The following is a 64,552-nucleotide window of genomic DNA, read 5'->3' on the forward strand; positions in this document are numbered from 1 at the left end:
ATCTTGTTACCTTGGCCTGTCCGATTGTGCTCCCGAGCTTAAGACTACCCTCTGGGGTTGCGCCCCTTACACTAGGGTCGCTAGCGACCCTGTGCACCAGCACACTATCTGCGAGATACCTTATAATTGACTCTCTGTTTGTAGTTTATTGACAGTGAAGGCCGTTTCCAGACGAGTGTGCTTTATGAAGAGGGACACAGTCGCTGCATTGTCTTTGCGGTTATAAGGATAAGCAGGGCATTGGCTTAATATAAATGTTGAAGAAAGCCGAGCGTATCCTGAAGTTGATGTTGTAGCTGAAGAGAATAACGGAGACTTTCTATATGTCGAGGAGTCATTCCTGTTGTTATACTCACGATCTTTGGAGGAATTAGCAGGGTCGAAGAGTGGTAAAGCTATCAGACGTGCATATAGTTTCTGCATAAACGGGAAGTTAATGCGGAGGGCTGCGTTCTAGAAAGAAATTTAAAAAGTTTATAGAAATGCCTTTTGAAGTTTATCCTCCCGCCCTCTTGCCTAAGTGGCGTAAGCTACTATGCTAATCTTCGGCGGTGAAGAGCGTGCTGCTGTAGCCTACAATACCCTAGAAACTATTCTCTGAGGACAACACACTCTAGAGCACCTTTAACGCGACTGTAGGCTCAGCTATAAGCGTAAAAGAAAAGTAACCTCGAAGAGGACACAACTACTCCGCGTACAATAGTGAAAACTCAGCGAGGATTACCCTAGGGGGGACGGCGGGCGAGATATATTCAATAGAATACACTAAAAATATAGAAAGAAGACTAAGGGTCTGTTTGGTTCCGTCTTTATTTACTGTTTGTAATACTGGATTAGGGCTCCGTCTAGAAAGCAGAGCTGGAAATGGCTTTGTGTTAGTAAAACGAAGATTTAGCCGTTACTAACTTGCGCTGATAGAAAAAGCTATGTCTATTGTTTACGTGCTTTATGCTTTCGTTTCTTTCAGCAAAACGGAGCTCCGTTTTGCTGCCTTGTTGGTAACTTTTCGTGAAGGTAGCCCATCACGTGACTCGAACAGAGATGAGATGAAAATCAGCCGAACAGCCCATCCCCCTCCCTGTCGAAGCTCTCAGCCTAGAACGTAAATTGGACGGAGACGGCAAATGGAGCAAAAGAACAGTCCCTAACAAGAACCAGATGAACAGGCTTACTTAGCGTAATGTTGAGTTGAGTTGTGTAAGCGCTAGAGCCGTCTGTACTTTCGTACAAAGAGAGAAGCCGTCAGTACGATAGTGTGTTGGTCTTGGCAACATCGACCCCGCCCACATCATTCCGTTCATCGTGCAGACACATCGTCGAAATGAGGCCACATGGAGTACGTTGCCAGATATCTTCTTATAGTGTACATAACTGAGAAACGGTAGGTTTTGTGTGTGTACCAAGAATACCCAACCGTCATTTGCCCTCGCCGTAATGGTTCATGGTCAAGTTTGGCATAATTATATGTCGTAATGGTACATGCAACACTCTTCTGCACATAGGAAGGCTGACCAGACAAGCCGGAACATCCCATAAGATTAGAAGACTCTTCTCCGTTTGTCACCTCCGATTAAGTTTTTGAAACTTTGCACATTCCTTACGTCATGAGTGTTCTTCCCGCCCATCAAGTGGAGAGAGGTGCTTAGTATGTAAGGGTACCGCGGAATAGTCATCTGCTGGCATACAAAAAGGTACCGAAAGGTGCCGGAGGTTCGGTGTACCCCTGCAAGCCGCTGACGTTACTGAAGATGTTTTTTGTCTCCATATTGGCATCTTGCGCGACAAGATTGGCCGAAGTTCCGAGGTGTATGTAAGCTTCTTCAGGCAGTTCAGTTCATCTGCCTGGTCGCCCACAAATATCCATTACACTAGGGAACGCGTGAAAGCGTACATAGCACATATATTGTTGAATATTATGTGCTAATAAAATCTACCCCAGGATCCTGAACCTATATACGTAATGCTAGCGCATAGAGTAGCAGTGGTAGTCCCGGATGTGGCTGGACATACATAAGCATGTCCTGACATCCATCCCGTAAAGAAAGCGCGGCAAAAACTCGACTTTGTGAGAGAGGTCTGCAGTGATTTCCGCAAATTTTGTTTAAAATTAACATGCTAATTATAGACTCAACAGATATTGCGAAGAAGAAGCAGGGAAGCAAACCATCAAAGTTTGTATATTTCCCTACACACACCGTAATCCTGATCAGGAACTGCACCGCAAATCGACAGTGAGATTGGGATTACAAAAGGACCGATGTAGCTTGGCTTTTCAACCTTAAACCAGCCGTCGGGAAGCTGACCAAAGCACCACCGGTGAGACTTTTGTAACTAAATGAGGTAATAGAAAGTACAAATTCAGACAGTAGTCCACATTTCATGCGAGCGGATAAAAAAACTAGAAAGAGAGTGGATACCAATAATTGCAAAGCAAAGTTTCTACAATGAGGATGCCTGTAGACATGGCCTGAGGATTGCTAAGAGGTTGCTATGAACTAGCGTAGCTCATACATACGTACTCCTTGTCAGCTTACATACTTACTTACTGACGATCACCATTTTCACCAAAAGGCACCACCAAATCGGCAGAACACTGATGCTGTACAACCCCGCTTGTTTCTTCCGGACCAGTCCCGGGGCATCCGCCTCTCAACGTCTCTGTCACTAAGATTCGGTATCGTGAAATTTGGATCTAAATTCCCATATACCATTTACTGATGATTTTTGTCGCCACACACCAGGAGAAACAATGTACATTTATAGTGGATAACAACAACGTGATTCCTGCTAAAACTCAACCTCGACTAGGAGTGCTAGTAGCTTGCTCAGATCTACACATCTCGTTCAGAAAATTACCGATCTTGAGAACCTTGAACCTACACACTTACTGTACACACGCAGGTCATAAGCCGGCGCTTACTCCGAAATGTAAGCCAACAAAGTCTTTCCCACTCTTTCAAGTAAACGTGGAATGAGCGCAACACTCTGTATATAAATACAGTTGTAATTCCCAAGTTGGATGGCATCACCACACTTTCTTCCTCACATCCACCAATACCAATCACCACTCGGTTCCAAGAAAAGAAAAAATGGCTCCCCTTATGTCCTACATCCTGGCCCTCGGTGCCCTGGCCAGCACCGCCCTAGCCACACCTACCTACCCTGCCGAGCCAGTCAAGTACCAAAACAACACTCTGTACACCTACAGGGAGCAAGGCTGCACGGGCCACTCCTTCAGGTTCGTCGACTTCCAGCCCAACGTATGCGCCGTCACCATCACCCGCCCCGGCCTCAACATCAGCGAAGCCATCGCCGCCAAACTCACGCTCGTCAAGTCCGGTCGCCTCGTGCGCACCGAAGTCGGGTACACGAACCCCACCTTCGTCGCGTGGAACGAGGGCCCAGCGAGCAACTCGGATGGACCCCTTCAGTGCGGCACGGTTCGCGATTCCGAGGTCGTCAAGGGCAACACGCTGTGCCTTAGCACTCCTGACAACGAAAACGACCACGGTTACAGCTACTTCCGTGACGATAGCACGGATAGTTCGTCTGGCGTGCAGAAGAGGGATGCGCCCCGCTGCACTGGCGAGCAGTACCCTGACTCTGTCATTATTGCTGGAGTTGTTTACACCCTTGTCGGTGTTCCTGCGGATGTTGTCATTGAGCTCATAGTTGCAGTTATCGACGGCGCGGTTTCCGTTAGGGCTGAGCTTGATATTTACATCATCAGTTAGCTTGGTGACAAGTGAGGGCCACTCTAGCTCTACATCGTAGAGTCTTGGTGTGCCTTTTTCTTTTGCCGGAGCCGGAAATATGTTAGTCAGGGATAATACGGAAAGGGTGTATATATAATTTATTCATTCTTCAGGTCGCGATGTCGTAATCGGCGCGTGATTTGGTATTAAATATTTACAATTGACATTAGCTCTAACATGCTCAGTTGGCGTGACATTGCATACCACGTGATAACACATTCCATGCAATCAAACCAACAATATGTAACTCTCGGAGTAATCGAGTGATATTAAATTGGGATTCGAACGGACAAGGCACTTCGCCCAGTGTAAGCTGTCTATATCCTCAGCTTACATGTCTTACTTCTTGAAACCCCCTTATCACTCTCACTCGTCGCCGTCAATGTAACAGTCGCCTCATTCGAGGCCCTACTCTCCCTTCCAACCGCCACCTTAACCGTCTTCTGCTTCCCAGCGCCCGCATAAACAAGCGCATTTGGCAACGCGACCTTCCAGCCCTCGCCTTCGACCTTAGCTTCCAAGCGATAGATATCGGAGCCAAGGTAAGCAGAGAGATCTTGGGGGTGAGGATTAGTGCTGAGTTGAGCGGCTTTTCCCGTGTTCTTCAGCTCGAAGGTGCAATACATGGCGTTTTCATCACTCAGGGACGGGCCGTCTTGCGCTACCTTGCCAGATCCGAGCTCGATGCCGTGTTTGGTAGATGTGGTGGCGTTGGCGGTGGCGGTGGATGCTACACCGACAGTATAATGTAAGACACCAGCCTCATCACGTAGCTTCTCAAGGATGTAGAAGTGCAGACCATTGGGCTCGTCGATGTATTCGTATTCCGAGCCGGAATTTGTGCCGGCGTGGAAGAGCGCGTCTACGAGTTGTCGGTAGTCGCCGATGGTCCAGTACCGAGCCGTGCCGTTTGGAAGGTAGAAATCAATCTGGCGGGCATCTTGAGGGTTTGCGTCAATGACCCATTGGAAGGGTTGCACACGGTCGCTGTTCTTGGTTTTGCTAATCATTACGCCAGAATCGGGGCAGAAGGAATCAGCACCCATGCGGTCAACAACTTCGACGTTGTAGTTGTTGTAGCGGCGGCCATCGCAGAGTGGGTCAACAGTGACGTTGCATGGTGGTGCAAGGTCGCCTGCGGAACCAAAGGTAATGTTAAAACCCATGAGGCTGCCAACTGGATCGACTGATCTAGCTGTGAGCTGAGCGATCACTGGACCAGAAGCAGCAAGGCCAGACCGGGATATTTGCAAGATAGGAGTGTTGTCGATGAGGCCAATCTGGTGCTTGTCGCGCATCGTATGTAGAGAACCCATAGAGGCACCTTGGACAGGTGGGATTTGCCAACGTGTGTGTGGACCTCCAGGACCGTTGAAGCTACCACGAGACAACATACTCCAAGGGCCGGTATAGGTACGTCTAGCGGGGTTGCTGAATGGGTTGTTGTAGTTGTCACCAATACCAAGCAGATGCGACAACTCGTGAGCAAACGTAGCCATGCCACTCGACTCTCCCTGCGTAGACGAGCCACCACCTGCGTTGGGCCAGATCGTGGAGGCTGCAGCCCACGAAGACCACTCGACATAGCGAGTACTTGCCCAGTTGGGGAGTGAAGAGTTGCCTGGGGGCCCAAACTCGGGGGGTACGTCTTCTTTGGAGAGGAACTTCATTTCACCGAATTCCTGCCATGTAGACGACTCATCCTGGCCCGCAGAGAGGATGAAAGCCAATTCGAATGCGTCTGCGGTTTCGTTGCCAACTTCCGCTCGCCATGCCCCGAGAGCATCAGTGCGCAGGTCGACTGAACACGGAGGACCTTCTGGACAAGCACCTTCATTGAAGCCGCCCTCCTCATCGTCGATTCCGTACTGGTAGCTACGCGAGGGCATGCGATACGGGCCGAATACGGTCAGGTCGACTCCATATTTTCCAAATGAGTCGCCCATCCAGTACTCGTGCAGCGTATGACCCTGGTTGATCTCGCTTGGAACGTTGAGAAGATCGTGGTAGAATTTGGGTACATCGTCACGACTCAGGCCAGCAGCAAGCGGTTGTGGGTTACCGAAGATATCAGAGTTGGCCCGGAGAGTAACCACAAAAGGCGAATCCGGATAGTCGACTGTTATCATGGCGATGTTGAAGTTCCTGTCCCTACCCTTGCGCGATGGGTCTGCCCAATTAGTTTTCGGTGGTTCAACGTAGTCTATTGTATGATCAGCACATAGAACATAGCTCCTCTAACAAAGATCGTTTGCCTACCATCCCAAGTCATATTATCCGGGTTTACCCAGTTCTGAGGATCAATAGGCGTAAACGGATCCGAAGATGGGCTTTGGCGAGGAAGAACGGCAGCAGAGGCAAGCCTGAGCATTGCACTCCCGAGTACCACCATGGCGGCACCCGATGACTGCTTCTTGTCTACCATTGAGCTTTCAGCGACCCCGGTTGAGGTCAAGAAGGCTTCTGGTCTAAGCAAGTAGAAGAGTGAAGCAAGACGCAAATCCAGCCAAAGTGTAGGCGGCGGGTGACTTTTGTACCGTCACAGCAGCATCTGGACATGCATACATTGTCCATAACCGACCCATTGCAATAAAAACCCGCATCATATCATGCTGATAGCCGCGTAGTTCAAGGCAAAGCCGGTCGATATACGGTTCGTCGGTATATCCGGCTGCCTCTTGAGGTTAGTTGCGTTCCATCGGTTGGCTTGGCAGACAAGCACCTGCTTGTTGGGGGTCGAGAATAGTGGATCCCAGTCGCACGCATTGTTGATCAACGTATAGTGGCACCGGGACGCCACAAGCTTCTCTGGCAGATGCTTGTAGTTGACATCATACATGGCGAAAAGGAAAAGGTAGAAGGTATAGCATACTATCACTCACGAGAAATAAACCCTCAAGACCCAACGAGTATTCAACAGTCTCAACGAGACGAGGGCGATAGTCTTTCCCTGTCTATACACATTTCACACCGCTGGTGCGAACCAGAGAGGGTACGGGCCAGGAAATCTTCGGCTTGAGACAAAAGAAACAAAGGAGATCGCCGTGCCGCAATCGTGTTTCTACCCTCCCAAGTCCCGGCTTACTGATATCATGCATAGTGAATGTTTTGGTGGTAAACCCAGTATTGCCAGCTACAGTGTACAGAGTAGATAGATTCAAGTACTAGCATATCTGCAAGCTAGACTACGCTTTTGGCATAAACTCCGGATTTGTTCGTCCTTGACAAGGAGAGTACCGTAGAGACGAACTCGTAGAATAATAAAGAAAAATGTCCGCAAACGCCGCTGTATGCAATGAAAGCCAGGTAAGACGGTCCAGTAAACAAAGATTGACAAGTCATCGAAAGCGCATCAAGACATGTGTCCTACTCATCCTGCTTGATTTCAAGCTTGGTCTTCTTAGGACTACCACTCTGGTCATCCTCAGCCTTGCGCTTGTTGGAGGAAGCGGCAATCTCGGCCTCAGTGCGCGAGTCCTTGACAACGGGGACGCCGTGAGCATCGCGCTCAATCTCCTTCTTCTCCTCCTTGGTGTTGGCACGGTCGTCCTTGCCGTTCTTGAAACGATCGCGACGCTTGTTCCAGTCACCACTGTCGACGGAGTCGTTGGAAGCGCTGCGGTCACGACGCCTGCGAGGAGAACGATCGCGGCGGTTGTCGCGACGATCACTGCCACCTCGGCCACCACGTCCTCCACGGTTGGATCCGCGACCACGGCCTCCGCCACGACGGTCGTTACCTCGGTTGCTGCTGAAGTTACCGTTGGCCTCGCGCGCCTTTTTACGCTTCTCGTACTTCTCCTGCTCGGTGAGTTCCCAATCTGGCTTGATTCCCTTCTCCTCGCATTTCATCATGATGTACTCCTTCTTGCCCATAGTGGTGAGCTCGTTGCCATTGAACTTGGGCTTGGGGTCGAGAGCGAGGAACTGCTGCTGAGAGTCCTTGGAGTCGAACTCGACAAAGACACTACCCTTCCAGGCACCCTCGTCATCGCGGCGCTTGCGGACCATAACAGAGCCAAAGGGACGGAAGAACTGCTCGAGCGCAATCTGGCCAGCCTCCTCAGAAGCACCAAATCCTTTGACGTAGGCGCTTGTCTCCATGGTGTTGGATGAGCTGCTCCTTAGGCGGTAGAAGAGCTCTTCTGTGGTGGGGGGTTTCTCGTCGTCGCCCTCCTTAGCTGGGACGACTAGTGGCTCTTTGCGCTTGACAGCCTCGCTACCCGGCTTGCTGTACTCGCCATCATCGACAACAACAAGATCGCTGCTGTGACGGAGGGCTTCTACGACAGCGGAGTAGGGCTTGAAGCGACGCATGCGCTTGAAGGTGCAAATGTGGTGGATCGAGACAGGCTTGTTCTTGGGGCCCTCGAGCTCCTTGAACATGTGCTCATCGGTCGCCAGGTTCTGCGCAGAGAAGTAGAACTCGATCTGGGCGCGGTTAGTAAGCGAGACCAAGGGTGGAAAGACGGGAGTCATACTTGAGCGCGGATCTCAGCTGGATCGTCGGACTCTGGGAGGTTGTCAAACTCTTGGTTTTGCCTGTGCAAAGAGTCAGCTACTGCAAGCATCAATCGAAAGACGGGACTCTGGGCGTACTTCTTGCTACGGCCGTTGCCTTTGCTGCCACCGCGACCGCCTCGTCCACCACGGTTGTCGCGACCGTTGCGACCGTTGCGGTCTTCGCGGTCGTTGCGGTGAGCGCTCTTTTCGCCGGACTTTCCGTTGAGCTCCCATTTCTCCTCACCGTCGGCGGCTTTGGTGTCAGGCTTAGTCTCGGTCTTGGAGTCAGACTCGACCTGAAGCGCCTTCTCAGCCTGTGAGGTTTCGGCGGGGTTGGAGGCCGCCGCAGCAGCGATTTCGGTGTCGGCCATTTTTAAAACGGTTGCAGCGTGAGTCGCGTAGTTACTAGGGAGCTGCTGCGGTAGTTTTTATGTTTGTATAACGAAAATGAAGGGTGGGTGAGAAGAAAAGGTCGAGGATGGGCGAAGAGCTATGGTTCTGCTAGTGGGGAAATTTCAATACTAGTACCAGGGTCCATAGGCGCCAAGTCTCACTCACTGCGGAATTGTTGCACGCCCGCTAATAATACCAGTCGACGTACGCCCTTTGGGAGCAGCGACAATACGCCGCCCCAATTGACTCACCCCCGCCGTCACCATGCCGCGCAAGAAGCCGAGGTTCCATTCACTCAAGAAGCTCGTATGCATCCCGTTGCCTGCCGTCAATAGGGCGTCCCGGTCGCTAACCCACTGCAGAATGTTCGCCAGAATTGGTCGCGCTGGTCTCTATACGCCCTTTCCCAGCTCAAGGCACCCAATGTTACCACACGCACATATTTCCAGCAAAAATGGACGGCAAAGGCGTCGACACGAGCGTACCACGGCGAGCACATACGAGAGAAGAAGTGGAAGCACATGTTCAAGCGAAATCTCCCCGCCGTAGTGCCCATGGACCACCAATATCTCGCTCGCCACGATGGTTCTGAGCAGGCGGCGGGACGAGGCATGGGCGCTGATGTGAATGACAAGACGAAGACGCCCCCGATGACGCCATACATGCAAATGGCCTACTATCCGCTGGAGCGGCGGCTAGATACTGCCATTTTCAGGGCTCTATTCGCAAGCAGTGTGCGGCAGGCCAGGCAGTTTGTCGTCCATGGTCTGGTCAAGGTCAATGGCAAGAAGGTGCGTCTGGCAGTGTCTACATGACCAAGCATCCAAACCCAGACTGACTCCAATCTCCAGATGGTATACCCAAGCTACGCACTCAACCCAGGCGACATGTTCCAAGTCGAGCCCTCATCCGTCATGTTTGCAACCGGAGCGCCCAAGACCCGCTCATCGACCGCCCGCCGCGTGACTAAGGAGAAAGCCGCTGCCCGCGCCCAAGAACGCGAGCAGAGCGGTGGCCAAACCCCCAAGCAATCAAACGACGCCGACATAGTCATCTCGCAATCCTCGCGCGAAGAACCGACTCCCACAGAACTCAAGAAGCAGCTGCAGGACCTGATGGAGCAAGTCGATGGCGTCCTCGCCGAAGACGTCAAAGCAAAAGACAAGCAAAAATTCCGTGCCCTCCGCTCAAGTATACGGAAAGCCATTAGCCTATGGCGCTCCGCAAACCCAGAAACAATCTCAACCCTCGATGCCCAATTCGACTTCCTCAAGACGCAAATCGCCGAGCGCAACGCCGCCATGTCTTCCATGTCCTCGTCCAAAGACTCGGCTGCAGAACCCCTCATTTCCGAGGAAGACCAAGCGCGCCTTCGATCTGCGTTTGAGAAGCTAAGGCTGGAAACTGAACATACTTCAGCGTGGAACAAGCGAGATGCCCAGGCACCGTATGCGACGCCCTGGCGGCCAAGGGATTACATGAGCGCTTTTGCATTTATCCCCCGCTACCTCGAAGTCAATCAAAACATCTGTGCAGCTGTGTACCTGAGGCATCCTGTCGCGAGACCCGGACTGGCAGAGGTTCCGACACCGTTCCATATCGAGACGGGCCAGTTGGCATTCAACTGGTACCTGCGCAACCGCTAAAGCAAAATCATAGATCATGAGAGAGGGCGTCTGTATAACTGTAGATAAATCCGCTGCTAGCGGTGTCAATTGCATTGTATAACATTGTCTTGAACAACAACAACAACAAAAATATTTGACTAGATATATGACGGACCTGCTGTGTATATGCAACAGAGATCTTTCCTCGTCGAAATTTGCGTCCAAAGAAAAAAAAAGCATGCTGCAATCCTTTGCCAGAATCAACAAAACTCCAACGCTATGATACATGAGGGCAGTAATAATATTAGTGAATAGCGTCCTCGGACTATCCGTTGATACTGTCATGGGGAAGTATCCCCTCCTAGTTGCTTGGCCTTGGAAATGACAGTGTCAAGTGTGCCTTTCGGCGCCATATCTACAAAGCAGGATACGGCTTCAAGGATTGGGGTCCATGCAAGATCCCTTTGTGCTGGTTGCTCGAATTGCAAGGTATGCAGCTCTAATTGTATGTAAACAACAGAGTGTATAGGTGTGAAGCGTCAAGACCGGGATGTGGGAACTGGTATGAATAGCTAAAGACGGGTTGAGGGTGCCCATTGCGGGCCCCAAAGCGCAACGTCTTCAATCATCGTCCGACTCTTCCTCATCCAGAGTATAGATGCTCACAGGGTACCTTAGAGTCTCTGCACTAGGCCTAGGACTCACGTCGACAACACTACTCTCAGGTGTCCAGTGGGAGCTCACTTCAGATGTCGTGGATGCGGCGGCATACTGGTGAAAGCCATTAGCGACAACGTCAGACATGTCTCGGTCAGAATCATAGCCAGGTGGCTCCGTGGGCGTGTCTGAACGATAACTTGGCAGGCTCTCGGTCCGCGACAGTGGTCGCGAAGGTATCTCAGGAAGCGATGTAGGGGGGTATGTGGATGCTGTTGATAGCGGGGAGAAGGGCGCGTGAGTTTGTTCCCGTTGGTAAATGAAAGGAGGGTGGTTGACACTTCTGCCTTCTTCGGCGTCTCGCACAAGATCATTGACAACATCGTGTGCTGCCCTCAATTGCCGGATCTCTTCTTGCATTGCATCTTCAAGCACATTTTCCTGCTCGGAGATGAGGGCCCTCTTCTCTTCATAGTCAGCAATGCGCTCACTGTCCCTCTGTGCCCAGTTACCGCGCCACCACTTGCTCCATGCATGCTGGCGCGCTGCTCGGCGATAGGCACGAGCATTGATGCGTTCTTCCCGGGCAGCAGCACGCTCAGTACGTGTTCGAAGGCTGCTGCATTTATGGCGGATTGCAGTGAAAATACAGCCGCAACAAAGGATGCCAAAGGTGATTTCAATGGCCAAAACGAAGGGTGATTCTTTGGTAGGTCTTGGTGGAAGTTCAACCTAGGACGTGTCAATTTGGATCTTGGACGACGACAAGGGAATGATCAACATACTGCTTCCGCTTTGTACGCTGGAGGGGTCGGTGTGCTGGCCCTCAAGCTATCATCAGAAACCTGTGCTACCTGTGCGACATGATCATGTGCCTGGGGGAAAATGTGCTCCGGACGGCCCATATTGATTGGCTTTTGGCCAGGCTTGTAGCGGATGTACGCTACTCTCCACGCGCCGATAGCCTTGTGAGCAACAGTCTTCAAGATGCAAGAAATGCCGTCACAATTACTCAATTCTTGTGAGACGTTTTGCGCCTCTTCTCTCAACCGCGAATGAATAAGCTTCTTCTGTTTGGTGATGAGCGACTGGAGTACTTCAAGTTCACTTTCAAGCGCTTTTAGTTGGCGAATATCGCCCTCTAAGGACTGAGCTCCAGTAGCGGGAGATGAAACCTCGACGTTGTCAGAGACGACAAGACGCAGAGCCTGGGGCGGTTCGCGCCAAGATTCAGCGACGTCGGTATTGCTGGCAGAAGGGTCTGGGGCAGACTCAAGCCTGAGCAGCGACGGGGGTGAGGTGTGCTGCTTGAAAGAAATGGTAAAACCAGAGGGAGTGTCTAGGGGTTGGCCGTCAATGGCCTTGATGTTAACGGTCAGGACTTGTGCAGCTTCTGTTTCTCTGTGGCCGTGAAGACAGGCCGTCTTCCATTCGAGATCCAAGTCGCGCTGCAAAAAGCGTTCATTCTGCGTGAGGTGGGTGAGGGCCTGGTAGGAGCCCGAGCCCGAGGCAAAGTCTCCGGACCACTCCTGGGGAAGATGTACTCCGTTCAAGGTAACGTTGGAAGAGCCGCAGGCGTCATCTTGGGCATGGCTGGTGAAGCTCAGGATCTGGGGGGGCGCGGGTCAGCAGGTGGGACGGTGGTGTTTAGTTGCCTGAAGTGGACCTTACTAGAGACTCGTCATTCTGGTCCGTGTGAGCCGGGCCAAGACAGCCAATACATGGAACGCTGAAGGTTGCTTGCGCGTAATTGTGCTGCACGTCTGCAAGTAGTAACACCTGGTCAGCAGCTGCCTAGACATGGCAAAAGGCGGATGGCTATGTCTGTCGTAGTATAAGAGAGGGGCATACCGAGATGCAGCAGGTCCTCTGCTCGAGCAGCTCGACCCTGGGAATGAGGTAGGACGGCGGCGAGCACAGGAGCCGCCCACGCACACGCTGTAAGCACCTTTGACCTGAACCAAGGCATCACGATCGGACGGCCGAGACAACTACGGCCAGAGAAGGGGACAGGAGAACTAAAGAGCGAGGCCCGGACGATGGGACAGTTGGTCCCAAGAGTGTCCAGAGAATCAGGCACCAGTCGCTACCGTCAGCACTGGCGTGGCTTAGACGTCTGAGACGACTGCGTGCCATTCAGCCACGGTTTGAGGCGTCCAGCGCGTCACGTGCTCGTGGCTGTTCCGCCAAGCCCCCGATCCACGCTTGGGCCAGCATCATCGTGCAGTCAGTCGAGGGCCGTGATATTCGCCGCCTGCTCCCACTTTGACAACGCGTATACATCAATTGAATCGCCCAGCGCCATGGTATGTCCCTTCAAGAGTCGCGCTGCCTTCTCTCGCAACTTGGCTGACTCGCATGCCAGCTTCCCTTGGGCCTTCTCACGGCCGCGACCGGCCACCCAATGCTCGTTGAGCTCAAGAGCGGCGAGACACTCAATGGGCTCCTGGTCAACTGCGACACTTGGATGAACCTTACCCTGCGAGAGGTCGTACAAACAAGCGCAGATGGCGACAAGTTCATGAGGCTGCCAGAGATCTATGTTCGCGGTAGCACAGCACGTCTACCACCCCCCTTCGAAGCCAGCGCAAAACTAACATGGACCAAGATAAAATACCTACGAGTACCTGACGAGATTGTCGAAATTGTAAAGGAGCAACAGGCCAAGGACCAAGCGAATCGGGGCGGACGAGGAGGTGGCATGCATGGGCGAGGAGACCACCGCGGCGATCGTGGCGGGGGAGGTAGGGGGACGAGGGGCAGAGGACGCGGTCGTGGCAGAGGCGGTGGTGGTGGTGGAGGAGGAGGTGGTGGCGGCGGTGGTGGTGCTTGAACGGCCTCATGTCCATCTGGCTGCTTCGCCCGATGGTACATGCCATGCATAGACCCACCGACCGGTCGACCCAGGGCGACGTTGATACGGTGATATTCGGGTACAGCATTGCAGGACTTTAATGGCAGTCGTTGTCGACTAGCTTGTCTTGCCGGGCGCATTAGCACTTGGTTACATCACGAGATACCCTGATTGTCAACTTCTACACGAGCACTGTTGTTGGCCTTGTAGAATCGCACATCAAGCCTCAAGCCTTGCTGCTCCTTTTCGTAGCTGTAGCAGTCTACCAACTAGCCCCGACATATTGTCAGCCATGCGAGCTCCTATCGCCGCAGCAAGTATTCACCATGTCCACCATCCATGTGCTTCTTGTGTCTCGTGAGATGTCTCGCGAAGCAACTCAAGCGTGTGCACTTATAGTTCTGTGCCGTCTTGGCGCGGAGCTTCATCTTCCTCGACCGTGCTCGACTTGCAATTTTGGGATTGTTGCTCTCATATATATGGCTCAGGTTTAACATGTGCTGGGGCGAAAGTAAAGAATATCCAAAATCCAACAACCCCTTCATAAGAAGTCAACTCGTTTTACAATTGAAGGTACCACAGGCCAAGTAAGGGCCCAGAATTTGTTGTAGAGATTAAGTGTATTCGTATCAAACCTTAATACTAGAGCCCAAGTCAACATTCTTCCCCTCGCCAGCAATTTGATTAACAACACGAGAATGCTGACTTGGTTGACATAGCTAGGTTAAGAGGAAATTTGCTTTCTGCATCGTACCCGCTGACGTGAGGTAGGAAAAGGCATTCTGTGGCACGTAGACATGTTGCGCTAGGAGGAATGACTGGCGGCGGCAGATTTCCTGTCAATTCGGGACGATCTGTCGGTACGTCCCGGGAGGAGTGCATTCCCTACATAGACTAACCTGAGACGCTTCTCGCCATGTGGGCCATCTGTGTGTTACTTGCAGTGACTACGCGTGCGATGATGAGTCTGTTGGTTTTGTAGAAAGATTGGAAAGGGGTGTATGCATTGTGCCCAATCATAAAAAGAGTAGTAATAAGAACGATGCTAATATCCACACATGTGGCCGGCAGTTACCTCAGAGCCCGTGCTTTCACATGAATCGTACAAGCTATACAGAAATCACAATCACCTCGGCTGCTTAGCAATATTTCAACAAGCACTTGTAGTAAGTAAGATATTCTTCTTAGTCAATACTCAGCTGTAGCATTTTAGATATTTCCCCTTGTGGGTAGCCCTTCTCCATGGAATGCATTACGACAACATGTCAAACCGTCTCTTATCGTCCGGCCCATGTCGAAGCGCTAGTCATCCAGCTGGAATAAAGGATGGCTTTTCCACACAGACTCAACGCCAAATCTTGGCTGATCGGACCAACGCATGGAGCTTCCACATCTCCACTGGCTCCTTGTTCTCCAGAACCAAGACTCGGTGGCGTTGCGGGGTACGTATGTACGGGAAGCAATGTCGGGAGGGAACCGGACGAAGAGATTTACTGCGTGAACAAGTGGAGAAGAAAGGCTTCAGTTCAGATTCCGACCTTACTACCCGGTGACAGGCTTGGACTGGGTTTCTTGACAGCGGTTGACCTAGACCCCCCGTCGATCTTAGTTAGTTCTGGGGGAGGTTCCGCGTATTGGCCAGGTGGGCCGATTAGCGTTACGCTCGACCCGAAAGGGGTTTAGCCTCCCCCAGCTGTGGCTCTTGGCGTCCCACCCCGCCAGCCTGACAGGGGATGTTCGCTGACAGGACGGTGAGATTGGGCAGAGGGCCCGGGAGTGCTGGATTCAAACTATAAAGCGCAATTGCGGCATTGCGACCTGCCATGGGCCGCGGCAGATAAGGTCTTTTGTCTCTTTCTCACTTACTTTCTGCGACAAACCTCTCTGCCTTCCACCATGGCTCATGCTCAGGCCGACTACGTGCCTGAAAAGTACGAGGCTGGCCAGTACTCGCCCAGCCAGCAAGAAGACCTCAAGTCTGAACTTCCGCACGAAGTGGCTGCTTATGGCCATGCTACCACGGACGCGTAGGTGCCCAAATCGCTGTACCCCCAGGTTGCGCGTATTTTGTTTTCTAATGAGTAATCTAGCTATGGAGAGCCCACAATCACCTTTGACAAGAAGGCTGAAGCGCGGCTGAAACTCAAGATCGATCTGTACATCATTCCCACAGTCGCTCTTCTCTACCTATTCTGCTTCATCGACCGAGCAAATATTGGAAATGCACGTCTGGCCGGTCTGGAAAAGGATCTCCATCTCAAGGGACACGATTACAACTCTGTCTTGTCCGTTTTTTATATCAGCTACATTATTTTCGAAATTCCGTCGAATATGGCTTGCAAATGGATGGGTCCCGGGTGGTGTGCGTATTACCTCTACAACTCTGCATTGGGCGCAAAACACTTACAACTCCGATTGTAGTTATTCCTATCATCTCGCTGTGCTTTGGCGCAGTCTCCATAGCCACGGCTTTTGTCCATACCCAAGCCCAAGTATCAGGCGTCCGGTTCGTGCTGGGCATGTTTGAAGCTGGAATGTGAGTAACTCTTGTGGCTCTGTTGAGATGTCAGCTTATGAAGTTTCTCTAGGTTGCCTGGTATTGCATACTATCTATCGCGATGGTATCGCCGCTCTGAACTTGCATTCAGGCTGTCCCTTTACATCGTCATGGCTCCCCTTGCTGGCGCGTTTGGCGGTCTCCTCGCATCGGCCATTCTGACCCTGGATAAATTTGGATCTCTCACACGATGGCGAATGATCTTCGCCATTGAGGGAATCGTTACGTGTGGACTTGCAATCATTTCCTTTTTCACGCTTACAGACCGACCCGAAACCGCGCGCTGGTTGACACCGGAAGAGAAGGAATTGGCAATTGCCCGTGTCAAGTCTGAGCGTTTGGGTCAAAAAGAGGTGCTTGACAAGGTGGATAAGAAGAAGTTTATGCGTGGAATCTTTAATCCTGTGGTGTTGACCACAGCCTTCATCTTCCTACTGGACAACATCACTGTGCAAGGCCTGGCTTTCTTTGCGCCCACTATTGTCCGCACAATCTATCCAAAGAAGACGGTTGTCTCGCAGCAGCTCCACACGGTCCCACCTTATATTGTGGGAGCATTCTTCACGGTTCTCTTACCATTCCTCAGCGGGCGATTCGACAGGCGTATGATCTTCTTCATCATTGGAGCGCCTTTCATGATGGTGGGCTATATCATGTTCTTGGCAAGCGAAGATGGTCAAGTACGCTACGGAGCTACCTTCTTGATCGCTTCAGGAGCATTCTCTTTTGGCGCGCTGTGCAATGCGCAAGCTTCGGCCAACGTTGTGTCTGACACGGCAAGGGCGTCTGCCATTGGTGAGTTACTCGAATCATGAATTAAATACGGAATCACTGCTAACATGTATTCCCAGGTACTGTGGTTATGCTTGGCAATATCGGCGGACTGATTTCGACATGGAGTTTTCTGCCGACCGATGCGCCAAATTATCCCATTGGCAACGGGCTTAATCTAGCCACCAGCAGCGTGATTCTGATTTCGAGTATTGTACTTCTATTCTGGATGAAGCAGAGCAACAGCAAGCGGCAGAATGTGGATGCCGAAGTGGAATTGGCAGGCAAATCCCAAGAGGAAATAGAGGACCTAGATTGGAGACATCCATCTTTCCGATGGAAGGCTTAAGCGTGTCATGGGTTTGGTCAGGGTATTTTATGCGCAAGGCAGGATATGATCACTCGATAAACTTGCGTAGTATAATACGAAGAGAAAAAAAAGTAAACGTGCACCCGTCGTGGCCATGAAGTTGGTACATAGTTCCTGATGACCGAACAAAGTCCGCGACTGATAAGCGTTCCCCCCGCACAGTGGAGAACCCCTGCAAGCCGCGTCGACCTCGGTTCGATCCTCACTTGTCGTGTATGGCTGAGTCGCATGTCGACATGACAAAATAAGCGGATCGCCCCGTCCAGTTCCAAGCTTTGTATTGTATCTTTTGTGATTGCCATTGCTTGAATTGTCTTCTTTCTTTTGCACCTCTGGGTCACAAGTTAGAGAACATGCCTTCGGCCATTGTGATTAAGCAGGTTCCAGGCAAGCTAGGACAGGTCTACTACCCGCTAGAAAAGATCATTGTGCCTGAGTCCACGCCCAAGGAAAATGAGGTAATGGCTCTCCGCCTGTACATTTGCCCATCACACCAGCTAACTCTCTCCTACCTCAGGCCGTCATAACCCTCACAGCAGCCGCCCTCAACCACCGCGACCTCTTTATCCGCCAACACCTCTACCCCGGCACCACCTTTGGCGTACCTCTTCTTGCAGATGGTGTCGGCATCGTCAAAAGCACAGGCTCTTCGGCGACAGCCAAGCCATGGCTCAACAAGCGCGTCATACTGAACCCCGGCACAGGCTGGAAGGACAGCCTCGACGGGCCAGAGCACCCAAAGGGGTACTCGATCATGGGCGGAACCAAGACCAATCCCGTGGGCACACTCCAAGACGAGTGCGTGCTCGACGCAGGGGAACTAGAAGAATGCCCCGAGCACCTGAGTGACGAAGAGGCTGCTGCGCTTCCCCTCACAGGATTGACCGCATGGCGCGCATTCCACGTCAAGAGCGGCAATGCCGTTGCTGGCAGGAACATTTTGGTCACGGGCATTGGCGGCGGCGTCGCCCTCATGGTGCTGTCTTTTGCCGTCGCCCGTGGATGCAACGTCTACGTCACCAGCGGGAACCAAGACAAGATCGACAAGGCTGTCAAGTTGGGCGCAAAGGGCGGTGTTATTTACAAGGAGAAAGATTGGGACAAGAAGCTGCAGGCTATACTGCCAAAGGATAGGCCGTATCTTGATGCTATTGTCGATGGTGCTGGCGGCGATGTTATCAAGGTTGGAAGCAAGCTTCTCAAGGTCCGTTGCCATCTACTTTGCATGTTTCATTTGTTCTACAGACTGACGAATCTGTTTCTAGGTTGGCGGTGTTATCTCTGTCTACGGCATGACCGTCTCTCCCAAGATGGACTTCCTCATGTCCGCCGTGCTGCGCAACATTGAAGTTCGTGGCTCTACTATGGGCTCGCGCAAAGAGTTTGCAGAAATGGTCCAATTTGTTCGTGACACAAAGATGAAGCCAGTCGTAAGTCGTAGTGTGCACGGATTGGATATCGAGAAGATCGACACGCTCTTTGAGGATATGAAGAACGCCAGCCAGTTTGGAAAGTTGGTTATTACTCTTGGGAACGAGAAAGCAAGTAAGTTGTGAGGGGTGTAGTAGAATCGAAAAATCCAATCCTTGTCCCCAGCCGTACCGGTGTTGTCCAACAGGAGGGCTAGCAGGATGGTTTCATGCTAAGCAGATCTATTTTAAGTTGTGGCTCTGGCTCTGTTTTCTTTTTTTGAAGCCATGACAACCGCCATCACATCCTCCGAATTTCCCCCACATGTGTCAAAGTTTATTTGGAATACATCCACCATTCCCTCACACTATGCACGGGAGATGTCACATGCACTTACCCAGCCATGTGGCGCGGAACAATTGAAAATGACCCGGTAGGGCCGTACATATGACAATTTGGTACAGCTAACCTTGACACATGCTCAGACCACAATGATGGATTCATATATCTCTGCACCGACTGCGACAAGGCCATGGCTTCTGCTGGCTTCATGGCGTGATGCAAAATAAGGTTGGACAGTGAACCGTGGGAAAAGTACATCTCGCGGGAGGAACAGGATGCGACTCTCTGGGAAACAGCATGTGGCACTTTTGCATCTACATGCGAAACGGAAAAGAAGTGGATCAGCAAATACCCGCGTTTCTCCACACGCTTCCCGAGGAGGATGGATCCCCACACCTGCAGATACCACCCGACATTGCCGATAGGCGGTTGTGGAACCATCTGAGCCAGAAACAGCTGTCAAGCTGTAAGCCAAGCCAGTACTGTACTGTACACATCTGCATCTACTATCTCAGTCCATATACTAAACCTAAACCCACTAGGAACCACGCCTACCAACACTCAAGCCGATAATCTACAGCTGGGTCCAGCAGCCGACGCAGGAACAGTAAACAACCGACATGATGACGGAATCTTGGTTCAACCCACATCTCTCAACAGATGAAGCACGAGCAAAACGCGCAACGCACGTTTTCATGCCCCAAAAACAAGGGTAGCAACGGGGGTGACCCAAAGAACCAAGTCCAGCCCTCTCCTCGGAGCGCTTTGCACATACTCTCTTTCTCTCTCTCTTTTCAAAAACAACCTATCGTCCACAGTTAACCACTTTTGTTTCAAGTCAAGTTTTTTTCTTCTTCATCAGCCAGTAGGTAGCGCGCTTCGAGTCTTCGTTCGTCCTTGTCTACACGGCTACACGCAGAATATCCCGTGATACATTGATACACGCGCTCTCTTGGGGGAATTCGGGGGGTTTTTGCATGCGTGTTGTTATTGCTGCTACCACCGTGTGTATGAGTGTATGCAAAGTAGTCAACCATGAAGTTCAACCTAGCAGCAAGCGTAAAGCACGTCACACGAGTCCTCAACCCCGATCTCGAAATCCCAGACAGCAGCGGTGGTAAAAGTAGCACTGCTCCTCCGCCTGGTGCTACTCGAACCCCATCTTCTTCATCCTCCTCCTCGCCACCTCCGTCCTCCGTTTCGTCATCTCCACCAGCAGCAGTAGCACCACCACCACCACCATCCGTCCCATCATCCCACAATGGAACCAAACACTCCTCAAAGCGCTCCTCCCTCTCCGTCCGCAGATTAAGCAGAAAATCCGCTCCAGTCTGCACACCACAAGCGCCTCCACCAAAACCACCACTATCAACATCAACTCTCGAAGCCAAAACCACCCTCCCCGCCGCCTTCAAAAGAGACTATTCTGCAACAGCAACTCAAGATCCAACACTGCGATCCTACCCACCTCCTATATCCTCCACACGCCGCTCCCGCGCCAGCACTATAACCGCTACATCGGGACGAAGTACGTACCGCAGTAAACTGGATCCCGCCGCCACCGCCGAAACAACGACTGCTATATCGTATCTCGGGCTCCAGAGCCTCACATCTCCCTCGCACACCTCAAGCGTACCTCCAGCAGCGCCAGCGCAACAAGGAACAGCAACATGTCTCTGCGGCGCAGTGCACCTCGCTTTTCCCATCACTACACCCGGTCTCGTAGCATCCTTTGTATGTTACTGCCTTGACTGCCGAAAAGGAGGGGCTGAGGCTAGTATTGTTGTTAAAGATGAGTACGTCTCCCCTTTTTCCCCCTTCCTATACCTACCCCAAAGGAATATGAAGCACTGACAATGACAACGACAAACCCCCCCCCCCCCCAAAAAAAAACAACCTTGAAAAGTCCTACTACTACTAGTTTGCTAACGTTGGGAAATAAAGCCACCTCAAATACCTCCGCGGCTCCTCAAACCTCGCCTCCTTCTCTCAACCCGCGTCTACGCCCTCCAGCCACACCTCCACCACCTTCTTCTGCCACACCTGCGGCTCAAACATGTACAGAGTCGGCGCTGCGTTCCCCGGCTGCACAATCATTCGCATGGGTACCGTGGATGATGCGCGGCTCATCGAGGGTAGGTTGAGGCCCACGCGCGAGTTGTGTGTCAAGGAGAAGGCGAGTTGGGCGGGTGGGGTTAAAGGGGAGGAGGTGAAGAGGAGGGTGGGACTGTTTTCGTAATGAGGTTTATGCGTATGCGATGAGTTTTTTTTCTTTTTAGAGTTTTTGTAATGGGGAGCATGGTTGAACAGGAGTGTGTTTTTTTTAGCGATTTCTTTTATACGAGGTTATCTGAATTATGGGGTCATGGCAATCTTTTCGAATTGAGAGGGGGTGGGGGGAGTCTGGGTGGGATTTCAGTTGCGTCACTGGTGTTTGGATGGGTTAACGGCGATATGCCAGATCTTTTTATGACAGAAGGGGGATAAGGAGCCACTGATCAGCTAGCAAGCAATTCTGCATAGCATTGTTTGTTGAATTTACTAAATGTGTGCCAACTATCTAAGTGGCATCTCCAGTGTCACTAACGTCAATTCATCCCATGCCATACCATGCCATCTCGTAAGATTAAACAAAAACGCCATGCTCATGCAAAGAAGGATTGAAAAACTCGGGAAAAGAGGAGAGAAAGCAACAAACACCGTCGTGTCTCACGACCCAGTATTTGCTTGCATCCATCGATCAACATCATCAGCAACGTCCATGTCCGCATCCGCGCCACCAATCAGCTGGCCATCGTCTTCTTCGTCCTTGATGTCCGCTTCACCAACGGTAGCAGAAGAATCGTCGTCATCTTCAGCCCTGGCCTGAGCTGTACTTACGGTCGTGGTAGAAGGTTCAAGACCACCAAAGGCGTCATTAGGAACCCATGCAAGCTCCAACTTGCCCACGTCAGGAATCTGAAGCGACTGATCGAGAAACATCTCAGCCTGGTAGCGCTCTCTGAATGTAAGGATAAGAGCATCATCTTGCTCTGGATGGCGGTCGATAGACGTGCAATCGGGAACGTTCTATACACCTGATTAGCAGAAGAAAATATATAACACGCATATATCCACTTACCAGAAGATACTGCCTCAAAGCCTCATCTCTCGGAGTGTCAGCTTCAATGCCAGAAACAGCAAGTCGTCTGGGTCTGTTGTCAAGTCTCTTGACGGCACTACGACCCGGAAACGCAGAAGCGACAAAGCCAGACCCGCGACCGTGATACGCGCCTCTATAGGGTGTGAAGCCTCTGCCACGGGGAGGGAAGGGGGCAAAGCCACGGCCTCGATAACCCCCACGGAATCCGCCATAGCCACGGCCACGTCCTGAAGTGTCGCTAGGGTCGTGTTGGTCAAAGAGCTCGGCAGCTTCGGCTTGAAGAGTCTCCAGTGTCTGCGAAAATTCGTCAGCCTTATCGCCCGATAACTCTGCGAGCTGTCGTCTAATTTCCTGCATCTCGTCATTCTTCTCTTTCAACTGGCGCTCAATCTCCGCGGCTCTAGCATCGGCTTCCTCCTCCCTTCGACGACGTTCTTCAAACGCCTTCTGTGCTTCTGCCTGTCTGATTGCAATGGCCTCGAGGTCAAGTTTCTCCTCTTCTGGATGCTCCTCGGGTCGGTACCAATAGACCTTGACGAACCGATTCTCAAAGATGGCTTTTGGGCTACTGTATGCTCGACTCGCAGCAGAATGATCGCCGAACTTGATAATTGCCAGTCGTTTGTCGGCGTGAATGTCTACTTCGTCGATGCTGCCAAACTCCGAAAAGTAGTTTCGTACACTGTCTTCATTGAGATTCTCTGGGGGGATCTGTTCAACCACCAGCATAGTGTTTGACGGATCGCGTGACGGACCGGATTGGGAGAACGGCGCGCGTGGTTTACCGCCCTTAATGGTGCGACGTCGACTCTGTGATGAGGCACGGTTGCGTGTACTTCGATGAAGCTGTACAGCAAGATACGACTGTTCCGGGTCATACTCAGGGATTTCGTTGGCTGGAATGGCAACAGCAGCGTCGCTATGTTCAAAGGGGCAAAGGGTTCCCATAGCGCAAAATCCTTTTTCGTAATAGTTCGTACACAAGCCCTTGGAGCCCTTGGAACCCTTATGACTGGAACTATTGCCTTGGGTATCTGAGGAGAATGGTGGCATGCCAGGTAAATTTGCGCCAAAAGCTGCAGCCATTGCAAAGAAAGCCATAGGATCTGACGGGTCGAACGGAAGAGGTCCTGGTGGGGGCGCTGGAAGATTTGCAAAGTTTGGCATGCGACTTAGATCATACGAAGCGTTGTGTTGAGTGTCTCTAGCTCTTGCGTTTCTACCGCCCCTACGCGATGTCTGCTTCGATGGTCTGTTACCACCGGCCCCGCTGCGATTGTAGTGCGGATCCTGACCCTCCCAAAACTGGCCATTGTCCTCTTCCAACGTCTTGCGTTTCCTTGATCCATCCTGCTGCATGCCCTGCGCGGCCGGCCGGTCGAGTAGACGATGTGGTGTGGGCGGAAATCTAGTCGCGGCTGGACCTCTTGGTGCATTGAATGGTACATTCGAGTGATGGGGTTCATATTCAAGATTCGTACTGCCTACTATGGACTGTATAGGCGCAGAAGGTGGAGCCTTTGGAAGGTAACTCTTGTCGTTCAGCGCCGCGATCACGTCGTTTACGAATGGCTCAGTATCTGTTTCTTGTTAGTCACTCATGTCCTGCGCGACCAGCATGTGCGACATTGTCTGACTGCTGCTTACTATCTTTCCCGAGGAAATCTTCCAATGATTCGATACAACTGCGCCGAACGTTTGCTTCAGTTTCGTCAACGGCAACAAGCGCAGCAACGTAATCGGCAAGAACCCCAGCCTCAGCGTCCGAGCTGTACTCATTGTTAGCACTCCGAATCCACAACCTTCGCGACAGCAACAATCGGCTCTGACTTACATGGTCTCGAGCTTCGGCAGCAACCAGCTTTTGAAAGCAGCCTGATCCTTTTCGTGAAGCAGCATCATGGCTCTAGCTCCAGAATTCCCGTGCTCCTCCGGATTACGCGATTCGGAAGATAGGAATAAGTAAACTTTTGCTGCAAGTTGAGGGTGGATTCCGCAGCACGGGAGTTGAGCCAAGCGCACGTAATTCGCGTTGTTCTTAGCGCGACCAGAGGTCATAGCTTCGCTGACCCGTGAGCACGTGACTATACCTGCCCCTCCACATTCACTGCTTTCACTGCTCTTACCAGCAATATCACTTTCACTGCTCACACACAAGAATATCAGAGCAATGGCAAACAGGTTTTGTGCAACATAGTTTGATTTTCTCCAACTACACGACACCAAGAACAGGTAAGGAAATAATGGGTCATCATCGTATCTTTCGTGCAAACCCGCAAAAACCTGACCGTTATGGGCGAACCGCCCGGACCGACATTTACTAACTCTAACTGCTCTTAAAATAGAGGGGAGCCATTTGCGTCATACATAGACCAGCGGCCACGAGCTTGCCCATGACTGAGGGATGACCCAGGGTTGCGAGGAAAGGAAATCTAGTGCTTTTGACAGCTTTCCTTTATAGCTTGTCGTAGTACTGCGAAATTTGTTAGCATATGCTTGCATGGTGAGATCTGGAGAGAAACTTACGTTGGAGACGTCAGGCACCTCAACCTTGATACCCTTGCGCTTACGCATGTCGGCAACAATCTTACCAACCATGGTGGTGGCGTCAAGTGGCGATCCACCCTGGAGAAGCTGCCAGTGGTCGAAGACTTGTTGAGGGAAGGCCTGTCCACCAGTGGCGGCACGGAGATCGGCAGTGAAACCGAAAGACTCGTTGACGGGGAGGTATGCCTTGACGTTGAACAGAGGAGTACCAACACGCTGGTTCTCCTCGAAAACGTGACCTCTCCTTCGGGTAAGGACACCGTAGATACCACCCATGGCTTGCTCGGGAACCTGGATTTCAACGAGGTAGACGGGCTCGAGCAGGGAAGGCTCGGCAAGGAGAGTGGCGGCGTAAAGGACACGACGCGCGGTAGGGATGATCTGACCACCACCACGGTGAATGGCATCAGCGTGGAGAGTGACATCCTGGATGTTGAAGCGGATGGAACGCATGGGCTCCTCAGCAATGGGACCTTCCTTGGTGGCCCACTGGAAACCAGAGACGACAGAGTCCTTGATTTCGCTCAGGTACTGGACGGCCTTGGTCTGGTCGATGAGCAAGTTGGCACCAGTGGTGTCGGGACCGAAGCACCAAATCTTACGGGCATCGGTGACATCCCAGCCGTACTCGTCAGCCAGGATACGGGCACGAGTCTTGATATCGTCACGAGGAGCGATCTTGCCAGTCTCAATGGCCCTGGAAACCTCCTCGTCCAAAGGCTGAGCAGTGAGGTAGAGACGGTTGTGCTTGTTGGGCGACTTGGACAGAGCAGTGATGCTGGAAGTCGCGTTGACAGTCTCACGGTACTGGACGACGGGGTCGGAAATGCGGAGAGGAACACCAGCGTGGTCCTCCTCGAGATCCTTCAAGCAAATCTCCAAGTGCAGCTCACCGGCACCAGCAACAACGTGCTCACCGGATGGCGAAATGTAGGTCAGAACGCAAGGATCCGACTTGGACAGACGCTTGAGACCTTCAACCAGCTTGGGGAGATCCTGAGCGTTCTTGACCTCGACGGAACGCTGAACGACGGGGGAAACGGAGAACTTCATAACCTTGAGGTTGTGGGCAGTCTCGTTGGTGGTAAGAGTACCAGACTTGAGCAAGAACTGGTCAACACCGACAAGACCGAGAATGTTACCGGCAGGGACATCCTCAATGGGCTCGACGAAACGGCCCATCATGAGAATGGTACGCTGGATAGCCTTGATGAAAAGGTCGTCCTTCTTGCCAGGGGTGTAGTTAGGACCCTGGATACGGACCTTGAGACCAGACTTAACGGTACCAGAGAAGACACGACCGAAAGCGTAGAAACGACCCTTGTCAGAAGTGGGCACCATCTTGGAAACGTACAGCATGAGAGGACCCTTGGGGTCACAGTCACGGATACCAATGGCGTTGACATCGTCGTGGGGACCTTCGTACAGAGTCTCCATGCGGTACCTCTGGGCAGTGACGGGAGAAGGAAGGTGGAGAACCATCATCTCGAGGAGAGCGTCAGCGGCGGGAAGGAACTTCCTCATGACGACCTTGAGGAGAGCCTTGCCCTCGAGATCCTTCTCATCGGAGGTGAGCTTGATCTCAAGCTTCTCGAGGAGAGTTGGGATCTCATCCTTCTTGAAGTTCATGACAGCGTTGAAGATGCGGAAGATGGGGTCCAGGATGAAGGTGTTGAACGAACGCTCAAGAGTCTGGCCTTCGTGGGTTCCGACCTTGGTCCACTTCTTGGTCTTGGGGTTGAAGTAGTTGTCGCCCTGGATACTGGTTAGCAGCTTGCACATCTCCTCTCAAAATTCATGTACTTACCCAGAGACGGTCCATCATCTTGTTCTTGTCAACACCAAACTTCTTCGCGTACCTAGCAGCGAACTGGCGGATAGTGAAAGCCCAGCCGTGGAGACCGGAACCAAAGGCAATGGTACCCTTCTCGGGGTAGACCTGGACATCACCGAGGGTCTTGTCGAAGTAGGTGGCAATGACGACGTTGACGGACTCGATGACACGAGAGAAGTTCTGGTACAGATCCTCCTTGGAGAGCTGGAGCTCGAGAAGAGCGCGATCGACCTTGTTGATGATGACAACGGGCTTGATACGCTCACCAAGAGCCTGGCGCAGGACAGTCTCGGTCTGGACGCAGACACCCTCAATGGTGTCGACGACGACGAGAGCACCATCGGTGACACGGAGAGCGGCAGTGACCTCGGATGAGAAATCAACGTGACCGGGCGAGTCGATCAAGTTGATCAAGAAGTCGTTCTTCTCAGTCTTGACGGGGATGTCCTTAAGGTCCTCTACGTCGTTGAGCTGGGCGTACAGGGAGATGGCAGTCGACTTGATGGTGACACCACGCTCCTGCTCGTCGGCACGGGTATCAGTGAAACGAGCCTCACCAGCCTTGGCAGCTGAGATAATACCGGCACGCTGGACGAGCGAGTCGGTGAGGGTGGACTTTCCGTGATCGACTGTTGGTGGGGTACGTCAGCCATGTGTCTTGCCACGCATTGCGGGGTTCTGTTGTGGGCGCTTACCGTGAGCAATAACGGACATGTTCCTAATGTTCTTAGGATCGTCCATGAGACCACGGATCTAGAGGCATTGTCAGTTATGCAATTCCTCAGGTTGACATTGTTGTTGTTGTTGTCGTCGTCGCTGCCGCCAATTGGGGCGCGATGCGGGGTGCTGCTGTGTGTGCGAGCGCGCTACGTACCTCCTCGACCGTGAAGCTGTCATGCTGTTAGCCATGGTTCCCTGATTGCCAGACGAGACGAGGGCAGATGCTCTCGATGTCTCAAGACGAGCGTGGAAAAAAAAGTGGCGACTTACTTGACCATTTTGGCGGTGTTTTTACTGTCTTCTTTTACGAAAATTCAGTAGTGGGGGAGCAACGAATACCCCGCTTTGAACGCGCGGGCTCGATGGATGGAGTGGGAGTTGAGCTGAAGTCTCTGGCGCAGCAGTCGACCAGAGTCAGACAGACGAGAGGGTGATTGTAAGCCGTAGAGGCGGGCAGGCGTCTGAGTGAGGAGAGTTCTGCTGCGAGGGGGAGCGAAGGTTTTTAGTAGGGCTAGTGGTGGGGTCGGTCGCGCTTTCCTCGCTAATGCACGGCCCATGTCTGGTGGCGCGAGGTAACTTACAATGCCCAAAGCAGATTGTCTGCAGCGCCCTTTGCCCATTTCACTCTGCCCGCCCCCTCCTCTTTCTGCTTACAACAGCCTATCTTTGCCTCGTGCCATCCCATGGATGGGCATTGGATAAATGACTCAATTGCAATTGCTGTCTACCCATACCGGCCATCGTCATCCACTCCATCTGGGGTTGCCCGTACTGCAGCCCAATGCATGTCATTGGATAGTGCTGCGACACAAGTGGAGACTGATCGGACTTGAATATCGTCACTGCCCCCTCCAGCCACTGGGTATTCTACATCTGGTCTCGCAGCGCCCAGATGCCCGATTCCATCTTTCCTAATTGTCCATTAGAAGCCATTGCAACGCCCTCGCGCCCAGACGTCTTTCCATGACTCTACCTTCCCTTATGCCATCACTACTGCACTTGCTTTTGGGTAGTCTCTAATGCGCCAGCGCTGCGCCCAAAACCGACTTTCTGCAGCACCAACGCGAACGCCTGTTGCCGTGGAACTGCATGCATCCAAACTGTCTGGGCGCTCGGGGTATACTCTACGCCCTTGCCACTCTTTTCTGACTGGATTTCCTTGCAGAGTTATGGCTGTGTCCGTACTCGGCGCCAATTTACTCATGAGCGCTTAGAAATTGGATCCTCACAGGCACCTGAGACGTTGGAGCGATATTAGATCACATTGGGCTTATCTCCGCTATGTCCGGTGAAAATTACAAGAATACCTCGACACATGAGGAGAGGAAATCAACACAAAGACTGACATTGCATTACTACACCATTGGTAAATTTACATCATTTATCTAAGCTGGCGTTTGAGACGTGTTGATTTGTAGCTTGTAGTATTGCTTTACCACGACAGCCAAAGCAGAGCTTGTGGCTCTTCAGCGTCACATCCTGGAGAGACTTGAGCTTGGTGCTGAAATATACCCAGAGGCCATCGCTAACCACAAGCAACCTTAGTAAGGACAGCTCTGATCTGTGCATATCGTTTCACATACGCCTCCTCTGCTTGGTAGAAGTGAATAACCATCGTCATGGAGGTAATCGTCTAGGTCATACAGATGGACCATCAGAACCATGCACTCACCCTCCATCCTTGCCCATGCGCTGACTTTTTCGCTCGCCACCATTACCATGCTGCTTTCATAAGCTGCGTCGGTTTCGGCTCCAGACCTTGTCCGTTGATAGTCGTCGTTTCCTGTGCACTCTTCCATCTTGAGACGATCCTTGCTGTATGCGTTTGGTTACGCCCAACGTATAGCTCCACATGCCTTACTCTTGTTCGTATGTGGCTCCCTACTTGTCTCTCTCCTACGCGCATAGGTTTCGAGCATGAACCATCTGTTAGGCAAATGGGCGTTGCCGTCGTCAAGGAAATCACCGCCCGACTTCCCTTGTTTTGAACAAGGCCTGTCCAAGCGGTCTCAAATAGACTCAGTCCCTCGCTAATCTCCGGATATAACAAAGAAACCACGCCAGCTGTTTAAATCGCTGGGAGAGTCTCGTCTAGCAATATTTAGCTTTTCTCTACCACATCAAGTAGGATGACATAAAGCCATGTGGTATGTTAAATGCTTATTCTCGACGCACTCGTCCAATTCGTATCCTGTCCCTTTCCCTTTCATCGGGCCTAGTGTTATTGGACACCTCCACCTCGTACTCCTCTTCTTCGACCTTGTGAAACTTTTCTACTTCAGCGCGCTCGTCATGGGCTCTAGCAGCATCCAGCATAAACCTGACTGTGCCATTCTGACCACGAATCCCTATAGCCGACTTGGGTGCTTGCTCAGTGCCAGGCGACAACGTGACAGGAGTTGCTGGTGTCAATGGGCTTGCAGGGCCGATGCCATTTCGGGATTTTGTACCATTGCCCGTAATCCCGGTTTCTGATGCTGCCTCAGACGCGTATTGGGTATAGCGAGGAATATTTGCAGCCGACGCTTCCTGGTTCAATCCAATACGGATGTTGAGAAAGTGCTCGAGTGTGTAATTGGGCCCAACGGATGTCGCGGCACGGTGGTGGGTATAAAGATCCAAGAGATCAAGCAGTGTTTCCATGATCTCTGCCCGGCTAGTTGCCCATGTGCTGTATTTGACAGGACCTGCATCGACAAACTTTGTAGCGTCCTTTCCGTGCAGCCTCGCCGCCAGCTCTAGACACGCTATGGCCAGGGTTGGCGTGGATTGTTTCAGCGGCGCAAACGTCCTGTACAAGTCGATGCTCAGGTTCCAGGTTGTCTTCGCCTCGGCGTTGGCGTCAAATCTTAGGGCTCGAGCAAGTTTGACCATGACTTTTTGAGGATATCGGTTGCGGAAGTCAAAACCGGCGCTTTCGAGCATGAGCCGTTCGAGACCGATGATGAGTTTGGAATGACTGTCGAAGCGCTGGACACAATGTCAGTTCCGGAATTACTGTAGACGTACGGGTTGGGAGGTGGACGAACAGGATCATCGCTACTCAGCGTTTCCCCGGGCGCGACTTTAAGGTTCCAATGAGCACACAGGATTTCCCTGCTCTTCTTCAAAGTGTCCTCAATCTTGCATGCTGTGAACAGTGCCGCCGCGGCCGCATCGGCCCAGTTATATTCATTGTCTGCATGTAGCAACCTGAACTTGTGGTAATAGATGACGGCCGTGTTGAAAGTTCGAATGGGTAGTTGCAACGCTCGTCGTACTTGATCGATCCATGCGACGCCTTGAAGACGCACAGCATCTTCTTTGGCATCGCTCATGTTGATATCTGAGAGACATTTCTGCATACGCGATTGTAGAATGTATGGCTTCGCAATCTCGATGTATGACGGGTGTGGACCAACGCGGTCGCGGTCGGAGGTGGAGGCGCCCGGCACCATGGTGCGATGTTATGTACAGGGCCGTCGTGCTGTACTGAAGGAGAGAGTGTGTAGGTGGAGGTGTGATGCAGCTTGGTCGGTAACTCAACACACGGGCCTTTGGCATGCGTTGCTCGGCGCGAGTTTGGCCGGGTAGCCGGAGCGTGTTCTGAACAGAGCGCAGAGAGCAAGCAGAGGCTCAAGAGTGGCCCGTAAGTTGCATGTCGGGAGCGATTGAAAGTCTATCGGATTGTGGAGCGATCGATGAGCTCAAAGTTACCAGAGTACTTAGTAGTTGGCCATAGCTTTGCTTTGATACGAGTGGTAGACAACAGTACATGATCACTCTTATATATAATTGCGAGATACTAACTCTACGCCCATATTATTACATACCTCACACTCTATAAAAAGATTTGTTGATATCGCAATACTATTTTTTGTCTGAAGTTTTTACTAGCTCTATACAGCATGTGGAAAGTGGGGTAAAGAGATCACATTGTATTTGTGTAGCGTGCTGGGCTAGGGTTGGGATATCAATGACATCAGGTAAGCCTTCACCGTCTGAAACAATAAGAACTAGCACAGGCCCCTGGCATGCTTCATTTCCTTTACATTTGCATATGGTCCATATGCACGACATCGCATTGCGCAATACAAGGAACCAAACATAGTATAAGTAGTGAGACAAAGGGTAAGATTTCTAATCCTTCCTTCTGCTTTAGTTGCATTATCCACTGTCCTATGTAGACCCATCCTCCCCGGTATTAATTCATCTCAGCTTGTACTGTACTCATCAAGCCAAAACAGGCCGTGATCATTATAATTAAAGAAAAGCAAGGACAGAGGCGCGTTGGCCTTCCACCTTGGGAGAATTAGAATTAAGGTCTTCCACTTCAACCATACGCATGGAAATGCAAGCAAGACTCGCTAAAAGTGCGCATAACATGGCTGGGCTAGGAGCATCTATGCCGTTACTCGGTCCTTGAATGTAAGAAGGCAGTCATCCTGCATAGTGTTAGCGGGAGTCTGAAGTATGCGAAAAGACAAATGGGTCATACCATGGGGAAAATGGTGGCAAAAACCTTGATGACCTCGCTCTGGTCAGTGACCTTGTGGTCCCAGTCAAGCAACATGCTGGCTTTGCCAATCATCAACATGAGGTTGGCTTGCGCATATGTCTGTCCCAGGCAGTAGTGAGGGCCTGTGCCAAAAACGAGCCAGTTTTTGGTTTGCTGATCAGCATCACCAGTGATCCATCGTTCAGGCTGGAATGACTCGGGATTAGGGTAAGCTTCGGGATCGTGGAGGGCCATGTAGGTGGTAGGGATGACCATGGAGCCTTTGGGCACAGTGTACTCTGGAGTCACGGGGAAATCCTTCTTGGCAAGGTAGGGGACCATGATGACTGGGGGACGGTAGCGAAGGGTCTCCTTGACAACGGCGCGAGTCCATTGGAGCTTTTCAATGGCGTCAAGGGAAAGCGAGGCGTGAACATTGCCGTTCCTGGCCTTGATGTTCTCCTCACGGATCTTGTCAAGGTACTCGGGTCGGTCGGCCATGATCTGGAACAGCCATGTGGCGGCAGAGGAGGTGGCGTCCTGCGAGGCGAAGAGGAACGTGAAGATGGTCATGGAGATTTCAATGTCGCTGAACCAGCGAATTACGGTAGCGGGCTTCTCAGAGTCATCGACCTTTTCACCTGCCTCGACCCTCTTGCGGTACTTTTCGGACTGAATCATGTTGTCGACCCAAAAGTCAAGAATGCACTCTTTCTTGCCTCCAGCAGCCATGCGGACCTTGCTCTTTGCGGCGCATTTGGAGAACTCTTCGAGAACCATGTCGGCGCACTTCTTGCCGTACCATGTCTTGGTAAAGGGAATGATGATTGGGAAGTTGACAAGCTCAAGCGCGGCGGTAATCAGATAGTAGTCGTCGGCAATCTTCTTGACAGCCTCGTCGGAGCAGTAGTGGCCAACAAAGGTGCGGCAGCTCAGGGCCGTGATCATCAGGCGGAATTCCTGCATCCAGGGCACGTGCTTGCCCTTGTTCTCGACCTGGGAAAGATGGACGAATTGCTTGAAGTATCTGTTGTAGATGTCCTCTTGGCCGGGAAGGTACTGTTCAAGCGCCTGGCGAGTGAAGAGGCTGTTGAGGCCCTTGCGGTAGTCGACATGGGCGCGGCCATCGAGGAAAACCCAGTTTTCGGGGCGCAAGAGCTTGTAGGCGACATCAACGACGCAAGGCTTGACAAAAGTTGGCGAATTGAAGATCTTGCGGGCCATGTCGCGGGTTGAGGCAATGACGACGAACCTGGGAGGGCAATTAGGACATGCAGGGTCGCAGGGTGGGTTGTGGGGCGGTGTACTTGTGGAATACCGAGACGCAGCTCAGCGGGCCCGACGACCATTTTTCATGATACTTGTTGAAGTCTGGGTTGACCGACTCAAGGAAGGGACCGATGAAGGGAATCTTCCATGAAGGGCCAACAATGGAGCCCTTGTTCCAAATGTACTTGACTGTGCGCGGGTTAGCAGGCGATGTCGAGCGGGCGCGCACCCATGGGGAAGTGCGGTGCAATGCGTACACTGGTCGTATGCGACAGCGGTCACAATTAGCGTCAAGACCAGCTTCCAGACGGTGAAGCCATTCAGGACAGACGAAAGCAGGCCGGAGGTGTTGAAATCCTGCAGGATTTGGGCGGCTTTGGCATCTGCCGTGGGCGAGACGAAGCTCAGGTTGGCGGCCATTGTGGTGGTGGTGAGGGGGGGGAGGGTCAGGTCGCGCCAGGCAGGGCAGGACGAGGTGAATCGGAAGGGAAAGCCCAGGGAAAGCGAGAAAGTCGAGGACGTCAAGAAATTCCCGTTGGCGTCGGATGGAGCCAGGGCCGCAAAGAGGGTCTTTGAATGTTTGATTGCATGACTTGGCGCCGTCCCCCCCCCCCCCCCCGGCAACTCGCCGCTACACTAAGACGCCACGCGCTTTTCTGCCGGACGGCGCCGTCGACTTGGAGCTGGCGCCAATGGGCGCGCGGCGAAGCTTCTTCCTCGTGTTGACGGAGCAATAGACATGCCTTGTATACGCGGAGTGCTCGGTATGTACCATTTCATGGTCAGACCAGAGCCGACCAGTGACGGGGTAGCCAGGGCACCCGGCGTGTTGTTGCCCTGGCGGCGTCGACTAGTACGAGAACTATACTACGTAAGTAAATGGCTGCATTTCTCAGGCACCCGGCCAATCGGCTATCTCGTCCGCCCGGCGTCCGCGCGCGCCCTTTCCCCCCAAAAACCATACGACATGTAAGTAGATTAGCTAGTTTCAGCATTACAAAGCCTACTATTCTACCGATAGTGGCGCATGGACGTCGTATTGCCCACAGCACAGATGCCTCTATAGCTGTACGCTCCTCATGTCTTGACCACCACAGGCCAAAACTCGCCTTCCTTAACTGGCTTCGTGGCTACCTTCTGGAAGACGGATTCCAGGCCCCATCTCTCCAACAGCATGTCGTCCATCTCGTCGTCGTACACTCCAGGCAGAGCCCACAGATTGACGTCCTGCTGCATCACAAAAGAGTCCCCTACCCAGTCTTGCTCGCCGTCCTGCTTGCTTTTCTCCTAAAAGTAACATTAGCGTCAATCTCAACACCCCCCCAAAAGCATCGCCCATGCCAATGGCGGTGTCTACTACACGTGTACTTACATATTCCCATTGTTCTTTCGTCAGCCCAAACACACCGGTAATGTCCCTCGGGAACGCCCAATTCTTTGCATCGTAATGAGTGACTTTGACCACAGTATCTTCGTTGTCGTACATGACCCTGTACACCATGTTCCGGATGCACTGTAAAAAGTTGATATAATAACGCTCGCGCTCTACCTCTGCATCGTTCAACTCATCCTGCAGCATGAGGCCATCCGATTTTGGCAACTCGCTCATGATGACAAACTCAATCTCTATCTTACCCTTGGGGCGACGCGCCAGGTACTCTACGAGTCCGTCTAGATAATTCCAGGTTATGCGCAGGAAGCGCTGCTCGTATGCGTATTGATCGAAGAAACATCGCCTCATCGGAAGTTCCTGGAGGAAATGCTCAAACTTGACCCGGACTTGCAGACGCCGTATGTGTTCTGCTGCAAGGAATGGCGGCACATCCCCAACGCTCGGGGAGTGAATAGGAGAAAGACCATCCTCCCCCTTCTCCCAGCTATAACAGCAAGTTTCCCGGCCTAGGAAATTGTTAAGGGCATCCTCAACGGTGCATATAGAGAAGGTGTTCCGTGTGTAGTACACCTTCTGCATCTCATGCGACACTAATGGGCCAACGTATCTGTGGTCCAGGAAATGACTGCTAGGAAGCACCATGTCGCTAGGCGGCTTATGGGTGTGCTTTTCCTTGACTCGGCCATCTGACAGGATGGTATAGTTGCTACCTAATGCCGCCTCTTCTTGGTCTTCGTCGACATGCAAGCGGGACACGCGCTCAACGAGCTCGGGGTCTACTTGCAATTCATCACCCCAGTTGACTGGCCGCCTGCGTGCTATTGGTGCGCTGTTGCCGGGTGCACCGGATGCTGACCCTATGACGGCATTTTTTTCGAGCATGTCGGGTTCCGGTTCCCAGTCCGTCTCGGCTTCTGGAGGATAGACGTACGGCTTGTCATATGGACGGAAATGATAGTAGGGGCCAACTGGAATCGTACGGTCGGCGTCTACACAGAGATACTCGTACACCATCTCACGTACTTCGACAGGGAGCTTCTCATACATCATGCTTGCCAGTTGAAGGCAGTCTGTCCGAGCATAGTAAATGATGGTTTTTAGGTAGTCAGCCTGGAGGCCTTTTGCTTCTTCTTCAGCTTCAGCAAGTTGACGCTTCAGCCGTGCAACTCTGTTCATGCGTTAGTCACACATGTACAAGTATATAGACAGACTGAAAAAAAAACTATGCGCTACGGTCGGCTGAGCATTGGTAGTTGTTCTAGATATTCCTTTCTTGGGCTCGATACAAGTGGACTTGCGCTAGTTGGGCCAACTCACTCATCCTGCTTTTTTTGAGACTGCGCCTGCAGGTAACGCAAAGGCCTCTGCAGTTGCGCAAGGTCGCTTGAGACGCTCATTATATGCAATCAAACGCGAGAGCACATGTGCATGCACCTACATGCAATTAAATCCATGAATATGTATGGAAGTATGAGATAATAGCAGCGAACCGAAGCGAGCCGGAGGAGGGATGCAATTGTGACCCCACATGCTACTAGCGCAGATGAGCCTATTGGCCCGCTCCCCGACGCGTCGCGCGTCAGTCAGTCAGTCAGTCAGTCAATCAATCAATCAAGTAGGCTGTCTGTGAGTGAGCGCTCACTCTGGACATGGGCTGAATTGATATGGCCACAATCAAGGCCATAGAAAGCCGCTCTGTGCACCACATACAGTCGGGCCAGGTCATTGTCGACCTACAATCTGTCTGCAAGGAGCTGGTGGAAAACAGCATCGATGCAGGCGCCACGGCCATTGGTATGTCCTTGCCACGACACTCTCGACCAAAGACGGCGGCAGTCAGCTGATGCCCAGCGTAGAGGTGCGCTTCAGGAACTACGGCCTCGACACCATAGAAGTCCAGGATAACGGCTCTGGCATCTCGCCCGAAGATCACCAAACCATTGCCCTCAAGCACTACACCTCCAAGCTTGCCACCTACGACGACCTCACGTCGCTGCAGACTTTCGGCTTCCGTGGCGAGGCATTATCATCGCTATGTGCCCTTTCCAAATTTCACATCATCACAAGCCGAGCCTCAGATGGGCCAAAGGGCACCAGACTCGACTTCGAGCAGTCGGGCAAGCTCAAGGGAACATCGGTCGTGGCTGCTAAGCAGGGCACTACTGTCGTGGTCGACACTCTGTTCCACAATCTACCTGTCAGGCGAAAGGAACTCGAGAAGAACATCAAGCGCGAATACAACAAGGTCCTACAGATATTGAATGCATATGCGTGCATAAGTGTTGGGGTCAAGTTTTCAGTCAGCAATCAGATACCCAAAGGGTCAGTGGGGACCGATAGCATATGCATGCATTGCCGATTGTACTGACACACATCCAAAGGAAGAAAACAATAGCCTTTGCAACCAATGCAAATTCCAGCACGCGAGACAACATCTCCAATGTGTATGGTGCAAAAACAGTGACCGCTCTCATACCCCTCAACCTCGAGTTCATCATGGACCCCTCCAATAGGCCGGGCGCCACGCAAAGCATCAAGGTCTCGGACGCACAAGAAGACATAGCATCGCGGACTGTCAAGATAGTAGGTCACATATCCCGTCCAGTCGTGGGCGAGGGTCGTCAGACGCCAGACAGACAAATGTTCTTTGTAAACTCGCGGCCCTGCAACCTGCCTCAGGTTTCCAAAGCATTCAACGAAGTCTACAAATCCTACAACATCACACAGTCTCCTTTTGTCTTTGCTGACATCAAACTTGACACAAACGCCTACGACGTCAATGTAAGCCCAGATAAACGCACAATCATGCTCCACGACCAAGCTGTGCTCCTGGAGAATATCAAAGACTCATTACTCGAGTTGTTCCAGGGACATGAACAAAGTGTGCCTCAGTCCCAGTTGCTGAAAAACAAAATACCGACATCTGCCTTTAAACCTCCTACGATCCAACCTCGTGAAAGCACCAAGTCTGTACAAGAAAGCGACAAGAGCGATTCAGAAGACTCGGATGGCGATAGGGTGGTGATACAAGAGAGCTCTAAAAGAATTCCGACGCGAGACATACCTGATGTGGTTGACCGTCCCGGATTTGTGAAAGCGAGCCTTCTCGAACGATTCCCTGGCCGCGACTCTGAAGACCATACGACTCGTCCACCACATAGCCTTGCAAGAGACAGTTCGCTGCATAATGATGAGGGCCACCCATTCGAGGCGGCTCGTCCACGATCACAATCTCCATTATTTGAACCCGAGGTAAACGCAGATAATGATGCTGCTGCTGAGCACCCGCAGCTTCCCAAGGCCATTCAAGATTTCAATGCACGTGTGGCGTCTCAGAACCCTCGCTCGGTGGGACTAACACGTCTATCAGTGTCTGCTGAACCTGATCAACAAGGCGAAGGTGCAGAACAGCCAGTCCCAGCGATAAAGCAAACTCCCCAGAAGCCGTTATCGCAAAGTACCATTCAGAATGCTTTTGATCGTATGCGCCCCATGCGAACACCGGTTCAGCAAGCCACAATAACTGTTGGAGATACTACAACTGTCTCTACAATTGGTACTGGTAGCCATTCGGTAGCTTCACGGCGATCGAGGATACACATTCCCAAGTCTTCTTCTACCAAGTCATTAGATCAGACGCCAAATAAAAGCTTGCTCAAGAAGGGCTTGGGCGGGTTCGCCGCACCAGGCACACAATTGGAGAGCAGTGACGAGGATGCGGATGAGGACGAAGACGAAGACGACGAGGGTGAGGGTCACAATAACACGACCCATATGCCAATACGCTGTCCCTCTCCTGTCAAACGCTTACCATCTAGAGTACTTGAGGAGCCACATATCAACAACCCGACTGCCTTATCCCGTGCTTCTACAGATCGCTCATTGTCGATCTCTGACGGACCCTCGGATACTGAGCCTGTTGATGTTGTTGAAAAAGAACCAGGGGCAGCTGGCGGAGATTCGGACGATGAGTATGAAGATGATACCGAGAAGAAGGCCAGAGAGGAAGCCAGGTTTACTAAGCTAATTGTGGAGGCTGAAGAGACTGCGGCTCAGCCCAGTGAGATGAGCCTGAAGCGTGCCGACAAGCTCTTTACTGGTACACAAAAGAAGTACTGGACTATCAACCTGAGACGCGTCATCAAGACCAATATCGAATCGATTGCCCGCCATGCACAGCACATTCAACCCTCTATCGATGCGTCTCGAGCAGAAGTTGATCAAACGGCAATACTGTCTACTGATGCCCAGTCAAACGGAGAAGAGGCAGAAGAACGCCTCAGTCTAACAGTAACAAAAGCTGACTTTGGAAAAATGCGCATCATCGGTCAATTCAACTTAGGCTTCATCATAGCCGTGCGACCCCCAACCTCAACATCGCCAAACTCTCACCTCTTCATCATCGACCAGCATGCCAGCGACGAAAAATACAACTTTGAACGCCTCTCCGCAACCACCAAACTCGTCTCCCAGCGTCTCGTGCACCCCCACCCCCTCGAACTAACCGCCGTAGAAGAAGAAGTCATCCTCGCAAATCAATCCACCCTAGCTGCCAACGGCTTCGTCGTCGAGCTTAACCCTACATCCGACACCGAACCCCAGCCCGGCACCCGCGCAAGCCTCACCTCCCTCCCCATGTCCAAAGAAGTAACCTTCACCCCGTCCGACCTCGAAGAGCTCCTCTCTCTCATCCTCGACAATCCCCCTTCCTCCTCCACTTCCTCATCCTCAGCATACATCTTGCGTCCCTCCAAAGTCCGCAAGTTACTCGCTAGCCGCGCGTGCAGGAGCTCGGTTATGATTGGCAAGACGCTCAAGACGCAGCGTATGCGCGAGATTGTGAGACATATGGGGGGTATGGATAAGCCGTGGTCGTGTCCGCATGGACGACCGACGATGCGGCATTTGTTGGATTTGGAGAAGTGGGTGGGGTGGAGGGAGGGGGAGGGGGTTGTGGGGGTTGAGGTCAAGGGAGAGAAGACGGATTGGGGGGAGTATTTGAGCAAGAGTAGGGGGTGAGGTAGATGTGTGGGGTTGTAGATGAGGTGGTTTGGGCAGGGTAGATTATAGGGATATTGTTTGTATTGGGGGTTGGCAGTGGTATAGTAGTGTAGTTGTGGCTATAGAACCCTATCGTTATCAAACTATCGTTGGAGCCATGAATTATTTAGCTAGGGATGCTGCATCGTTTTGCCAACAGTCGAATTGTCTGTTTGCTGTTTGACATTTTGCGGTGTTCATTTACTTTCCAGGCTACATTCTTTCCATCAGTAAATGGTCTTAGCCGTTCACACGCTCTCTCTCATCTTTCACACTACCAGATTTATATCTCCAGCTCTAAGAACATCCATCCTCTACCCCCCCCCCAATTCCTCACTATCTCGTTTCCACTCCACACACGTTGCAATCCCACTGCGTTTGCCATTCCCCACATCAACCCCCAACGCACAACAGCAAACGCTTGCTAGCCAACAAACTCTATTCTTCCTCCCTATACACAATCCCGCTATAATCTTCTCTCTTTCCACCCTCCCTACTCTCCAGCACAAAAAACAACAACAAAACAGATGCACACTAACTCACCATGCAAGCACCACAGCCCACCACATCCACCCCCGAATTCTCCTGGCCGCACTCCAAACCCTTCTGGATAATCCTCATCACCGCCTCTTGCATCCTTCTTCTCCGGATCCTCTACAAGCTCTATCAGACCCTGAAGTACAGACGGCGACTTCGCGGTCTACAGAACATTGGACTAGAGGGACGAGTGCAGACAGAACAAGGCACGGATATGCAAGCGGGAGGGGAATATAGTGTGCAAAGGCCGGCTAGAGCAGTAACGGTAATGAGGAGGATGAGTGGGGGGAGCGAGGTTTCTGTTTTACCGCTGTATGAGCGGTTTGAGGAGGGAGGGATATGTGGGGGGGATGTTAGGGTTGAGAAGAGGGGGAAGTATGTGTATGTTGTTGGAGAGGGGGGTAAGGGATTTGATGCGAGGGGGGTGGAGATGAGGTAATTAGTTTGGAGGGTGTGCTTTTGGCGAGAGAGAAAGAATGGGCCAGCAAACGTAGAGAGTTATTGTGACCATGTGGGTGTGTTTGCTGGTGAGGTAGTCGTTTATCACGGTGTGGGAACGCTGGTGGGCTTGGTCTTATATAAGTCTTTCTTGCGCAGAGTATCGTTTTCAAAGTATTCATCTCAGGCGACATGGAGACGGGAATCATCATCGTCATTTGCGCGGCAACGCTCGTTTTACTAGTTGTCCAGATCATGGTTACTTTGTGTCTACTCTTTTTCTGGCAGAATCACTTCCATGGCGAAAATGGAGAGAATGTTCGGAACGAAATCCCCCGTGCTCGCCAAGATGGAGATGGAGATGCTAGTAGTCCGGTTTTCCGCTCTTCGGATAATGGTTTGGTGGCTGGGTGCCCTTATGCTGCGAGTTCTGTGTATAGCAATTCCAGTGGGGAAAGATGATGCGACAGGTGTAATGAACAGAGTCTTGTAGTGCGTAGTTTCCAACTACATGTACATACAAGAAATAGACGTGGGCATATTGAAGAAGAAAAGATGAAGGGCAAGAGCCGAGGATGTAAGGGTGCGTAGCGCGCGATGCGCATGACAGAGGCGGAAGGTACCGGTTTGACGCACGAAGACGCCCGCGGCCGGTGGAGCCTTCTTTTTCTGTATCCAAGCTTTGCGCAACTCCTCCGCCGCACTTCAACGACCTGCCACTGCTCCCCGGTGTAGCTGCAATTGGGTCCCACCAACAACTCTCTACTCGCTCAATATGCTGGCTGCTCGCTCTTTTGCCTCGCCCGCGCGCCAATGCCTGCGCCAGGCCAACCGCTCAAGATGGGCGCCCGCACTGTCCCAGGTGAGCTTCCATATAACAGCGGGACCACACGTTTGCCAGAGTTACTTCCAGCTCGCGCATGTGCCCTTGTGATGGAGAGTAAGAGAGGATTGAAGATGCGACAAAAAAAGAAGGGGAAAAGGAATTGAAAGAAGACGAGAAAAAAACAGGCTGATACATGGCCCAGGTCTCCGCCCGCACATACGCCTCTGAGGTCGCCAAGTTCCACGGCACAAAGGGTAGCGATGGCAAGTACTGCGTCACTCTGATTGAGGGTGATGGTATCGGCCCCGAAATCGCGCAGTCGGTCAAGGACATTTACTCGGCCGCCAACGTGCCCATCAAGTGGGAGTCGGTCGACGTCACCCCGCGCCTGAACGAGGAGGGCAAGACGGTCATCCCCGACGAGTCAATTGCCAGCGTCAAGAAGAACCTCGTCGCTCTCAAGGGCCCGCTGGCCACTCCCATTGGCAAGGGCCACGTCTCGCTCAACCTTACCCTCCGCCGTACCTTCAACCTCTTCGCCAACGTCCGTCCTTGCAGGTCCATTGCCGGCTACAAGACCCCCTACGACGACGTGGACACTGTCCTGATCCGTGAGAACACCGAGGGCGAGTACTCTGGTATTGAGCACATTGTGGTAGATGGCGTCGTACAGAGCATCAAGCTCATCACCCGCGAGGCCTCTGAGCGCGTCCTGCGATACGCCTTCCAGCACGCCCGCGACATTGGCAGGAAGAAGGTCCGCGCCGTCCACAAGGCCACCATCATGAAGATGTCCGACGGTCTTTTCCTCAGCACTGCCCGCGAGATTGCCAAGGACTTCCCCGACATTGAGTTTGACGCCGAGCTCCTTGACAACACTTGCTTGAAGATGGTCACCGACCCTGTCCCCTATAACGACAAGGTCCTCGTCATGCCCAACTTGTACGGAGACATTCTCTCCGACATGTGCGCTGGTCTCATTGGTGGTCTCGGTCTGACTCCTTCCGGAAACATCGGTGACAACTGCTCCATCTTCGAGGCTGTCCACGGATCCGCGCCCGACATTGCTGGCAAGCAGCTCGCCAACCCCACCGCGCTTCTTCTCAGCTCCATCATGATGCTGCGACACATGGGCCTCAACAGCGAGGCCGCTAACATTGAGCAGGCCATTTTCAAGGTTCTTGCTGAGGGCAAGGTACGTAGAATTCCTCATATTTGTTGTGGAGGTCAAATCGCTAACTTTACCACAGACCATCACTGGTGACCTCGGCGGCAAGGCCAAGACCTTCGAGTACGCCGACGCCGTCATCAAGGCGCTCAAGTAGATTGGAATATGGAATTGATGAGCATTGACACGACCGAATGGTAGCCATTGCATATCTGGATATGTACTAGTCCCTGTACTATAGCTGCCATTTAGCTAGATACACGCCTATACCACTTGAAATTTGCATATTGATAAGGACTTTTTGCGCTGCAGATTAGATTGTGTAACAAGATGCGAGTTCTGCTATGTTTGCGTGTGCTTGCATAATGATTGTGCAGCGCGAGCAAGAATAGCCGAAGTGGATGCGCCATGGCATGTGAACCATGAGCTTGACCTTTAAGTGACCACTACTCCCCAATGCCTCCCAAACCTCCCTTGCGCCTCCCTCCAAAACCTCGCGCTGCACCAAAAGCGCAGGTAAAGACTTCTCTGCCAGGCCTGACTCCAAAACCTGCTGCCCGAGCCCCGCCGCATTCGAAATCTACAACACCCGCGACACCGAACAATGCTTCCACCCCGCCTCCACCCCCGCCCTCGTCGAAATGGGCTGAGCAGAGTCGCTCAGGCTCAAGCAGCCGCTACATGAAATGGGGCACCAATGGCCTTGTAGCAATCTGCGCAATGCTCTTCCTACGCGACCACTACATCGAGTTCCAACACGTCCGCGGCTCCTCCATGTCCCCCACTCTCAGTCCCGACGTGCACGAGACAGGCCGGGAAGACTACGTCCTCGTGCGCCCATACCTCGAGCGCTCCAGACGCGGAGCAAAGAGCGAGCAAAACGACAACAACGAATGGGGCGTTAAGCGCGGCGACGTAGTGACGTTCTGGAAACCCCATAAGCCCTCTGAAATGGGTATTAAACGCGTAGTGGCGATTGAAGGCGACACTGTATATCCCGTTCGCGGCTACGCTTTCGATCCCGCGGCGCATGCGGACAGAGTGCAAGGGTCGCCGGATGGACTTGCAGATTACGACCCTGATTCTGTTGTCCCTGAAGAGCAGCAGCGGGAGCTGGGGAAGGTGGTGGTGCCGTATGGGCATGTGTGGATTGAAGGGGATAATTGGCGGAAGAGTCTTGATAGTAATGATTTTGGGCCGATTAGCAAAGGGTTGATTCAGGGGAAGGCGGTTAAGGTGTGGAGGGACTGGTTTGGACTGTTGGATGTGGGGGACGAGAGGAAGAAGGGGGAAAGAGGGATGAGGAGTCGGGTTGTGGAGGGACGGAGTGAGATTCCTGCGGTGTTCTTGGAGTGAGTGGTAAGAGGAGTTGCATGTTCGGGGGTATCAGGCTTGGGATGAACGAAATGTTCGGTATATGGTTCTAGGTATGTATTATGGACCACTTCCTTCGCGTTACTCATGCTTTCAGGAGCCTCTCGACTTCGTCGCATACAGCAGCAGTCACGCTTTCGGTAGTGTCATTCCCACAAAGGTTTCTGGTCTTTATACCACGTCCAGTGACGTTTTCGATGGCCTTGATCAGTATATTGGCTGCCTTGTCCTCACCAACCCATCGCACCATCTCAGCAGCACTCCAAAACGCTCCAATGGGGTTGGCGACGCCGCTTCTAGCATTGCCAGGTTCATAACCGTGATTCGGCGCAAATAAGCTTGGGTTCTTACGCGAAGGGTCAAGGCTACACGAAGTAGTTATGCCATTTGATCCGCTGAGTGCGTCTGCAAGATTCGACAGGATATCTGCATGCAGAGTGGTAGCAACGATTGTGTCGAAGGACGAGGGATGCAGAGTCATGTGGGTCGGCATATGTTCGACGAGCATGGTGTCAGCCCGCACGTCCTCATACTCTTTTGCAACCTCGTCAAAAACTTTGTCCCAGAGCGCCATGCCATGATTGTGGACATTCATCTTGGCCACCATGGTCAATCTCTTCCGTGGTCGCGACCTGGCTATCTCAAATGCATATCTCATGACCCGCTCGGTGCCGGCTCTGGTGAAGATGCTCACTTCGGTAGCTACTGCGTGTGGGCCATTTTCGTGAATTACACCGCCCTGGGTTGAGTAGTCGCCTTCGCTATTCTCACGGATGATGATCCAGTCAAGGTCGATAGGTGTGCAACCTACCAGTGGAGAGGTGATGCCCGGGAGAATCCGCTTAGGCCGCACGTTGACATGATGATTTAGCGACTTGCGTATGGGCTGGATCAAAGAAGCCAGTATAATCTCATCCGGGACGCCGTCCCCGCCTACAGCGCCAAAGTAGATGGCGTCGTAGTATTTGAGCTCGTCGGGTCCATTCGAGGGCATACATTCGCCCTCGTTGAGCAGACGTGTGGCGCCCCAGTCAAAAGTAGTAAAGTGGAATTCAAAGGTTCCAAGGGTAGAGGATAGCGTGTTGAGCACACGGACACCAGCTTCTAGGACCTCGGGGCCGATGCCGTCGCCAGGAATGCAGGCAATGCGGTATATAACGGCTGCGGCATGGATGTACGAGACCATGGTTGATGTTATTGGACGTTCAGCCCGGCATGAGCGGGAGAGGGACAGATGATGCTAGACTCGTATCACCAGGCCATGAGAGGGGCTAGTACATATATATGTCGACAATGATTTCTCTTATTCTCCAGGCAGACATTCTTTGTGCTTGAGCAATACAGGTGATGGGAGAGAGACTCAGCTATTACCTTTCCGGTCCCGAACTGTACTGTAGTGGCAGCCTGGGGCGTGTTGGTGTATGCAACCACTGTAGTAGTCAACTGTTAGCGGGTGCGGATAGCTTCCCCTCGGCGAGACCCTGTATTGCGCGTTCCCCGCGCTAACTCGCCACGCCACGCCCACTGCATCCACCCATAGCTCACCGCTCTAGCCAGACCACCTGGCCGACATCAAAAGCTCCGTCTGCTCCTCTGTTGCCCAGCTTTATCTTGCTTTTTCCTCATCCCTTCCTGCATTACATACATACTCCACAATGGCAGTTGCAATCCCCCCAGGCGGAACCTTCTTCGATACGCTCAACAAGAGCTTCGTCGATGTCGACATTGACGAGTCCAATGACAAGGCTATCAAAACGACCGACTTTCTCCAGGCTGCCGAGAGCTTGACTACTCTTTTCGATGTCTTGGGCGGAGTAGCCTTCAAGCCCGTCAAGAGTGACATGGCTGGCAACATCAAGGTGCGCACCAAGAGAAACCAACTCAACACTTGTACACATACCAACACAGGACAGAAAATCCAAGACAGACAGGCCGCTGCACCAACACTCTCCGAGACCCTCCAGGATCTTGTTCTCAACGAGCTCAAGGAGAAGAAGCACACTGCCACTGAAGGCCTTGTATGGCTGAACCGGTATGCACTCTCTACCAGCTCCAATGACCCTGTGCTAACGACCTTTCCAGTGGCCTGGACTTTACTGCCCAAGCTCTCCGCCACAACATCACCAACTCATCCGTCGAGCTTGCCCAATCCTTCCGTGACGCCTACGGAAACACCCTCAAGCCCCACCACTCGTTCGTCGTCAAGCCCATTTTCAGCGCCGCCATGAGCGCTACTCCATACCGTGCCGACTTTTACAAGAAGCTGGGAGACGACGAGACCAAGGTTCAGGCTGAGCTGGAGAAGTGGCTGACTGCGCTGGAGAAGGATGTTGCCGTCCTGAACGAGTTCCTCGCCAGGAAGGAGGCCAAGTGGTAGACGCATAGCCGTCACATATATGTGAACACGACAAAAACTGAATGATTTAAATGAAGATTGGCCAGCGCCATTGACGTGCTATGTTACATGATTATCATGCTGACATGGGGTAGTTATTATATACTACATGACCCAGCTCTTATCGTCTGCATACTGTGATGTTTGACCCATCATCCCCTTCAACCCGACTTCTTCCTCTGAAACACAAATAGCGCCTCGTCCTTGCCCGCAAAACTCGGCAGTGGCATCCTCAGCACAAGCTCAAACTGATTCAAATTCTTCTCCACCCACTCATCCACCACCACATCCCTAAACCCTGTAAACCCATTCCCATTCTGCGTCCCCGCAACAACAATCGTATCCCCCTCAAACGCCTTCATCATCGGCCCCGTAAAATCCCCCGTCGCCTGCGGATACACAAGCAACAGCACACACCCTTTCCCCCCACCATTCCTCATCAAATACTGCCTTCCATCCATCTTAATCGTATCCTTGATCCACATGACCCTGTACTCGCTCACCTGGCTATCCACAGCCCGCACATCGAGCTCCTTCGTCGCCCCGATATGCGCTACGGGGAAATGGCGAAGCATATACGTCCAGTACCCGTTTCCAGATCCTATGTCGAGGATCGGGCGCACGTCTTCTTTACTTGGGCGTGCGGGTTGTGCGAGTTTGGCGAGGACGTGCAAGGCGGCGTAGGAGGGGACGACGCAGCCGAAGTGGTGGTAGAAGAGGGGCAGGATGTGGTGGCTTATTTTCGTGCCCGCTGTTTCGGGGACGGGGCCCGCCCATTCGAGCTCGCTGCACGAGTAGTTCCACAGGTCTAGGTAGGGGTTTTTGTGCTCTCGGTCCTTTTTGCTGGGTAGGAGGCTGGAGTTTGGGGGCGTTGTGTTGAGGTAGCGGGAGGTTAGGTGTGTGGCTATTTTTTGACGGAGGGAATTTGCTTTTGAGCTTTTGAGGAGGGAGTTTAGGGATTTGGGGAGCGAGGTGCTGGGAGAGAAGAGGGATGTGTAGGTGGTTATTTCGTCGGGGGTGGGATAGGTCTGGGGGGGGGGGTGTTAGTATGGGGATGGTATGTTGGAGAAGGGCAGATGAAAGGTTTGGTTGGTAGGTGTTTGGGTGTTTGATAGAGGTTAGATACATACAGGTTGACCTTCTTCATCTTGATACCATCCGTGTAGCCCATGTTCTCTCTTTGCGTCAATGGCTCGCTGCGTGGCGTGTAGCGTTGTCTGTGCATGCGCCCGATAAACATAGCTGTCTGTAGGCGGGATGTCGAAGGCTTCTCCCATACATCTTGCTAGAGACTTTTCAGTGTGTAATGGCGAGTACTTTTCTTCTGACCATTCATCCAGGAAAGTATCGGGGTTGAAGTTCTCCAGTGCCATTGTGGTTGTCGACGGCACGTGACTAGATGATGATTGCGTTCTTCGCCCCACCGATTAACCCGTAAAACACACTCTCTATTCTCCAAGCTCTTTCTCAAACTCTTTGGACTACTCAATTCGGTTGTAGATAATACACAAAAACTCGTTACCCTCTCTTAGCGTTAGACACTGGGCGTTCTTGTTCTGCGCTCTTCGGCAAGCAGCCAATGACGTGTCGCTGATCAATAAGTGGCGGCCATCTCGTCATCCATCACTAATCAGCCAAGCGGCTCTTTTCCGTCCCCACATGCGGTCCTCCGCTAGTCCACCTTACTGGATCTTAGTCACTAATTGGAAATGCCTATGTAACAAGCAGAAAGAAAGCGCAGCATCGCCATGATGCAGCAACTAAAATCTGGGCTTACCAGCCGAGAATATAAAAACAAGCAGAGTCGTCGCATGAGCTGAAATCTCCTTTTCGTGATGACAGACACAACTTCAACATCAAAAGCATCCAGCCAACATCGTGCTTCATCTACACCTGATACCTCATACTCAACCACCACAAAAGTAATTACAGTCCTCGTAGGCTTACTAGCACTCACGCTGGCTCTCTCAACCGCCTTCCGCTCTTCTTTTTCTTCTCTCCTCTCAAAACCTACTCTCCGCACAATGTCAACCGCAACTCCTGCCTCCCTGAAAATCACAAAGCGACCCTGGTCTCAACGCGGTCACGCCGACCACGGCTGGCTCTACACATACCACACTTTCTCCTTTGCCTCGTACTACGACCAGCGACACGAGAGCTGGGGACCTCTCCGCGTCATCAACGAAGACAGAGTCGAAGCTGGAACTGGTTTCGGTACGTTTTTTCCTTCCTTCGAACACCCTCCCCAAAAAAACCCCACATGTATAGAAAAGTTACTAATACAAAAGAAAAGGAACACACAGCCACGCCGAATTCCTCATCTTCAGCTACATCGTCTCCGGCACCCTCGAGCACAAAGACAGCATGGGCAACCTCGAAAACCTACAACGCGGCGAAGTCCAATTCACCAGCGCGGGAACCGGAATCCGCCACTCAGAGTACAACCGCAACCGCGACTCTGAAGTCCACTTTTTGCAGATCTGGGCCAAACCAAATAAGAGGGGTCTCAAGCCGCATTACGAAACCAAGAAGTTTAGCGATGAGGAGAAGAAGGATAGGCTTGTACGAATTATGGAGTATACGGATAGATTGAGCAAGAGTGAGGGCGCGATTGGTCTGCAGGCGGATTTGAGTATGGATGCGTCGATTTTGGCGCCGGGAAAGAAGGTCGTGCATGAGATTGTGGCGGAGGGCCCCAGGAAGCTGTTTGCCCATGTTGTTATGGGTGGACGGACACAGCCGAAAACTGGGGGTGCGCAGATTAAGATTGGAGAGACGATTTTGGGAGAAGGGGATGGCGCGTATATTGATGGGGCCAAGGGACCAGGCAAGATTGAGATTGAGAGTGTGGGGGATAAGGAGGCGGAGTTTTTGCTGTTTGATATGGGGCCTGAGGATGCGTAGAAGGGGAGGTGATGAGTGATGGTTATTTTCTTGGTTTGTTGTCTTAGAATTGTATAGCATTGATTTCGTTACGAATTTATTTATCTGGACTACTACTCTCAAGGCAATTTATCTCAAAAACAATATCATGGGCAGTCATTTCCAAATTCAGTTCTTACTCATGCCTTTACAATACCAAAAGCCGCAGCAATGGAAGAAGCAATCCATGTCAAAGTCGAGAATCCAAGTTGTGGTGTACAAAACCTGTATACTGTCAGTTCAATCCGAATAGAAACCTCAGGAAGCAACCATAACGAACAACTCGATAAAAGAGAAAAAGTGACTTACTCCTCATCCGAAATGCCCACGAATCCAATCCAAAACACCCACTGTGCAATCCACAGCAAAAGCATACAAAAGAGTACGACCAGCGTGGCCCAAATCATACTCCACTTCATCCCGTATCCTCTTGGACTCTGCGTCGACCCCGTCCCATACCCCCTATGTCCATACCCCTTGTTCTGCACCAACGGCGTATGTTCCGAATCACGCCCCTGGTATCTGGAGTGGGTCGTTCGTGTGTCGCTCCAGCGACCAGCCCCACCTGCTGGCATGCTCATGCTGACAAGGACGACTAAGAAGGCGACTAAAGACAGAATTCCTGCAATGACCCACATTCGGGCTCCAGTGTACATGTACGTTGCGGCCGGCAAGTTGAGTAACGGCGGTGAAGCCGAATTATAGAAATCGTGTTCGAAGCCGTAGGACACTGTTGATAGCATAGTGGGTAGAGAGAGAAGTTGCAAAAGGGTTTCGGAGACGAGGCTAGTTAGCACGGCGGAGGTGGAGCCGGTGGAGAGGGCGAGGAGGACGGGGAGCCAGGTTAGGCGTGGGAGGGTGCACCAGAGGAGGGCGAGTTCGACCATGGGAGTTTCGCCGTAAGAAGGGGTTGATTGGATGAGCATGGCGTTGATGGCGTTGGCAAGGAGGTAAAATGCTGCTACGGCAATGCCGCGGGGGAGCCAGAGGAGGCTGGATAGGGGGGTTGTGGGTGCGTTGGAGGATGAGGTGAAGATGGCGGGGAAGACGGCGGCGAGGTTGATGAGGAGGAGGCTCATTTGTTTCCATTCGATGGAGGCACATGCTTGTTCGGGGGCTGATGGGTTGGTTTCGCCTGGGCTGTTGTTTGAACGACTGAATGAGTCTTTGTACCATGTCCATGGAATCGCCTCGCGACGAGTGACCCGAGGCATTCGATACCAGTCCTCTGGTAAACCATGCCAGTTTTCTTCAGCGCCGCATAAATCGTGGAGCCAGTGTACATAGTCGATCCGGTTGTCGAAGTCGTGGCAGGATCCTTTGCATGTGTCGTAGCTGATGTTACGGCAGAAACATGATCTCTCCACTGCACGCTGAACATAGCAGTAGCCGTCGAAGCCGATTCTACAAGCATTAGTCGTGCATTGGCCCTTGAGCCGCATCACGTTATCTGGCATGGAATCGAAGCACTGGGGCCACTTCCACCTTTCCGCAGGAATGTAATCGTAAGGAGTGGTTTTGAGTCCCTGCCTCCAGTTGGGGGGAAGCGACGCAGGTCCGCAAGTAGCATGCATCCATAACCGTTGCCTCGTTAAGTCTACTCCAGGCCCTGCACAATCGCCTTCTGCAAGTCTTGCATCAAATGCCTTGCAGAAACACTGCTTGTCGAAATAAAGATTGTCCGGGATAGTGGCATGTGTTAGGTCGTACCCGGCAACTTCAGTATCTAGAGCGACCATTGAATGCTCACGTTCATGATACTCCCATGGACGTTTAACATTGCCCGTATGTCTAGTAGTAGCCTCGAAGCCACAGGATGCCATGACTTGTCTAAACGACTCCATTGACGAAGCGGATACCGATTCGGTCAGACATGCCGGCGCTTTGTCTATGATACGAACAGCCGCATATCCTTTGGTCAGCGAGGCTGGAGAGAGCCACTGTAATCCATTGGCATCGCCGACCTCAATAAGCCATGTACGATCCGTCGTTGCGCGGATCCACTGGTACAGTTGTGCCTTTTTCAGAACCGAACGGCTACAGGAATCGATGTACTGTTCAAGAAGTTGAGGGGAAATCTCGGTGTTGAGACAGCTAAGCTGAGTGCGCCATTGGTGGCGGGTACAGATTACTCCAAAGTGCCGCATGCATTGCTTCCTTGTGCATCTTGTCATGGCATTCAACCATGCTGCCTGGTCCTGCTCAGCGATGCACTGAGGCATGGGTGGTAAAGTCTCGGGGTAGACCCAGTCATGTTGAGCATCCAGTGGTATGAATAATGGGGGCTCTTCATCCAACACAAGCTCGGTAGGATGGAGAGATATGTCTGTAGCCTTGCTTAGCGCCGGGAGCAAACGAGGACTGGGGGAATCATCACCTTGAAGCACATCCTCGGCCCTAGCGGTCGCTAGCAATGCGAGCAGAATGGTTGGAACCCTCATTCTAAGAAGAGGGCCGGGCAATGAAGAATGAAAGAGTGGTGTGAAGAAAGCTGGGTCAGCCTAGTGTTGTGAGTTGCGGGGTTGCTGCGCTGCGGCGCATTGGCGCTAAGGTTTGTGTAACCACCACAACGCATTGATGGTGCAAGTCCAGCTGCCAATGCTCTTTGATAGGCGCCAGCGAACATGAATGGCGCTAGAACATCTGTTGAAGTAGGTAATGGGAATGTTCATTCAGGATGATCTCAGGGCATCTAAATGACATTTAACAGGACTTCGAACCAAACATTCGGAAGCCTTCTTTACATTACCTTCTAAAGGGAAACCACTAAATCGACTATCTTCTCATTCTTTCAACTTACCGATTACTTGACAGCACTTTGAACCAGGTATTCAGAAACAATCTTTACATTACCTTTCAGATAATAGACTAAATCAACTATGTGCACATACTTTCAAGCTCCCGATTACTTACCGACGCAAATATTTAACGTGAGAGTCTCAGCAGTGTTCTAAGCAAGACACACTACCAGACACCTCACAACTTACCCATCTTGTCTTCGCCCAGGCACCTCACCTCACCTAAATCAACCTCGTGAAATTGATGCTCGTTATGATGTCCATACTTTCCTTCATAAAAGGACTTCTCAGACGACACACGAGCCGGTTGATAGTTACCTATTCCGCCATCAGGGAACCTATCACCCATGTACGGCGAGCTAGGTGCGGGAGGCGGTGTCATCTGCTTGTTAAAGGGTTCGTTGTTGATAACCTTGGAAAAAGCAGCAGTATTAACCTCAATGTCCTTGGTTTGCTGAATTGCACGCTGCCTGCTACGGCGCTCGCGGACAACGATAACGACAAGGAGGGCTATGACTGCTACACCTGTCACTACTATCACGGTGATCAGAGTAGCCCTATGCATGGTAAAATATACATGAGTCTCAGACGCGTAGAGGCCACGCTTGACTGAGGCGTGATGGTGAGATGTCGAGCAATTGGACATGGGTGCCATGTCGGAGCGGACCATGTCGTGCAGCGAGTGTCTAAAATAATCTTTGGTGATCGGCAGGCAACGATGCTGGCGATCTCGGGAAGCAATGCGTGCACGTGAAAGATCAGCGAATTGTTTTACTAAGAGAAAAAACAACGGTGCAGGTGTGTCGAGGAAAAATTTCTAACTGGATCTTCTATTTGTAGTAGTTCGTGGGCAGTTGTATTGTGGGCAGACAATGTCGTTACCTTGCATCATAGGCCAACAAAAGCCCAGCCTCGGGATATTTCCATGCATGATGACCAGGAAGCCTAGACATATAATTGTTCGCGAACATGGAAACATGTTGTTTAGTCTGTTTTATTGGATGTTCATGAGATCGTCGCTGTTATCCACGAGGGGCGCAGCTTGAAAAAAAAGGTCATAATTGTTGAGCTGCAACCCCCGTGCGGCCGTAGTACAACGCCAGTTATTGCATTGCATCGAACTGACCATATGTCGCTCAGCAGCTCACCCCCCTTATTGCAGCGCATGGATGGTGATGCAGCGTCCGCCTAGAGACCAAGGTACTGGCAGATGGGCCAAGTTAGACGACTCAAGAGGCCGTTGTGGCAATGGGCCAATCAAGGGGGGATGGCGTAAGCATGAGCGAAAGGATTGCTGACCCAAGAGAGGGCAAAAGGAGCGTGAGTGGGTGTGAGTGGGTGTGAGAATGTGGGTGAATGCGGAGTGCATGGTAGGATGACGCTAGCGGGGAGGTGCATTATTGAAGCCGTCTGTCGCGGCTGAAACGCCCGACAATGGACGCGCGGCGTTACGTCATAGGCTGGCTGCAGACCTCACATCATGCATGACAAGGAGCTGAAGACTGAACAGGTGAATGCACAAACATTGGTATGCGCTGGACAATTGCGACATGCGACAGACCAATTTCTCTTCATGCAGCTTGATGCACCGAGGTAAGTAAGTAAGAGGAGGGAGAGCATACAACACACGATTAGAAACAAGCATGGTCAAGAGAGGGAAATGAGCTTTGAATATTTCCATTGAAATGACTTAATATTATAATATAGACCGTCTGGTTATACCCCAGTTTCGCCATGAACCCATTCTTATCCCTAATGCCTCGTTTGTTTGAGACAAAGCGATGTCAGCTCTTGGCTGAGGCATCGCTAGCCGATGGAAGAAGCTACCGGAGGGAAATATGATGCTGATGAAGATGATTTGTCGACAAGAAGACTTAGAACCCATCTAGGGGCACTTATAGGAGACCAGCAATGGCGAAGATACCAGCGGCAGCGGCACCCATGGCGGGGAGAGCGTTCTGGTTGGCAGCACCGGTCGACTGGGAACCAGCAGATGAGGTGGCAGAAGAAGCAGCAGAGCCCAGAGATGCTGTGGCGGAACTCAAAGCAGACTCAGCCTCGGAGCGGATAGATGAGGCAGCAGCGTCGGCACTTGAGCGGATGCTGGAGGCAGCAGAGGCAGCGTCAGAGGGAAGGCCGGCAGCGCCAGAGGTGATTTGGGAACCAATGCTGGAGGCAGCAGAGGCAGCGCCAGAGGGAAGGCCAGCAGCGCCAGAGGTGATACGGCTGGCAAGGCTCTCAACATCGGAGGCGACGTTGGAGGGAAGGCTGCCGGCAGCAGAGGTGAGGGAGGCGATGACGCTGTCAATCTGGGCGTTGGCAGCACCAGCGGCGAAGAGAGCAGTGGCAATGTAGGAGAAACGCATCTTGATGGTGTATGAGGGTGTTTGTGTCGTTGACGGTTGAGTCGAGGGAGAATTGAATCAAGTGTTGATGTTGGAGTGTGGGTATCTGATGTGGAATGGAGAGTACAAGCAAGACTGGGCGACGTGAAGGGCCTCTTATACCAGCCGCGAGCCGTAGTACTAGCGCCGTCAATCAATCGAAACAGTGTGCTGGCCTGGCTACGTGATGCACATTGACACTACGCACCGCCTCGTCCACTTTTTCCCACAAGGCTAAAATTGGGAAAAGCGGCGGCGGGTGACGCCACATGTCGCGCCTCGTTCGTCTTCCCCAGCCTGTCGGAAGACAGCATCAACCGGACCCGTCTCCACTCTACTCGTGCTCCCACGGACGGACGAGTTGCAAGTGAGCTGGGCGATCAATTCATGACGTCGTCTAAGAGGCCAATACTACGTTCCTAATTTCCTTGTCCCATGTTGCAGCCAAGGTCCGCGGACATGGGAGACGGGCTGTGTGTGTGTGTGTGTCGGATGGGCAGTGTTTGAACGCTCTCATGCCATTCTCGCGTCGTTGACTACTACTGTTGCTAAAACACTGCCTCCTCTCCTTACTTGCTGTGTAGAGCAAGATGCTATTTCCAGCACACAAGGCCTTGTTCCCGAGCTGAAACTTGCCCTGCCCCAAGCATAGTAGGACGTCGTTGGGCCAAGCTTTCGCCCCGTCAGCACCATCTCAAAGTCAGAAAAGGGACCCTGGCATCTCACTACACCTAGTAACAGAACAGCAAAATAGCCATACTAGCAGTAATTACTACTGCCGCCCTTCTCTCCAACTCGTCAACTATTCACGGCTTTTGCTGGACACCGGGCTGCTGCAGTGGGAAACGCGATTCCAACGTCCCGCCGATCCACTGTTGTTAGGGCAACCCCCATCCAAGCCTTGGCCATGCATCCAGCCTTTCCCAGCCATGGACAAATGATGAAACGAGCATGTCGTCACATGTCCCCAACTTCATCTTGATTCAGGCCACACACACACACACAGCAATGGCCCTGTCCTCCTCTTCGTAGAAGCAGCACCACCAAGCTGACCCCGAGCTCACCTCAGCCGAAGGATTCAACGGCCCAAGACAATGACGCACCCTAATGTGGAATAAATTGTGGCTCTGGATGCTACTGTACACTAGCTCGTGGCGCGGCTATGAGGCAGAGGCAAAAAAACGGGCTGTGCCATGATGCTGTGCTGCGGGTGGTGTGCGTGCCTGGCCATCCACACCCAAACCCCAGCCCTACGCCGATCTCGCCATGGACAACAACAGCAACAACCAACCCCTGTCATTGCAGACCAGCCAAGCCCGTCTTTGCCGGCTACCTTGCTCCCGTTCCCTCATCCCACTGTTCACGCAATCGCAACGCTTGCCTTGATTTCCTCGTTTAGAAAACACTGCTCTCCTGTCCACGTAATTACTTGAGATTTATTCCCCGAAACGGGCGCGCGTAGCCACTGACATCATCCTCCACCTCATCCCCTAACGCCCTAACGCCCCAACGCCCCCATACTAGCCCACGCATACGACTTTTGCACCTCGGCATTTTTTTTTCTCTCCATCTCCTGCATACCACTAATGCTAGCATTAAATCGTTCCCCTTACTTGCTACTCCCAAATCGCATACACAAGTCTGCAACATGCAAGTAAACAATGTGCATTTAGCCCTAATAGGCCCGAAAAAACGAGGCCGGGAAAATTGCAACAAGTTTGTACACGTAGTTGTGCTAGCTAAGAGAGGGCATTGTTGTTCAGGGCAAAAAAGGTAATAATATCGGTGTAGAGTACAGCGCAGGGCTTGGGGCGCTACGGACGGGGGAATACGAAGGTAACCTAGTTATGCCGGATTAGATTGGACTGGACCCCTGGTGTGTGTGTGTGTGTGTGTGTGTGTGTGTGTGGGTTTGCTAGGTTGGCTTCCAGAAGGAAGTGCTGGTATGCTAAAGTGAGGGACTGACATCATTCATTATGCATCTTTGAGATGCAGGTGTTCTCCTGGAATGTGTCCAGCCGAGTTTGTTCTTCCCTTTTGATTATTCCCGAGTAAACACCAGCTATTCCCAATAACACGCGTGGTACTACCAACATTTCATCCCATCACTCAGACCAAACGTAAAGTTGCAAGAAAAATACTACGTCGCCAACTACATTTCACAATGTCCAATATATACACATCAACAACCCCAACAAAATATCTACAATGAAGTTCAACCCCTCCCCCCATACTAACACGTCTACCCCATCCGATCATCCCACACACACTCTACATCCCCCCTCTCCTCCCCCCTCCACACACCCCCAGGCACATTCTGCGCCGCAACCGCACTTCGAATCCGCGTCCCCAGCTCCGGCGGTCCAGAGCCTACAACCTGTGTCCGCCCGCTTTCCACCGTCTCGCTCATGAAGTTGGATACTAGAGAGGATACGTCCGGACGCGCATTGCTCAACCATGTGATGTTGAAATCCGGGCATTCGCGCTTTAGTTCGTCAATCTGGCGGTTGAGATCCATGGATTCAATGGTAGATGCTGGTTCTAGTGCTGCGTCGTCGTCGCCGTAGTCTTTGTCTTTGTCCTTGCCTTTGCCGCTGTCGCTGTCGCTGTCGAGCTGGGCTGAGGCGGCTTGTTGTGTAGTCTCGGGTCTGGTGACGAAGATGCGGATGCGGAAGCGCTTGGTTGTGCTTACGGATACAACGGGGGCGTCGTCTTTCTTCTCGATGTCGCTGCTGCTGGAACTGGTTGCTTCGTCGCTCTGGCAGAGCTGCGATTTTAAGTATGCGAGTTCGGGGGCGATCCAGGCGAGGTTCTCAATGTGGCGGATGGTCCAGATGAGCTCGATGTTGCAGACGGGCGAGGAGGGGGAGAGAGCGTCCATGATGACAGGGAGGGTGTAGGTTATTCCTGTGCCGCCGGAGATGGCGAGCATGTTGGAGACCTCCTTGTTGACGATGGAGCTGCCATATGGACCCATCATGATCACTGGGGTAGATGCTTGAACGCGCGGATAGCAGTTTGCAGCAGCATCGGCAAGAGCAGCAAGTTTCGCGGTCTCGCCCTTGCAGGCACGGATGATGTAGGTATGGCGTTGTAGAGGAGAAGAGCTGTTTGGGTTCGAACCTGGCGTAAACGGATGTGACTGCCACATGTTGAGTGCAGGAAAGGTGAGGTAGAAGTGTTGGCCAACTGCCCAAGGGCTATGCTTGTGGTAAAATGTCATACGAACGATGGTACCTGTAGGATCCTGGAAAGTATCTAGGATCGCTGGAGTAGAGCGGAAGCCAAACCCACCACCCCTTTGTTTGTGGCCAGTGTGGATGAGAATGGTGCGAACACTCCGAGCAACCAAATCGAACCCCATAATCGCAAACGATGCGATCATCCAGCACGAAAGCTTCTCCCAGTGGCCCCAGCAGGCTCCAATGTAAAGGATGGAGACAATGAGATGCGACTTGCGGAAGAACTCGTAGCCCGTCCAGCGGATCACGGGTCGGAGGCTGAAGACGAACAAGAACGTGACCAAGGCCTGTGCAATGCAGCCCCAGACCATGTACTTTTGGTTGATGAACTTGGTGTAGACAGTAGGTTGTGGCTGGTAAAGCTTTGCTTCGATAATAGTCCAGATGATGGCATGAACGAATGACTGGACAAGAATAATGCGGCCTGTCCAACGGTGTAGAAAGTTGAAGCTCTGGTAAGGAATGCCTGTGACCATGCTGAGGATCGAGTCACGGCTGCACAAGGCAATGGTCAATGGAGTGAGAGCAAAGGCAAAGGCACCAATGCGGTCAGCGAATCCACCCATACCAGTGCGAGTATTGTGCAAGTTACTGTCCTTGATTGGCGTAACCCATGTCTTGTATGTGATGCCAGCAAAAGAAAAGACCGTGAGGTAGGCGCAAAACAAGGCAAGGATTAATACTTGCAGCCTTGTAGTATACCTGAATACCTTCGAGCACTCAGGCAATAGATATTTGCGAACAGCCGATGATGCCAGTCTTGTAAGGCGATATACGAAGCTCTGTCTTGGACCGTTCTGTTTCTGCGGGTGCGCTAATCGAAACACTACGAACAAGAGGAGGATGAGACCGATAACAGCCCACATGACAAAGGTGAAGATCATTGATGTCTCGTGGTCGCCATAGACGGAATCCAGGTATTCACAGGTCCCTTTGTCGTTGGTGCATGGCATTTTCCGCACCGCATAGCCCCAGTAATCGATTGTATACTGGACATTGTCATCGGACTGGATGTGACGGGCGGCCAGTAGGTTGGTAGTCGAATTGAAGAACATGGCGACAGGCAGATGCAGCGCTGCTGCGAGAGAAAAGGACAAACAAATATGTGTACAAAAGAAGAGAGTTGAGGGAGTTGCCAGAATTCGGCATGGCGATTACTTGACTGAAGACAAATAGAGGACCCAAGACCATTGGCAAATTTCTAGTTCCCACAGTAGCACCACAGTATATTGCAGTGCGTTCACGTTTGACGTTTGACAGGATTTTGTTGCAGCTGTCAGGTTCCTTCGAACAGAGTGTCCAATCGTAGCATTTTGATTGATGAAGCCGAAACGAGGTTGTACCCACATACCCACCGGCGAGGGACCGCTCGTTTTGATGGCCGGATTCAGCATCCGGGACGGCCTCTTGGTAAGTCTCAACAGCCGGATTAAAAACTGTCACTACCACAACGGTGCAACTTTACGATAATGCCAACGCTAAACACCTCTTGGCTATATAAAACACGAGCGAAGAGATGATGCCATCGATGATGGGGATTTTGGATTTCTTGACAGGATTGAAAATGCTGGCTCTGGTAAGTTTAGCGGTGGCTTGGGTTGTCGTCGAAGTAATTTCGATCCACAATGAGACGGTGTTGATACGAATGGCGGATTGTAGGACTTGTGGTAGTACGAGGTTGCGATGGATCGAGGATGTTTATGGTGCTGGGCAGCACTAGAGTGTCACGTGATTGCATACCATGTGTGTCGTGTCACGTGCTACATGTCACGTGATCTATGCAACTCGTGCGGTGCTAGTACAAATGGCGGTTGGGGGTGCAATGGAAATTGCCTCGGACGGGCTACGGAGCACGATGCATCCAGCGCGCACCTGATACGCTGAACGTATATATACAAGTACACGTGTACCTGTGTATGAGCTGGATGCGAACAGGGCGTCGACTGGACGGGACTGAATTGCGAACGGACGCTGGAGATTGCTGGCGGCTCTATCTTATTATTTGTTACGCCTCGCCAACGTCGCCCCTGGGCTGGAAAAAACAAAAGGAGGCCCCACTTCTCGCGGTCGACCCCTGCCAAGATGCCACACGGATGCTCGGACGAACCTTTCACGCCCTAAGTAACAGCCATTTCTGCGGCCATGATTTCCGCCGCTGCCCTCGCCGCTCACCTCAATTGTTATGCCCACTCGTTGCATAGCAGCCCGCCATGGACGTAGCTCTCGAAATCCTCGATCCTCTTATTCTGGATAAAGCCTATGCATGGGCTCTACCCGCCTCATCCCCCGCCTTTACAAACTCTTCATCAGCCACATTTTCGGCGGCGGCGGGCTCACCGCTTACTTCGCAATGGCCGCGCGACAACATCTATCGTCAGATTGTGTCACTTCTCACCATTACCCAGTTGGGCGCCACCTCGCTCTATCTCTTCTTCAGCGCCCTGTCTTACTATCTTGTCTTCGATCGCCGCCTCGAGTATCACCCGCGTTTCTTGAAGAACCAGGTCCGACAGGAGATTAAGTCGTCCTTGTTTGCCATCCCTTTCATCAACTTGATGACCCTTCCTGTGTTTCTGGCAGAGGTCCGTGGCAAGAGTCTGCTCTATGCCAAAACAAGCGACTACGGCTGGCAGTGGCTGATCGTGTCGACCGTCCTGTACATGGCCTTCAACGATATTGCCATCTACTGGATTCACCGCCTCGAACACCACCCTAGCGTGTACAAGTACATTCACAAGCCACACCACAAATGGATTGGTAAGTTTTGTTTTCCCTGTGTTTCCCATTACTGTTTTGTCGCTTTGCGCATTTAAGAGGAAAATGCTAACAAAAGAAAAGTCCCTACACCATGGGCTGCCCTGGCTTTCCACCCGGCTGACGGATTCATTCAATCTCTGCCATACCAGTAAGTACCATATTGCCCGTATCCCTAACAAGTCATTTCTAAAACCCAAAAAGCATCTTCGTCTTCATATGTCCAATGCAGAGATACCTGTACATGGTCCTCTTCGTCAGTGTCCAAATTTGGACCATCTTCATTCACGACGGCGACATGATTTCGGGTCATTGGACCGAAAAATTCATCAACAGTCCTGCGCACCACACGCTGCACCACATGTACTTTACCGTCAACTATGGACAGTACTTCACCTGGGCCGACAACTACTTTGGCTCCCACAGGGCCCCGGAGCCCTCGCTCGACCCCATCCACGATGCTCTCAAGGTGATGCGGGCAAAGGGTCTTGTCGACGAGCAGGGTAACCTGATCAAGCATGCCAAGAATGAGTAATGGGAAAAAGTTTTTAGAGGTGCCGATGTATCATATAGACTTTGTTAATACGATAATGTAATGTCATATTGTGGTGTGTTTTGGTCATACAGAACACACCCGTAGTAATAATTTTAACTCCAGTACATGCATCGTGCATGAGTTGACGTCTTATCAAAGTCCCCCTAGAGCTGACGATTGCAGCCTTGGCTGCATAGTATGATCCGTCCCAGTGGTATTTTGTCGAAGGAATGCAACATAATTGGCTCTAAAGCAACCTCTCCTGCGATTGGCTTCAGCTATGCCGCGATATAAAAAGCAATAATAGAACGGGTTATATCACCAACGATAGCAGCTCCCGCCAAATCGCTGATAGCAACCAACCAGACCAGCCCACACCATTGCGCAACCAGAACATCTAGCAGTCACAAGCAGCGAAATAGACAAAAGCAATATATAGCTCAAGCTACACTTTTTCCCCTTAGCCCCTCCTCCGCAGAGGAGCTATTAATCATACACTATCCAAACACCATGTGCGAAAACTTCTTGAAAAAAAAAACATCTTCCATCGCCATTTCTACAACATACTAGCGAATAAAGAGACACTTGCACTCCCTTTCCTCTCGCCCTATTCCCAGTATATATGTGGAGTTGGGAGCGTTTTTTCTTTTCTCTTTCGTTTGTACCTGAGCAGCACTTTAACGTTGCATTATAGTACCTGGTCCATGCACCTTTTTTGTACCACCATGCCTATACTACGTCTAGAATAGTAACTTGGGGGGGGGGGGCTCGCTTCCCGGGTTTCTGTTGGGAGTGTGTTGGCAATTGACTTTTCTGGGTAAATGTTGAGTTTGCTATTGGTGCGGTGGATATTGCTTGCTTCGGTACTTTTGAGTGCTTTGATATGATTTGTTTCTTTATCAAATTCTTTTTGTGCGATATTGATGTTTGGTTTTGTTGATGAGAAAAATATGTTTTGGTTGGTTTTTGATTTAAGGTTTGGATGTGGGATCAATTTAAGATCGATGCATAGTTGTGATTGCGTGAGCTATGGAATGTTAGTGATTTGAGGGAAGGTGTTTTTGAAAAAGTGATCAAGATCACTTGCTAATTGTTTCCTGTTGGTAGTGTCTCGCAGCGTGCTACATGATACTCCTGGTCATTCACAGTTGCTATCATGTTAGGTACAGCGGATCTCACAACAGTTGCGCCAATCATACTGTAGTCGATGTGGCTCAGGTAGAGGTCAACTAAGAGTGTTTTTCAGGGTTGCTTCTACAATGGAGTCTGGAAACGGCTACAAATGCTAGGTGGACGCCCAGACCACATATTCATTTGGATGGGAAGCCATACCATTCCACTGGCTCCGAGACTACGATTTTCTAGAGGCTTTTAAGGATATTCTTGCTTGGCTTGGTAGTTCACTGTGATACATAGTGTCATAATGAGTTAGCTAATAATCTTAGTAGCATAGCAAAATGCAAAAGCTCAAGCTTGCCTACTTTTTCTCATTAGTAAACAATACATATGTATCGTCCGCGGCCGTAAAAATCAACTTCCAGCGATGAGGGAGATTTTGGTGGTTTCTTTTATGGCGCGGATACACTATATTCCGAGTGTCGCTGTTTTCGGACTTTTATACAGACGTGGCTCGGACTTCTATCAACAACGTTAGCTTTTCACTGGCACATCATTCCCTTTTATGGCTAAGCTTTTTTTCACCACACGAAGGAACGATATGCCTCGGCCCACTACCTGTCTCTAGGGCACAATCTCAACGATTGCCTACTGGCGATTCAGTTGGAAATGCTTGTCTCTTGGCCACCAGTGTTACTCTGCTCAGATACGGCCATTTGCGCTTCAGTTGTGTATATGCTCATCATATCTGAAGTATGCAATGATACTGGGATTGTCTGCACATCATACATATCCATCTGCGAGCAATTATAGGCACGGATATGCACGCGCCGAGGACGTGGTGTTACAATTCACCGAGTCCGGGGCGGATTGGGCCGGGGGCAAAATGTTTGATCATCATTCCGCCTCGAGCGGCATATCGAACCAGATCCTGGAACATGACGGGGTATGTGTGTTTGTCATGCATCTTCTACCAGGCTCATGATATTGAACGTCTTTGGTTTTAAGGGTGTGTAGAGAAAGTTTGTTATGCCCCTTAATCTAGAGACCTCGTATTGCCCTCTAGGATATGCAGCTGGCGATTAGATGTTAGACCGGCCGGGTAAATCGCACCGCGACCACATTTTATCTACGTCTTCCATCTTATGCTCTTGATGTGCATGAACCTGTGGGAGCTTAGCATTCTTGACTACATAGAAGATTAGTATGGGCTAGATCCCATTGCTTATTTTAGTACTCGACACTGATGATATCCTCGTCGCGGAGTTGCCGGAACACGCACAATCCACGATGATGCTTGCCGACTGGTCGAGAACATTTACAATTGTAGGGGCACGCCTCGAATTTCAAATCGATGGCCAATGTAGGGATGAAGGTAGGGTAACTTGGCTTCAAGTCTCAACTACAGACATGGGTACTTTGATAATGTTGTTGAAAGAGCGTTTCCCCCAATGGTTCGCTGACAACGTGCATCATGCGGAATGACTCCGGTGAGATTGGGGATTGCGTTTCGTTGCCTAAGCACCCGCGCCGCACCGTGTCCGTGTGCGCCATCTTCGGATTCGCGTGACGGTACCATAGGCTCGTGCTCCAGCGGGGAACGATGAGGCGGTAGTGGCTGCTTATGCAACCTACATCGACAAAGGTTGTCAACGAGGATGCTGCCAAGTATGGAGTATGTACGTGAGCAAATAAGTAGGTCGTAGGAGATGCTCAACAGGGGCTGGACATAGCCTGCCCATCCGGGATTCAACCTGGTAGTCGTGAAATGTCTCTTGACAGACCTCAGCACTCCTCCTGTTCAGCTGCTGCGATCTGTGGAACGACGATCGTGCCACTGCCTGTGGTTCACACTGGCTGAACTGTGATCGATCATAGTCAGTACTGGTCAAAGGGAGGCTGTGCGTCATATTCAACACGTGGTCAGGTCGCCGTTCTAACAGGGTGTCAGGGCAACGAGGCGCGGCGGGACGCGACGCTGCGGTCTAGACGCATAGACATACAGGGAGTGGGAGATACGATGATGAATCATGTAGCCATCACCTTACCTTTTTACTCGGGCACGATCTCTACGCGGTCAGGCATCCTGATCCTTCACTTGTCCTCCGCGCCCTCCAGCCAAACATTTCGCTTCGGACCAGGACCGTCGCGTATTCTCAATGTCTTCGCTGCTGTACCGCTAGCCACGCCACCACGGATTCGTCTTAACTCCCCTGCGCCGGCATCTTAAATTCAGCCAGCCGTTAGCTTCATGAGGGGTTCCGTTTCCGCTTTCGGGCGGCCAAGGTGCGATGTCGATAATAGTGCGCATGAAGAAATCCTCCACCGGAGGTACCTGACATTCGCCTGCTTGGTCCGGCTCTCATGTCTGTCCCAATGGGCGTTGAAGGAGCGCATCTGCCCATGCGCCTCACGGCGGGGA

General features: G+C 51.8%; 29 protein-coding genes across 29 annotated transcripts; 15 read left to right on the top strand and 14 right to left on the bottom strand.

Moving 5' to 3' along the window:
- Positions 1-2,497: 2,497 nt before the first annotated feature.
- On the top strand, positions 2,498-2,668 carry COCCADRAFT_88145 (uncharacterized protein; the record flags this gene model as incomplete). Its single annotated transcript, XM_007711035.1, has 1 exon — positions 2,498-2,668. A coding segment is annotated over one exon (171 nt), but the record flags the coding sequence as incomplete, so codon positions are not given.
- A 421-nt stretch (positions 2,669-3,089) lies between these two features.
- Positions 3,090-3,734, top strand: COCCADRAFT_23714 (uncharacterized protein; the record flags this gene model as incomplete). The annotated part of the gene is made up of 1 exon (XM_007711008.1): positions 3,090-3,734. The coding sequence occupies one exon, from the start codon at positions 3,090-3,092 to the stop codon at positions 3,732-3,734; it is 645 nt and encodes a 214-aa protein (XP_007709198.1).
- A 338-nt stretch (positions 3,735-4,072) lies between these two features.
- Positions 4,073-6,147, bottom strand: COCCADRAFT_88178 (uncharacterized protein; the record flags this gene model as incomplete). The annotated part of the gene is made up of 2 exons (XM_007711036.1): positions 4,073-5,958; positions 6,015-6,147. 2 exons carry the CDS (start codon positions 6,145-6,147, stop codon positions 4,073-4,075), a joined length of 2,019 nt encoding a protein of 672 aa, XP_007709226.1.
- A 974-nt stretch (positions 6,148-7,121) lies between these two features.
- COCCADRAFT_88141 (uncharacterized protein) lies at positions 7,122-8,629 on the bottom strand (the record flags this gene model as incomplete). The annotated part of the gene is made up of 3 exons (XM_007711037.1): positions 7,122-8,186; positions 8,237-8,297; positions 8,355-8,629. The coding sequence occupies 3 exons, from the start codon at positions 8,627-8,629 to the stop codon at positions 7,122-7,124; spliced, it is 1,401 nt and encodes a 466-aa protein (XP_007709227.1).
- A 286-nt stretch (positions 8,630-8,915) lies between these two features.
- COCCADRAFT_88162 (uncharacterized protein) lies at positions 8,916-10,297 on the top strand (the record flags this gene model as incomplete). The annotated part of the gene is made up of 3 exons (XM_007711038.1): positions 8,916-8,957; positions 9,014-9,442; positions 9,503-10,297. 3 exons carry the CDS (start codon positions 8,916-8,918, stop codon positions 10,295-10,297), a joined length of 1,266 nt encoding a protein of 421 aa, XP_007709228.1.
- Positions 10,298-10,879: 582 nt separating this feature from the next.
- On the bottom strand, positions 10,880-12,884 carry COCCADRAFT_34130 (uncharacterized protein; the record flags this gene model as incomplete). Its single annotated transcript, XM_007711020.1, has 4 exons — positions 10,880-11,647; positions 11,701-12,525; positions 12,587-12,678; positions 12,767-12,884. The coding sequence occupies 4 exons, from the start codon at positions 12,882-12,884 to the stop codon at positions 10,880-10,882; spliced, it is 1,803 nt and encodes a 600-aa protein (XP_007709210.1).
- A 334-nt stretch (positions 12,885-13,218) lies between these two features.
- COCCADRAFT_34131 (uncharacterized protein) lies at positions 13,219-13,748 on the top strand (the record flags this gene model as incomplete). Its single annotated transcript, XM_007711021.1, has 3 exons — positions 13,219-13,221; positions 13,281-13,472; positions 13,524-13,748. The coding sequence occupies 3 exons, from the start codon at positions 13,219-13,221 to the stop codon at positions 13,746-13,748; spliced, it is 420 nt and encodes a 139-aa protein (XP_007709211.1).
- A 787-nt stretch (positions 13,749-14,535) lies between these two features.
- On the top strand, positions 14,536-15,092 carry COCCADRAFT_88130 (uncharacterized protein; the record flags this gene model as incomplete). The annotated part of the gene is made up of 3 exons (XM_007711039.1): positions 14,536-14,629; positions 14,841-14,935; positions 15,003-15,092. Coding segments are annotated over 3 exons (279 nt in total), but the record flags the coding sequence as incomplete, so codon positions are not given.
- A 573-nt stretch (positions 15,093-15,665) lies between these two features.
- On the top strand, positions 15,666-17,446 carry COCCADRAFT_88017 (uncharacterized protein; the record flags this gene model as incomplete). Its single annotated transcript, XM_007711040.1, has 5 exons — positions 15,666-15,796; positions 15,860-16,131; positions 16,191-16,305; positions 16,358-17,121; positions 17,178-17,446. The coding sequence occupies 5 exons, from the start codon at positions 15,666-15,668 to the stop codon at positions 17,444-17,446; spliced, it is 1,551 nt and encodes a 516-aa protein (XP_007709230.1).
- Positions 17,447-17,820: 374 nt separating this feature from the next.
- On the top strand, positions 17,821-19,023 carry COCCADRAFT_88147 (uncharacterized protein; the record flags this gene model as incomplete). The annotated part of the gene is made up of 3 exons (XM_007711041.1): positions 17,821-17,925; positions 17,985-18,671; positions 18,733-19,023. 3 exons carry the CDS (start codon positions 17,821-17,823, stop codon positions 19,021-19,023), a joined length of 1,083 nt encoding a protein of 360 aa, XP_007709231.1.
- Positions 19,024-20,052: 1,029 nt separating this feature from the next.
- On the bottom strand, positions 20,053-20,256 carry COCCADRAFT_88103 (uncharacterized protein; the record flags this gene model as incomplete). The annotated part of the gene is made up of 1 exon (XM_007711042.1): positions 20,053-20,256. The coding sequence occupies one exon, from the start codon at positions 20,254-20,256 to the stop codon at positions 20,053-20,055; it is 204 nt and encodes a 67-aa protein (XP_007709232.1).
- COCCADRAFT_2439 (uncharacterized protein) lies at positions 20,255-21,458 on the top strand (the record flags this gene model as incomplete). The annotated part of the gene is made up of 2 exons (XM_007710994.1): positions 20,255-21,015; positions 21,164-21,458. 2 exons carry the CDS (start codon positions 20,255-20,257, stop codon positions 21,456-21,458), a joined length of 1,056 nt encoding a protein of 351 aa, XP_007709184.1.
- A 470-nt stretch (positions 21,459-21,928) lies between these two features.
- On the bottom strand, positions 21,929-24,263 carry COCCADRAFT_2440 (uncharacterized protein; the record flags this gene model as incomplete). Its single annotated transcript, XM_007710995.1, has 4 exons — positions 21,929-22,288; positions 22,341-23,941; positions 24,009-24,130; positions 24,196-24,263. The coding sequence occupies 4 exons, from the start codon at positions 24,261-24,263 to the stop codon at positions 21,929-21,931; spliced, it is 2,151 nt and encodes a 716-aa protein (XP_007709185.1).
- Positions 24,264-24,816: 553 nt separating this feature from the next.
- Positions 24,817-27,740, bottom strand: COCCADRAFT_2441 (uncharacterized protein; the record flags this gene model as incomplete). Its single annotated transcript, XM_007710996.1, has 6 exons — positions 24,817-24,834; positions 24,888-26,663; positions 26,716-27,371; positions 27,438-27,495; positions 27,617-27,632; positions 27,733-27,740. 6 exons carry the CDS (start codon positions 27,738-27,740, stop codon positions 24,817-24,819), a joined length of 2,532 nt encoding a protein of 843 aa, XP_007709186.1.
- A 1,882-nt stretch (positions 27,741-29,622) lies between these two features.
- COCCADRAFT_2442 (uncharacterized protein) lies at positions 29,623-30,899 on the bottom strand (the record flags this gene model as incomplete). Its single annotated transcript, XM_007710997.1, has 2 exons — positions 29,623-30,432; positions 30,492-30,899. 2 exons carry the CDS (start codon positions 30,897-30,899, stop codon positions 29,623-29,625), a joined length of 1,218 nt encoding a protein of 405 aa, XP_007709187.1.
- Positions 30,900-31,844: 945 nt separating this feature from the next.
- Positions 31,845-33,628, bottom strand: COCCADRAFT_88203 (uncharacterized protein; the record flags this gene model as incomplete). Its single annotated transcript, XM_007711043.1, has 4 exons — positions 31,845-31,886; positions 31,940-33,191; positions 33,247-33,397; positions 33,466-33,628. The coding sequence occupies 4 exons, from the start codon at positions 33,626-33,628 to the stop codon at positions 31,845-31,847; spliced, it is 1,608 nt and encodes a 535-aa protein (XP_007709233.1).
- A 657-nt stretch (positions 33,629-34,285) lies between these two features.
- COCCADRAFT_88233 (uncharacterized protein) lies at positions 34,286-35,998 on the bottom strand (the record flags this gene model as incomplete). Its single annotated transcript, XM_007711044.1, has 3 exons — positions 34,286-34,495; positions 34,581-35,769; positions 35,919-35,998. 3 exons carry the CDS (start codon positions 35,996-35,998, stop codon positions 34,286-34,288), a joined length of 1,479 nt encoding a protein of 492 aa, XP_007709234.1.
- Positions 35,999-36,265: 267 nt separating this feature from the next.
- Positions 36,266-39,620, top strand: COCCADRAFT_34139 (uncharacterized protein; the record flags this gene model as incomplete). The annotated part of the gene is made up of 3 exons (XM_007711022.1): positions 36,266-36,395; positions 36,458-36,923; positions 36,983-39,620. 3 exons carry the CDS (start codon positions 36,266-36,268, stop codon positions 39,618-39,620), a joined length of 3,234 nt encoding a protein of 1,077 aa, XP_007709212.1.
- A 565-nt stretch (positions 39,621-40,185) lies between these two features.
- Positions 40,186-40,617, top strand: COCCADRAFT_88129 (uncharacterized protein; the record flags this gene model as incomplete). The annotated part of the gene is made up of 1 exon (XM_007711045.1): positions 40,186-40,617. The coding sequence occupies one exon, from the start codon at positions 40,186-40,188 to the stop codon at positions 40,615-40,617; it is 432 nt and encodes a 143-aa protein (XP_007709235.1).
- Positions 40,618-41,391: 774 nt separating this feature from the next.
- On the top strand, positions 41,392-42,767 carry COCCADRAFT_88172 (uncharacterized protein; the record flags this gene model as incomplete). The annotated part of the gene is made up of 3 exons (XM_007711046.1): positions 41,392-41,478; positions 41,645-42,637; positions 42,693-42,767. The coding sequence occupies 3 exons, from the start codon at positions 41,392-41,394 to the stop codon at positions 42,765-42,767; spliced, it is 1,155 nt and encodes a 384-aa protein (XP_007709236.1).
- A 524-nt stretch (positions 42,768-43,291) lies between these two features.
- COCCADRAFT_88200 (uncharacterized protein) lies at positions 43,292-43,966 on the top strand (the record flags this gene model as incomplete). Its single annotated transcript, XM_007711047.1, has 1 exon — positions 43,292-43,966. The coding sequence occupies one exon, from the start codon at positions 43,292-43,294 to the stop codon at positions 43,964-43,966; it is 675 nt and encodes a 224-aa protein (XP_007709237.1).
- Positions 43,967-44,069: 103 nt separating this feature from the next.
- Positions 44,070-45,170, bottom strand: COCCADRAFT_88235 (uncharacterized protein; the record flags this gene model as incomplete). The annotated part of the gene is made up of 1 exon (XM_007711048.1): positions 44,070-45,170. The coding sequence occupies one exon, from the start codon at positions 45,168-45,170 to the stop codon at positions 44,070-44,072; it is 1,101 nt and encodes a 366-aa protein (XP_007709238.1).
- Positions 45,171-45,639: 469 nt separating this feature from the next.
- On the top strand, positions 45,640-46,361 carry COCCADRAFT_88072 (uncharacterized protein; the record flags this gene model as incomplete). The annotated part of the gene is made up of 3 exons (XM_007711049.1): positions 45,640-45,843; positions 45,898-46,016; positions 46,067-46,361. The coding sequence occupies 3 exons, from the start codon at positions 45,640-45,642 to the stop codon at positions 46,359-46,361; spliced, it is 618 nt and encodes a 205-aa protein (XP_007709239.1).
- Positions 46,362-46,540: 179 nt separating this feature from the next.
- COCCADRAFT_88067 (uncharacterized protein) lies at positions 46,541-47,752 on the bottom strand (the record flags this gene model as incomplete). Its single annotated transcript, XM_007711050.1, has 2 exons — positions 46,541-47,407; positions 47,510-47,752. The coding sequence occupies 2 exons, from the start codon at positions 47,750-47,752 to the stop codon at positions 46,541-46,543; spliced, it is 1,110 nt and encodes a 369-aa protein (XP_007709240.1).
- Positions 47,753-48,403: 651 nt separating this feature from the next.
- COCCADRAFT_34146 (uncharacterized protein) lies at positions 48,404-49,283 on the top strand (the record flags this gene model as incomplete). Its single annotated transcript, XM_007711023.1, has 2 exons — positions 48,404-48,593; positions 48,673-49,283. The coding sequence occupies 2 exons, from the start codon at positions 48,404-48,406 to the stop codon at positions 49,281-49,283; spliced, it is 801 nt and encodes a 266-aa protein (XP_007709213.1).
- Positions 49,284-49,441: 158 nt separating this feature from the next.
- Positions 49,442-51,742, bottom strand: COCCADRAFT_34147 (uncharacterized protein; the record flags this gene model as incomplete). The annotated part of the gene is made up of 3 exons (XM_007711024.1): positions 49,442-49,526; positions 49,611-51,627; positions 51,679-51,742. The coding sequence occupies 3 exons, from the start codon at positions 51,740-51,742 to the stop codon at positions 49,442-49,444; spliced, it is 2,166 nt and encodes a 721-aa protein (XP_007709214.1).
- A 2,252-nt stretch (positions 51,743-53,994) lies between these two features.
- On the bottom strand, positions 53,995-54,465 carry COCCADRAFT_23735 (uncharacterized protein; the record flags this gene model as incomplete). Its single annotated transcript, XM_007711009.1, has 1 exon — positions 53,995-54,465. The coding sequence occupies one exon, from the start codon at positions 54,463-54,465 to the stop codon at positions 53,995-53,997; it is 471 nt and encodes a 156-aa protein (XP_007709199.1).
- A 2,260-nt stretch (positions 54,466-56,725) lies between these two features.
- COCCADRAFT_23736 (uncharacterized protein) lies at positions 56,726-58,780 on the bottom strand (the record flags this gene model as incomplete). The annotated part of the gene is made up of 1 exon (XM_007711010.1): positions 56,726-58,780. The coding sequence occupies one exon, from the start codon at positions 58,778-58,780 to the stop codon at positions 56,726-56,728; it is 2,055 nt and encodes a 684-aa protein (XP_007709200.1).
- Positions 58,781-59,935: 1,155 nt separating this feature from the next.
- On the top strand, positions 59,936-61,014 carry COCCADRAFT_23737 (uncharacterized protein; the record flags this gene model as incomplete). The annotated part of the gene is made up of 3 exons (XM_007711011.1): positions 59,936-60,482; positions 60,564-60,630; positions 60,684-61,014. 3 exons carry the CDS (start codon positions 59,936-59,938, stop codon positions 61,012-61,014), a joined length of 945 nt encoding a protein of 314 aa, XP_007709201.1.
- Positions 61,015-64,552: the final 3,538 nt, after the last annotated feature.

The sequence above is a fragment of the Bipolaris zeicola genome, assembly GCF_000523435.1.
Source record: "Bipolaris zeicola 26-R-13 unplaced genomic scaffold scaffold_24, whole genome shotgun sequence".
In the NCBI taxonomy this organism is placed as follows: Eukaryota; Fungi; Ascomycota; class Dothideomycetes; order Pleosporales; family Pleosporaceae; genus Bipolaris; species Bipolaris zeicola.